The sequence below is a fragment of the Mesoplodon densirostris genome, chromosome 9, assembly GCF_025265405.1.
Source record: "Mesoplodon densirostris isolate mMesDen1 chromosome 9, mMesDen1 primary haplotype, whole genome shotgun sequence".
NCBI lineage: Eukaryota > Metazoa > Chordata > Mammalia > Artiodactyla > Ziphiidae > Mesoplodon > Mesoplodon densirostris.
Genome location: NC_082669.1, coordinates 68,183,752 through 68,255,012, shown reverse-complemented (window position 1 = coordinate 68,255,012; position 71,261 = coordinate 68,183,752). Strand labels below are relative to the sequence as shown.

General features: G+C 50.9%; 1 protein-coding gene across 4 annotated transcripts; it reads right to left on the bottom strand.

The window, feature by feature from the left end:
- Positions 1-24,536: 24,536 nt before the first annotated feature.
- On the bottom strand, positions 24,537-63,389 carry ADCYAP1R1 (ADCYAP receptor type I). 4 transcript variants are annotated; one of them, XM_060107807.1, is made up of 16 exons: positions 63,294-63,389; positions 61,708-61,813; positions 50,756-50,863; positions 48,587-48,607; positions 47,297-47,338; positions 44,914-45,023; positions 44,172-44,269; positions 43,559-43,691; positions 42,558-42,711; positions 42,065-42,125; positions 41,383-41,452; positions 37,558-37,649; positions 30,731-30,814; positions 27,433-27,562; positions 25,972-26,013; positions 24,537-24,725 (listed from the first exon to the last, which is right to left on the bottom strand). In XM_060107807.1, the coding sequence occupies exons 1-16, from the start codon at positions 63,342-63,344 to the stop codon at positions 24,537-24,539; spliced, it is 1,491 nt and encodes a 496-aa protein (XP_059963790.1). In that variant the 5' UTR covers positions 63,345-63,389. The 4 variants fall into 4 exon arrangements, with proteins under 4 accessions (XP_059963790.1, XP_059963788.1, XP_059963791.1 ...); XM_060107805.1 differs by having other exon boundaries at positions 30,731-30,811; positions 63,294-63,344; XM_060107808.1 differs by lacking the exon at positions 30,731-30,814.
- Between the last annotated feature and the right edge of the window lie 7,872 nt (positions 63,390-71,261).

Here is a 71,261-nt window from a genome sequence, read left to right as displayed (position 1 = left end):
TGAGTTTACAATGAGGTGAGCTTGGCATTAATTTCATACTGCTTTTCTGATCAAGGAATTTGATGATTCACAAGTGGTGGCTAACAAACAGAGAGGGTGAGCAAGGACCTCCTACACTTTTATAAGACTTGGGGAAAATAAGTGGAGGGGGGGCCCTAGTAAACAACCTAGGATTTTGGTTGAGAGCCCTAAAGAACCTATATTGTAGGAATAGAGATGAACCAGAAATACACCATCCCTAACAAAGACTGAAGCCCAGCTTCAAATTAACTCATTATCTGATTGTGTTAAAATTATTGTATCCTACCCTAACTGCCTATCAGGGGCAAAATAAACCCTCTCTAGGCATAGATAACACCATCCAGAGAATCTCTAAAACGTTTTTATATTCAATGTAGGGATTTAGGCAAAATTTGTTGCTACATCAGGAAATAAAACCAAATGGTTTAAATCATGAGGAAAAAACCAGATAGCAGACACAGAGCCACAATATTTATTCAATATTGATGATTCAATATTGGTTTTATAAGACACTGTCTTTAAAATAAGTGATTGCTGCTGTTCAAGAAATTAGGCAACAAGTTGGTAGGTTTGATTAGAGAACTGTAAACAGTACAATAGAAAAAAATAGGATCTTAATTTCAAAACCAAAATTAAAAACTCAAAAGATGTGTTAACAGTAACATATATATATATAATATACACATATATAATGTATATACATATCAACATAGAGAGAGATCTGTATATCTATCAATCAATCTACTGAGAGAGAGAGAAAATTAGTTAGCTGGGAATAGATCAGAAGAAAATATCAAAAGTAAAGGACAAAAAAGGAGGAGGATAGAGTAAGAGACATAAAAGACACAACAAAAATGTCTAATATGTATATAGAGAGAGAATATAGAGAATCAGTGGGACTGAAGCAATATTTGAAGTGATACTAGAGAGAAATTCTCTAAAACTGATGAAAGACATCAAGCCACAAGTTTGAGAAACACTATGAACCCCAAATAGGAAAATATAAAGAAAAAACACACCTACATTTATCACAGTAAAAGTGCTAATACACACACACACACACACACACACACACACAAATGTATTGAAAGTAACTAGAGGGAAAAGGAGGCATTTCCTTGAAAGAATCAAAATAAGAATTACAGCTTACTTCTCAATGAAAATAATGGAATCTAGAAGACAATGGAATAGCATCTTCTAAGTACTTAAAGAAAACAACTGCTAAACTTGAATTCTTTCCCAGAAAAAAATATCCATCAAAAAATTTAAAAAGACATTTCAGAAAATGAAAAACTGGGAGAATTTGTTAACAGCAGATCTACAATAAATGAAATATCAAAGGCATAAGGGAAATGATCCTAATCATGGAGATGCAGAAAAGAATAAAGAGCAAAAGAAAGTTCAATATGAGGGTGAATCTAAAAATAAATATTGATTGTATAAAAATAATAATTGTTTAAAGGGATTAATAGGTATGTAAAACTAAAATACATGATAACAATTCTAGGGTCTTTGCATTAACAGAGAGTGGTTAAAATACTAATTTATGTTCCATTTTAATAAGTCAGCATTTGCAGATGACATGATTGCATGTAGAATATTTAAAATTTACAGATAATTTATAATGCTTGATAAGTAAGGTAACAAGTTTGTTTATATAAAAATTAACTGTATTTCTTTAGGTAACAAAAATTATAAAATAAATTTTTAAAATATTATGCCATTTTCAAAAGTATCAAAAAGTTAAACACCAGAAATAAATGTGAGATGTCATCTCTTCACAGAAAACTATAACATTTTACTGAAAAATATTTTTTTAAAGAAATGGCTTAATATTACCATGTTTATGCTTTGGAAGACTTAATATTGTTGAAGGTGTCAGTTACTCCCAAATGGACCTACAGATGCAAAGGAATTTCAGTCAAAATCCTAGCCTATGTTTTTAAGGAAACTGACAAAACTGATTCTAGAATTTATAAAGAAATGTAAAAGGGGAAAATAAGCCAAGACAATCCTGGGGTTGGTGGGGCAGGGAGAACATTATTGGAAGACTTACACTACTAGATATCAAGATATATAATTAAAATCACAACAATGAAATAATGGCACACAGAGAGACAAATAGATCAATGGAATGAAATTGAAAGCCCAGACAGACACATACATGAACATCTGATTTATGATAGTTGGTGATTGTCGTAGGCTGATTAAAATGGCTCCAGAAAGATACCAAGTCATAATCCTTAGAACCTGTGAATGTTACCTTATATGATAAAGCTTCTTGCAGAGGTGATTAAAAACAGAGATGCCTATCCTGGATTATCCTGGCAGGCCCTAAATGCCATCACGAGTGTCCTTATAAGAAAGAGGCAAAGGGAGATTACACACACCCAAGAAAAGGTGATTTCAAGATGGAGGCAGAGATTGGAGTGATGTGGCTATAAACAGGAATGCTGGCAGCCACCAGAGCTGGAAGAGGCAAAGAATAGATTCTCTCTTAGAGCTTCTGGAGGGAGTACAGCCCTGCCAACACCTTGATTTCAGCCCAGTGATACTATTTTGTATTTCTGGCTTCCAGAACTGTGACAGAATAAATTTCTCTCGTTGTCTTAAGTCACCAAGTTTGTGGAAATGTATTATAGTAGCCACAGGAAACTAATACACTGACACTGTGGAACATTGGGGAAAGGAAGTCTGGCCTTGTCAGTAAATGGTGCTGGGTCAACTGAATAGCCATATGGAAAAACAGTGCAGTGAACATTGGCTTTGACTTCACATTATACACAAGCATAAACTTGAGATGAATCAGAAACTTAAATGTAAATGATTTTTAAAGGAACATAAAAAAGATAACATAGGGAACACATTCATGAAAATGAGATAGACTAAGATTTCTTAAATAGAACCCCAAGAGTAACTAAGAGAATGTACACAGAGAAGATTGGTAAGTTGGCCTACATTGACATTAAGGTTTATTCATCAAAAGATTACATTAAGGGGGGCTTCCCTGGTGGCGCAGTGGTTGAGAATCCGCCTGCCGATGCAGGGGACGCGGGTTCGTGCCCCGGTCCGGGAGGATCCCACATGCCGCGGAGTGGCTGGGCCCGTGAGCCATGGCCGCTGAGCCTGCACGTCCAGAGCCTGTGCTCCGCAACGGGAGAGGCCGCAACAGTGAGAGGCCCGCGTACCACACACACACACAAAAAGATTACATTAAGAGAGTAAAATTGGAAGTCATATAGTGGGAGAAGATATGATCAACTACATGTAACTCTCAAGATATTTGTATCCAGAAAATATTTTGAAAACACCTCCAAATAAAAACAGAAAGACTGTCAACTCAGTAGAAAAATAGACAGGAGATTTGAGCAGGCACTTGAAAAAATATAATATCCAATTGTACAACTAAACACATAAAAATATGCTTAATGTCATTATTTAACAGAGGAATGAATATTAAAACTATAATGAAATATACTGTTACCTACCCATGAGAATAACTAAAATTTAAAAGATCGACATACTAAGTGCTGGTGAGCAATTTTAAATTTCATATACTGTTGGTGGGACTGTTATGTTGTACAGCCAGCCACTTTGGAAAAGTATTTGTCAGTATCTCCTAAAATTTAACATATACATACCTTACTATGTCCCTGCTGTCTGATATTTGGGGGATGACTCTTTCAATTTCTGTGTCCTCATCTGAAAAAAACAAAAAGATTCTTATTACATAGGGGTTGTTGGGTAGATGAAAGGTAAAAATCTTTATGAAAAGCTTAGAACAGTCCTTTGGTATGTAAGTTTAGTTTATCTGTTTTTTTGGGGGGGGGGTTTGTTTGGTTTTTTTTGTGGTACACGGGCCTCTCCCTGTTGTGGCCTCTCCCATTGCGGAGCGCAGGCTCAGCGGCCATGGCTCACGGGCCCAGCCGCTCCGCGGCACGTGGGATCTTCCCGGAGGGGGGCACGAACCCATGTCCCCTGCATCGGCAGACAGACTCTCAACCACTGCACCACCAGGGAAGCCCTATCTGTTTATTTACTTAACGAAATGAATGAATATGATTACTTCTAGTTTATTTCGGAAGGATCATAGCATACCAATATTTTTTCTACATGAGACCTGGACAAGAAGGCCTGGTTCAAACCAGTGACTGAAATTGTGCCTATTCATTCACTAAATATTTCCAAGCCTCCAGAGCTCCCATCAGCGGCTTTCAGTGACCCTGAGAATAAAGTCTGCAGTGGCACCAATGGCTTCAGGAACTCTCCATTGGCCTTGGGGAGAGTCTAAACTCCTGAGTGCAACTTTGCAAACTCGGGTCTCTGGCTACATCTCCCCACCACTCCTTCTTACCATAATAAAACCCTTCAAGTGCCTCAGAAAAGCCATGTTCTCTCACCCCTCTGCTGCTTCCTCTGTCACAGGGTTTCTCAACCTCAGCACTATTGACATTTTGTGGGGGGGCGGTCCGGTGGATGATCCTTTGTTATGGGGACTGTCCTCTTCATTGTAGGATGTTTAGCAGCACCCCTAGCCTCTACCCACTAGATGCCAGTACCACTTCCTCCTCCTTCCAGGATGTAACAACCAAAAATGTCTACAGACATTACCAAAAGTTTCCTATGGGGCAAAATCACCCCTAGCTTCCAGCTGGGAACCACTGTTCTATTGTGAATGCTTTTACCCCCACTTGCCTGGGTAACTTCAACTCATCTTTAAGATTTCAGGTTAGATGTTACCGTGGAATCCCCAGTGTCAACACCACTGCTATATTCAAACACATAGGTGATCAGACAAACAGCAGCATCACTCAGTGCAAATGCAGAGGAATGGGAGGACCGAGGAAGTAGACGTGAAGTGAAGCATCACTGACTGGTAGCAGGTTGCACAGGAGGGTGAGAGCTCTGTAAGGGAACAGGATGGCTCTGAAGTTCCTGAAATGATAGGGTTATGAGAGCGCAATATATCAGGAGGGAACTAGAAAGAGAGGATTGGGTGGGAGAGGATAAAAAGAAGGAAATAATGAGTTTGGTTTTTGAAACAATAGAGGTGCCTGTGGAAAAGCTCGGTGGGGATGCTCAAGAGAGGTGAGGGCTCAAGTATGAGAGTAGTGAGCAGTTGCAGTACCTTCTTTCTTGCCCAGAGTTAAATCTGTGCCCTTAGAGGGGCCATCCAAAAGTGTGTAGAACTCACAAATTCCCTCTCCCTCCCTACCATCCCATGCCATCTCACACACACACACACACACACACACACACACACACACACACACAAACTTGTCTCCTCTGCCTTCAAAATCACACAAAAACTGCTTCTGGAAAAAGACCTAATTTTTAAATGGGGTTGGGATGGGGTGAGAAGATGGAGAGAAAAGTGGGAGAATGAGAATGACAGTGGCAGAGAGGGGAAGCTATCTTCAGACCCTGTCTTCGCTCTGGGAGGAAGGACCTACAGAGCTGGCTCAATAATGCACTTTAGTCTGAACAGCTGGTGCTATCTAGTGGCTGATTCTTATAACTACTGTAGTGGAAGTGGAACTGATACCTGCTTTGAGGACCGTCAAAGGCAGCCAGAGGGGAGGAATGGGGGAGTTAGGGAATCAGGAGAGGAAAGCGGTAGTGATTGGAAAGGCAGACATGAGATGTTCTTCTGGGACCCAGGATTCATACACCCAGCTTGGAACAGGGTTCCTGAACTACATTCAGGCTGCCCATTGGCGGTCTTCCATCTGCAGTCTTCCATCAACTCCTGGGAGGCTGGCTTGTCAGAGCCACATCATTGCCTTATAATCCGCCCCGGACCCCTGGTCCCTTTTCTTTGCCTGATCAGAAGATTTCTCATGTCTGGCTGATGTTGTCCCTTTCTGTTTTCTTCCTGATTATTAGCAGTCTTTATTACTAGTGCTTGGATATGGTATTTCTTGTTTGGATATCCAACAAGCTTTTAATTAGAGAAGCAACAGGAAGAGATATTAAGCTGTATTAATGCAACTGAAAACCCAGCACAGCTAAAAGAAAGATAATCTCATAGATAACAGTATTGTTGAAAATTACGGGAACAGCTTCCAGCAAATAACTAAATGGAAAATCCCAGAGAGGGTCAATTGTTGTCAGTTAATATTTGTAGCAAAGTACAGCACTTAATAATGTGGCTGTTTCTTATCCTTGTGGCAGGCAAATAACAAGAGTTGGGATTTCCACTTTAGATCGTAACTCTGGTTCTTTTTTTTTTTTTTTTTTTGCGGTACGCAGGCCTCTCACTGTTGTGGCCTCTCCCGTTGCGGAGCACAGGCTCCGGACGCGCAGGCTCAGCAGCCATGGCTCACAGGCCTAGCTGCTCCGCGGCATGTGGGATCTTCCCGGACCGGGGCACGAACCTGTGTCCCCTGCATCAGCAGGTGGACTCTCAACCACTGCGCCACCAGGGAAGCCCTCTGGTTCATTTTTAAGGGCCCCAGGTCCTGCAATAATGAGCATAATAAAAGTTTATCTTAGAAATAATCCTTTCACCATCAACTCCCAGAAAAAGGATCTCTAAGATGCTTTGCATCCCAAGGAATGTCACAAAAATGACCTTATATTAGGTCATCAGATAGACACTGAAATAGATTGTTTGCAAAAATTGTCACAATTATTCCCCTCCCTATATTTATTCCTTGAGTCTGGGCTGGCTTTGATTTGTTTTATCCCCCCCAAAACATCGTGGAAGACACTTGCCAATTCTGAGTCTGGGCCTCACGAGGCTCTGTGTGCTTCAGCTCAATCTCTTGGAACCCTACCAGCTGCCAAGCAAACAACTCCAGGCAGCCTGGTGGAGCTTGCAAGAACACACAGAGTAGAGACAACCATCCCAGCAAGACATGGTGACACATGGGAGGGCCCAGCCAAGATGAGCAAAGCCATTCACAGATACCTGGGAGGGCCCAGTAAAAAACAGAAAGCCACCCAGCTGATCCCGGTCCAAATCACCCGTCTTCAGAATCATGGGCTAAATAAATGGTGATTGTTTTAAAACTCCTTTGGGGTGATTTGTGATATAGTAATAGTTAACTCTTATAAGCATTATGGCTAAATTGCATCTTAGAAAATTTGTATTTCCTGACTGAACAAGAAGTCATGATGCCAAAAAGAAGACATTTGAGGAATAGGTCAGATGGTATGAAGGAAGTTGGGCCTTCTCATGTTGCCCATCTGAGGACTCCTGATTTCCCTCTGGAGTAATCCAACCCTTGCTGTAAGTAACCCTATGTAATCATTAGTACATTCTAGTTAAGCAGAGAGAGGTAAAATTTTAATAAACTATAATTCCTGTTGTTCCCCACACTTACCTAAATTGTTATTTATTTTATACCTAATTTAATATAATAGTTGATCTTCCTTACTGTAGATTTATTTCTACTTCAATTTATATCATTGTCTACAATCAGACCAATTTCTGTTTTCATGTCTCTTTCAAGTTATTGCTCCCCCGCTCAAAATTCTTCAAAAACTGCCTACTTCCTACTACATAAAAATGCCCCTGAAAACAAAATTAGTGAAATAAATTTAAAAATTGATAAACTGGACTTTATAAAAATTTAAAGTGATTGTTCTTTTAAAGATACTATTAAGACCCAAAGCAATCTACAGATTCAGTGCAATCCCTACCAAATTACCAGTGGCATTTTTTTTACAGAACTAGAATAAAAAATCTTAAAATTTGTATGGAGACACAAAAGAACCTGAAGAGCCAAAGCAATCTTGAGAAAAAAGAACAGAGCTGGAGGAATCAGACTCCCTGACTTCAGACTATACTACACAGCTACAGTAATCAAGACAGTTTGGTACTGGCACAAAAACAGAAATATAGATCAATGGAACTGGATAGAAAGCCCAGAAATAAACCCACACACCTATGGTTGACTCATCTATGACAAAGGAGGCAAGGATATACAATGGAGAAAAGACAGTCTCTTCAATAAGTGGTGCTGGGAAAACTGGACAGCTACATGTAAAAGAATGAAATTAGAACACTCTCTTACACCATACACAAAAATAAACTCAAAATGGATTCAAGACCTAAATGTAAGACTGGACACTACAAAACTCTTAGAGGAAAACATAGGAAAAACACTCTTTGACATAAATCACAGCAAGATCTTTTTTGACCCACCTTCTAGAGTAATGGAAATGAAAACAAAAATAAACAAATGGGACCTAATGAAGCTTAAAAGCTTTTGCACAGCAAAGGAAACTATAAACAAGACAAAAAGACAACCCTCAGAATGGGAGAAAATATTTGCAAACGAATCAGTGGACAAAGGATTAATCTCCAAAATATGTAAACCGCTCATGCAGCTCAATATTAAAAAAACAAATAACCCAATCAAAAAATGAGTAAAAAACCTAAATAGACATTTCTCCAAAGAAGACATACAGATGGCCAAGAGGCACATGAAAAGCTGCTCAACATCACTAATTATTAGAGAAATGCAAATCAAAACTACAATGAGGTATCACCTCACACCAGTTAGAATGGGCATCATCAGAAAATCCACAAACAATAAATGCTGGAGAGGGTGTGGAGAAAAGGGAACCCTCTTGCACTATTGGTGGAAATGTAAATTGATACAGCCACTATGGAGAATGGCATGGAGGTTCCTTAAAAAACTAAAAATAGAATTACCAGATGACCCAGCAATCCCACTACTGGGCATATACCCAGAGAAAACCATAATTCAAAAAGACACATGCACCCCAAGGTTCATTGCAGCAGTATTTACAATGGAAACAACCTAAATGTCTATCAACAGAGAAATGGATAAAGAAGATGTGGTACATGTATACAACGGAATATTACTCCGCCATAAAAAGGAACGAAATTGGATCATTTATAGAGACGTGGATGGACCCAGAGACTGTCATACAGAGTGAAGTAAGTCAGAAAGAGAAAAACAAATATCATATATTAATGCAGATATGTGGTATCTAGAAAAATGGTACAGATGAACCGGTTTGCAAGGCAGAAGTAGAGACACAGATGTAGAGAACAAACGTATGGACACCAAAGGGGGAAAGCGGGGGGGTGGGGGTGGGGGTGGGATGTATTGGGAGATTGGGATTGACACATACACACTAATATGTATAAAACAGATAACTAATAAGAACCTGCTGTATAGCACAGGTAACTCCACTTCATTGTACAGTAGAAACTAACACAATATTGTAAAACAACTATACCCCAACAGAAAAATTTTTAATTTTAAAAAATGATACTATTAAGAAAAATATTTGTAAATCACTTATCTGATGAAGGACTTGTATAAAGAATATATATATTTTAAAACTCTCACAAATCAATAGTAAGAAAACAAACAACCCAATTTCTAGAAAAAAGGATATAAACAGACATTTAACCAAAGGAAAGATATGAGTGGCAAATAAATACAGGAAAAGCTGTTCATCAGAATAGTTCATTAGGGAAATGCAGATTAAAACAAAGTGGATATCACTACACACACTAGAATGACAAAAATAAAACTAATACATGAAAAGATACATGCAGCCCAATGTCCATAGTAGCATTATTTACAATTGCCAAGATATGGAAGCAACCTAAGAGTCCATCAACAGATGAATGGATAAAGAAGATGTGATACACACACACACACACACACAATGGAATACTACTCAGCCATAAAAAAATAAAATTTTGTCATTTGCAATAATGCGGATGGACAAACTTGGAGGGTATTATGCTTGGTGAAATAAATCAGACAGAGAAAGACAAATACTGTATGATATCACTTATATGTGGCATCTAAAAAATACAACAGACTAGTGAATATAACCAAAAAAGAAACAGACACAGATATAGAAAACAAATTAGTGGTTACCAGGGGGAAAGGGGAAGGGTAGGGGATTAAGAGGTACAAACTATCATGTATAAAGTTACAAGGATCTATTGTACAACACAGAGAATATAGTCAATATCTTATAATAACTCTAAATGGAGCAAAACTTTTAAAATTTGTGAATCACTGTATTGTATACCCATAACATATAATATTGTACATCAACTATACTTCAGTTATACTTCGGTGGAGGGTAGAACTCGTACTAGAACAAGTCTAACCTTCAGAAGCAGAGGTCAAGAAAGTCACCACCTAGCTGACGCCTAGGATAGAGCAAGAGCCTGTTGCTGAGAGACAGGAACTGTAAGGTTAGGATGCTGATGTAAAGGCCACAATACAGCATGATTTGTGAAGCTGGAGAGCAGAACACAGATTTTCCAAGAATCGGGTTTTCAGTCAACATTTTAGAGAATCCCCAAACTAGCAAATGGGGGTCAGGGAATATATATCCCCAAGAGCATCCCCTGTTTCTCAAAACAATGCCAACAGGAAATGAGCTGCTGAAGCATAGCAGTACCTGGTAGAGGGAAATCCTCCTGAATCTTGCTTTCAAGTGTAGCCGTGGAAAACAAGGTATAAAGGAAATCCCTTCAGTGTGAAGCTTGAGCTCGGCCAGGTATGGTGAATGAAGAGGGGTTACCTTGGGAAGGCACATTGGATCAAAGGACAGTGTGGTTCCGGGATACCGGCATGGAGAACGGGACTTATAGCTGTGCAGGACAAGTCAAGCCTGAACTCCCAGGAAAGCCAACTTCTCCTTGTCCCCAGAACCATCTGTCAGGCAGCCACAAGTACTCATTGCCAGCAATGGCAGGGACTTGCATTCTACCAGTTTACAGCATTCCCAGTCCTCTAGAGGGACTCTGCTCTGAATCCAGACTAAATGAAACTCTTCAATGCTTGAACTGTGGAAAGCCCAAAGAATGTTCCAAGATCCCAAATTCAGGCTTTGGAAGTGTTTGAAACATGTTTGGGGTCAATGCTCTGTTTTAAAATAACCATCCACAACAGGCACTCAGTGGGAATTGACACTGACTGAAATCTGAACCATTGGACGTAAAGAATTATAACCATTGGGAGAAAGGTTGGACTGAACTACCTGTTCCCATGGGTGGGTGTTTGTAGAATGGTAGGAAAGAGAACTGGTGACATTAACCAGTTACCATGCTTTATTTTCACAATAGAACTTATCTGAATTCATCTAATCGTCCATTATTTGTTTTCTTATTTCTTTCCTTCTCCACCAGAATGTAAGTGCCCGTGAAAACAAGACTGTCATATTTACCGCTGTGTCCCTGAGGCCTGGAAGAGTGCCAGGATCATAGAAGGCACTTGTCAATAGGTGTCTGTAGAATGAATGAATATTTTCTAATGTGCTCAAATCTAAACTAACCTTCAAGGCATATTTTCCCTGATCCTGAAACTAGACATCATCTTTCCTGGGCCTCTTGGACAGCACATGTTTTTGTCTGGAGCCCCAAGAAGTAGAGCCTGAAATGGAGATTCTTGAGCAAGGAACTTATGGAGGGGCTGCCTTTGGAAGAAACTGTAGAGGCGGGAGGAAAGCAGGGAGGGGCAGGGGAAGGAGTAGGCAAAAATGTCGTTTCAGCAGAATCAGCCTCCTCCCGACCCTGCAGGGGGCTCTGGAGTGTACAGGGCACCACAGAGGTGGTCCCACCCGGAGGGCAGGGGGCGGGGCCCACATCAGTCAGTCTCCGGCCACAGGCAACCCCGGGTGGGAAGTGTGGAGAAGGGGTAGTGTTACCCCTCAGGCATCCCTCAGCAAGCGTCTGGAGAAGGGGCGGGTGTCTGCTGTTAGCAGCCCACACCTGCAACAACTGGACTGGCGAGGGAGCCCTGGGCGGCCACCAACAGCATCTGGGCACATCTCTCTGTTTGCCTTCTTTCAGCGTATTTATCAACTTCCCTACAAAAAACAGGCTCCTTGAGACCAGCATCCTTATCTCTTTCACCTTCGTGTCCCCCAAAGCATGGGAGAGACGACATGGCAAACATCTCATTGAAAAACTGAGGAAGGAATGAACGGATAAATACGAACACTCATGTTTACAATTAAGTGTCAATATTCTTAGACACATATTCACTTCCTAAATGACACCAAACATATGTTTCTTATATTTATGTGACCTTCAGAAATAAAGTTTCTGTATGATCAGGAAAACAGTGTAAGCGCATGCTTCATCAACAGGAAACGCGGAGGATTAAACCCACGGCGAAATCTTCTCTAGGCCACATTCTTTCCACAGGGGATTTAAGATATAAGTTTTTCCACTCGATGTTAATTATATTAAATATTTTAACTTGCTCTTATCCCTCATTATCTCATTTATGAGTCACTGTATGGAAACAAGCCCGGTTAGCAGAACACTCCATTCTAGGGAGAGCTCCTGCGATTTCCAGGTTAGTGCCGGGCTGTCGGTGTTGATAACCAAGTGACCGACAGAGGGCAGTGCAGACCCAGGCACCGATTTTTTGGCCGAGACACATCGAGATGGGAGACCTCGCCCACAGACACGTTGGTTGGAGGGAAGAATTGGCTCTTGGTTCCCAGGCTTTTTACATCTGCTGCTGCCTCACCTGCTTCAGGTTAAGTGACTGGTTGTGTCAGGACCTGTTTCCAGTTTTTCTCCGCTGGTGATGCAAATGAGTAACGAGGCAGGACCACTCAGCAGGCCACGTGCAGAGCCCACGACGCCTGTCTTCTGCCCTCTGTGCACTTCCTTGGTGTCTGCCCTGCAGGCCAGGGCCCAGCCTCAGGCCTTGGGTCACTGGGACGCTTGGTGCAGCCTGGACATCACGCAGGTCCACAGACCAGTTAGACCTCTCCTCAAACCTCAGTGTGTGGTTCCATTCAGGGATGCGGCTTTGGCCAGTCCTGGGGTTCCAGTCAAAGCAATGGATGCAGACATTCTGGGGCCAGGGCTGGGGCTGACATTTTGATTGCTTGAGTGGGCCAAATTAGGCAGCATTCCCTTAAACGTGCCTAAAGATAAAACCCATTCCATCTTCAACTCATCTCTTCCCCTGCATCCCTTTCACTCCAGCGAAAGGACTGCTTTCCGGCAAAGTTCCTTCCTGGGGGCAAATAAGGACTGAAAAGGGATGGGTTCCTTTTCCAGTAGGGCCTTTCCACCACCATCCCCACTGTTTCCAGGGCCTGGTTCTCACACCTGGCAGGGCCCTCTCCTTCCTTCAAGAGGCAGGGATGCAGACTGGACTCTCATGAGAGAACTCTCCACAGTTTCTACCAACACTGGGCCTGACCCAACCCATCCTGGAAGGAGAAAAGACTCCCAGCTGAATCCCTGAGCCAGCTGCCAGTTCTTCCCGCCCAGCCCTTTTTGCGGCCTGGACTCAGCTCTGGAACCCTGGGGCAGGCTGGAACAAGGCCTGGATTTTGGTGAGAGAGGATCGTGGCTCCTAAAGGTGCTAGGACCTGCCCCTAACAACCAGGGTTAGTAAGGACTGCAAAGTGACAAACCCCCTTTTGCGCCAGCTGTCCATCCTGCCACCACCAGGTGACTTTTAGGTCTCAAACCCCTGGGAGGTCTGGATGAGCCCTGGGCTCTCCTGTGGGGAGGCCACTGTGGTCCCTTCAAGCACTGCTGCCTGCCCTGTGGAGCCTGGGGTGAGGGGTGCCCCTTAACAGACACCACTCCTCCCAGCTGGCCGCTGGTTTCTGTCCTAAACTGCATAAGTCAGGAACAGTTTCGGGACATATGTGTTTGCCTATGTATTTTCTGCTTTCTTGATTAGAATGTATTCCCTGTAAGAAAAAAAAAATATTCTTATCCTTAACTCATAGTTTTACTGCCAGGTACCTAAAGAACGTAAAACCTAACAGAGGTGCCATTAATATTTCTTGTATAAATGCTTAAAACTCAGTGTGCCTTCAGTACAGAATTTTATGAGAAAACATCTAAGAGGCATTTAATCAGATCTGGGCTCTTGGAAAGCTTTTCAGAAGAAAGTGAAAAAGTCTTCACTATAATTTCTCTGCTTCTAATGTTTTTTTTCTTTTCGCTCTTCTTGTTGTTTTTTCCCCCTCATTCATACTCAAGCTTAAGAGCAAATTCTCATGGAAAAGTTTACTTGCCAAACCTCTCCCCCAGCTAGAGCAAACAGTTGTAACAGTCAAGACACAATATGCTACAAGAGACTGAAAACTGAACACCATCTCACATGCGTGGTACTGTTGAACAGACCATGAGCATTTTGGAGATCCAGCTAAGAGGAAGTTATGTTGGAGATACATTTAGTATGGGTTATGATTAAGTAGTGTACTATTGCTTCAGTATATAGTTAGATTATCACTACCCTATATTCTACTCAGCATGACATACAAAGGCAGAGGGCCACAGATCGTATCATAACATGAAATGTCCTACAGTGTCCAGCACTGTGAGCAATGGTGGAGAAACAAAGTTTGGCATGTATGGAACCAGGCAGTAAGCTGTGAAAAAAAATCTTCCAGTCATCAAATATGTAAAATATTAAGTGGAGAATTCTCACTGGTGCTGAGTCCAAACTATCAATAATAAAACACATATTTTGATCATGTGACTGAGTTCCATTTCCATTATCTGTCTAGAAAATGATATAAAAATTGTTGCCCAATAAATATAGAATCAAAAAATATACTGCCAGGCTTCCCTGGTGGCGCAGTGGTTGAGAGTCCGCCTGCCGATGCAGGGGACACGGATTCGTGCCCCAGTCCGGGAAGATCCCACATGCCACGGAGAGGCTGGGCCCATGAGCCATGGCCACTGAGCCTGCACGTCCGGAGCCTGTGCTCCGCAATGGGAGAGGCCACAGCAGTGAGAGACCCGCGTACCGCAAAAAAAAAAAAAAAATACCGCCAAAAAGTAGGTTAAAACTATCGTAATACAAATGTTATGTTATTTTTCTGGATTTTGTAATATTTAATAGTTATCAAGTTTTTTCATTCTCAAAAAATTCATTTTTACACCTAATTTTGAATTTAAAAATTTTCATTTTTTTATTAAAGAGGACCTCCCCCAAAATTTTGTTTCAGGCCCCATAAAACCTAGATCTGCCTTTGTTCACATCAGATAAATTGGCCACAATCTGCTCTCAAATAGCTACAGGGTCTTGGAACTGTCTGTGGTGCTGGAGCCAAGTTCACTCAGCTCTCTTCATGGTACCTACTGCACCGGCCCCTGCCTGGGCCAGTAGATTGTCCCTGGAGATGAAGAGTCAGGATTACCAACTGAGATCATGTTTAATGCATAGGAATAGATGCTTCTGCTCATGGAGGAGTGTCTAAAGAAAAGGGGGTTGAGGAGAAAACCACAGACAATTCCCAAGTATCAGGGAAATTCAAAAGATGTGAGCTCCAAAAGAATATCAACTCAAGGAAAACACTGACTGCCAAGCCATGCCCAAGTCTAGATCAAGGGCAGAGAGGAGGGACCTGGGGTGAGGGAGGAAAGGCAGTGAAAATATAATTGACTGGGGTAGGGGCTATCTGGAAGGCAAAGAGAGAGGAAAGTGACTGAGCGGGGTGGCCTGGGAGAAAGCCCTGAGCGCCAGAACAAAGATGCTTCCCGTTGAGCTGGCTGGGGATAAGCCAACTAAAGCTGAGGCTTCACTCCCAGACCCCATGAGAGTCTATGTGAGTTGGAATAGATGTAAATGATGGTTTTATGTAAGTCTTCTGGCATTCACGGGTGTAGATGGCTACCAGAAGATGGTTTGGGTTTGCTTTTGTTTCTGCTTTGAAATGGGCACTCAGTTTCTTTGAAAGTTGGGGTTGTTTGCAGAGTGAGAGGAGGTCAGTGTTCAGCCTGCTTGAATGAATTTCATCCAGCTTCACTGGCTAAGACTGAGCCCTCTAAGGATTTGGATTCTGCTGTGCAGCTTATGATCTAGCAGGCAATGGAATATTAGGAGCCAGTTAATTTCTGTGAGAAATGCTCAAAAAAGGACCAAACCAGGGCCAGGGTGAGGTGTGTTTGCTTTTTTACCAAAACACATTGGTGGTGCCAGGAGGTGACCGTGGGTGAGAGCAGGCTGTCACCCTCTCTTGCCCCACGTATCCATCATTGACCCCCATCTCTTCCAAATTATCTAAGTCAAAGCAGTGTGCCAGCTCAGCCAGTGAAGCTTCAGACTTACTTTCCCTTTATTGTGCATTGAATTGTGCCCCCACCCCCAAAAAGACACACTGAAGTCCTAACTCTAGGTACCTATCAATGTGACCTTATTTGGAAACAGGGGTTTTGAAGATGTAATAAGCTCACATGAGGTCATATTGGATTCGGGTGGGTCCTAACTGCTTTGTTTTCTTCGTAACATTTTCCTCTATCTGAAACCAGCTCATTTCTTTTCTTCTGCACTTGGAATGTAAGCTCCTGAGAGCAGGGCCCTTATCAGCGGGGCTCACCAGTGACAGAACAGTTTCTGGCACATAGTAGGCACTCAAGAACTAATTATGAAATGAAGAGTCAGATGCTCAACAAGTATTTGTTGAATAAATAAATGAAACGTACAAACCCTATTGCCACCATCCTCCTTCTAAAAGGATTTACACCCCAAGCCAGTCCTTTATAGAAATCGAGGAAATGACCATTTCAAGAGGCCAAGAAAAACTATCTCCATATGAACATATACGATACTACATCTTAAAGGTTAGAAGAGTTCCTGGTGGCTGAGTTTCACATGTGGAATCCTTAATCTTGCATCCAGGACAGGGAAAAAAACCATCTCTAAGATCAGATCAGAAGAACGGCTGTGACAGGCATTCACCAGGGGGCAGCCTAAGATAGTTGGGAGGCTCAGAAGCATCTAAGTTGGGTTCACTTGAGGACAACTGACAAAAATTGAAAGACCAAAAAAAAAAAAAAGTGAACTACATCACCACTCTGATGATCCCCCAAATTAAAAAGAGATTAAATAATGTAGCAGCTGCGAGGGAGCAGAATCCACTCAGGAAATGCAGTCATGAGAGAGCAAGAAAGATGTAGGAAACCGGAAGTGAGGCAAACATGCCCTCAACACCTCATACCTCACACCAGAGTAGGTTCCTGTGGGTGGACATAAGCAGCTCCCTCAATTCTGACTGGGGACCATCTCGAGTTATTCTTTGGTCCAGGCTGGAGACTGCATCCCCCAGTTTGTTTCCAGTTGTAGAGTGGGACATCAGTAGGATCAGTTAGCCTCTGGGTTTTCACAAGTGTGGATGAGCTCAGTGACCATCAGCTAAACCCTGAAAGATTTGGGGTTTTGAGACTATGACCCCAACTACAGTTTGCCAGCCAGTATCCATTCTCTCTTCTATTTTTACTAGGGGTGCATAACATCACCTGCCTTGAAGTGTAGCCTTGTGATTAACTGTTGGCCAGTGAGATGTAAGCAGATCTGAGGCTTCTTCTAAAAAGAAAATTAAAAAACTAGGAGGGAGCTTTTGCCTTCTCTCACTTTCCCGAGTCTGGTGACATCCAGACCTCTGGGAGCCATTCTTGGACCATGAGGTGACCCTGAGAGAGGAAGTCACATGGTAAGGATGGAGGAGCAGAAACGGAGAAGCTTGAGTCCTTAGAGAGACCATACAGCCACCATCCCAATTCTGGAGTGCCTACCTCTGGACTTCTTCAATGTGAGAAAAATTAACTTCTGTCTTCTTTAAGTCACTTTTCATTGGGGTTTTCCTTTTATAACCCACTGAACTTGATCCTAGTTGATTCAGAGATGGTCTTATACTTACTTTGATTGAAAATAAATGACATCCATGGGCTGATTTTCTCTTGGAACTTTCTGCTTCCTGTCCCTAAACAGTGGCCTGGGAAGAAAAGTCAATTAAAGTTCATGTTGCTGATGTCGGTGCTTGTCCTCCCTATGCTGGGAAGTTAATCACTGTCAAGCCTCAAGGTTCCCAAAAAGGGACTGTGATGCCCAGCCAGTGTCCTTGGGTAGAACGTCTAGAACGATGGTTCCTAAAGTATTGTCTGCAGGTCAGGAGCAGCAGCACCTAGAAACTCCTTAGAATTGCAAATTATCATGCCCTACCTCAGACTTGCATCAGAAGTTCTGGGGGTGGGCCCAGCAATCTGTATTTTATCCAGCCCTTGGATGATTCTGATGCATGCTAAAGCCTGAGAACCACTGGGTACCCAAGAGGAATTGCTCACACCACCCAGAGAAAAGAGCATCATCAGAAATAACCAGGGTTGAAGGCGTTCTTTTATGGGGTTTGGGACAAAAGAGACCTGGAAGAGTTGATTAATTGGGAGGAATGGATAGAGGAAACAGGATTTAGTAAGTGCTCATCTGGACTAAGTCTTTGGTTGATCTTCACAGTTGCCAAGAAATTCAAGACTGAGATGGAATTCAAGGCTTTCCACTTACTTTTGGTTCTTTATGTTTGCTTGTTGAGTGTGACCTCTCTCTGTGAATGAAACATATAGAGCCTCAATATATCATGGTCACACCAGTAAAAATATTTTTCTAAGCACTAGGGAAGTCATCTTTGTGAGCAGTCAGCATAGTCTGACACACAAGGAGACTCATGTTCACCCTTCAAGGGTAGGTTCCATTTTGGAAGCAGCTCAAGATATCTGCCAGATAAGTCATAGGACATAGCCTGATAATTTCCCTTAGGAGTGGAAGAGGTGGACCTGGAGAGGGAAGAGCAGGGGTGATCTCAGGCAGCCTCCCAGCTGGGGAACACCCGCGCTGGATACCTAGGAGCTTTCGGCGAGCGGTCTAGCTGCTTGTAGGGGTCACATGCAGTTGGGCTGGGATTCATCTTTCCATTGACTTGACTTCCTCAGAGTGGCCCACCTGAACACCCAAGGGAGCTGGCTCTGCAACTGCTGTAGACCTCAGGCCTGCGGTGGCAGGCATTTATTTCAAGACTTTTTAACACTCATGTTAAATCTAGAAATTCTCCAGATGTATGAGCCTGACCTCCCCAAGGTTAAATTTCCAGAAAAGTTAAATTTCCAGCCTCATTGCAGCTAGAACACAGCCAATCTGATGGACTCATGTGAGACTTTGATTCAGAAGTGAGCAAGTGGAAGAAAGGGGCTGCATGTGGAATTGGGCTTGCTGGTGACAAAGACAGCAAAGCTATTGGCTTTCAAAAGTGGTAATTGTGAGGTTGGGTCCCTGGCACAGAGGAGACATCCCTGGACTGGCAGGAGCAGCAGTCAACAGCTTTGCATCGGTTCCATGACGTGATAAGGCTTGAGACACCTTTTCTGGTTTCTCCAGCCTCAAAAGAATTCTATGAGCTGCCCAATATTCTCTTTTCTAAACTTATTTTCTGATTCATCAGCCAAAATGTTCTTCTGTAGCTAGCAACTAAAAATTCTAATATAAATATGGGCATTGGAAGTTGTGAAAAATCGATAGAACCTCAAGGAAATGGGGGTTACCTGGAATTGGTTATCTGGTCTGGCGGGGGCTGATGACTCAGAATGTCCAGAAGAATTAGGGGATGGGACTCTGGCAGCCTGTGGTTACCTGTGGAATGAAATGCTCACTGCAGGCAAGCTTTGGGCATAGCCGGTGGCCACTCTCATAAAACAATATAAAGGCCATGAAGCAACAAAGACTATGAGGTGAGCTGCTTCCATTTCTAGGAACCCAAAACATCCAAGTGACCTCGATTCCACTCAGGTTGCATGATCCTTGCAGGTCCTTTTGAGGGCAGGACTTTACTCTTCCAAGTCCATTCTAAGGTCACTCAGGCCCATTCTCATACCTTTCCCTTGGACTCGAAAAGGCTACAGGACCTTATAGACTGGATTACTCTGGGGGATCAGATTTCCTCCCCTTCCACCTCCTCTCCTCCCTGCCCTCCACTTCTGCCAAGTTACAGCCACCAGGAAAAAATGATAAGACATTTATTGAATCATCTATAGCAGTTTGACATTCTTAAAATCCCAGACAAGGTTGTGAGCACAGCGGTAGCAGTGAGGTCTGTGGGGCTTAATCTTTATTGTGGGAGATGAGACCCAGGTGGGCCTGGCTCCCACAGCGAGCCTGGACCACGTCTGGGGTGCCAGGGGCGTCCCCACTCCAGCCCTCACAGGGGCAAAGCTACAGAAGACAGACGTAAGACAAGACACACATGGCCAAGCACAGACACATCCCAGGACATTGAGTTCAGGAAAAGGAGAAAGATGGGCACACAGCCCACTTGAGGGATGTCCCAGATTCTTGAAGGATTCCCATGGGGGTGGCATGGAAACACTAACATCACCCACACGCAAGACTCCTCATTCTATCCCAAGAACGAACGCCCAACTAATGGGAATAAACCTGGAATTGTGTGTCCATCAGAGCCCACTGGCCTCCCCCTCCCCCCCCACCCCCCCCCAGTGCTGGTGGTTTTACAAATGGGGCAAAGGTTAACCCAGGAGGGCTCAAAGCAGTTGACAAACAGCATGGGGTCCCCCTTTCAGAGGTCTTCACCCCAGTAAACAGCTCACACCTGTGTAGTTTCCAAAGCCCTTCCACATGCAAGGGTATCTCACCTCAACCTTGCCCCTGACCTGTGGGGCAGACTGAAAATCACGTCCACCCATTTCTCAGATTAGGAAGCAGAGGCCCAGAGAGGTTCTGTGCCTTGGAGCACAGAGCAGGTGGTCAAGTCAGGCTAGAACGCAGGTCTCCCCTCACCACACCGACTCTACTGTTCCTCCTGCAGTCTGGAGTCCTGACAACCTCCGTAACCAGAGCCCTTCTCCTGCGCAAGGCTGAATGTTTTCTGGTCGGAAGCTTTATTGGGTGTCTTGTTCTGGCTCACGTGCAGGGGGGCACATATTGGCAGGCCCATTTCCCCATTCAGGTTTGTAAAGCATACTGGGTCCCCAGATGGTGCAGGCACTGTGCTAAGTCCACCTGTGTTTTCTCATCAGCCCTATGGGGAGGTTTGACCTGCAGATCTCCAAGTTTCCTCCCAGCTCTAGTACTTTGTGAGTTTCCCCAAAGATACATGAAGGAGTCCAGGCCAAACAACAGATCAGTGGCAAAGCTGGAAGATGCCCAGGTCCCCTGCTGCCTGCTCAGGGCTCTTCCAGAGGCATCCATGGTCACTGGGCCCAAGTAGGAACTTATGATGACAAAGCACTCCCTGCTTTCACTCTGAAGTGGCCTTGAGTGGATCAAGGGTACTCACAGAATTACAAAGAAGCCTCTTGTAGCTTTCCTTCCGGGAAGGGAGAGGGTCAGATGAAGGAGGTGGGTGAGAATGGACTTGAGGGTACTTCAAGGCTTGGGCCCCAGCTCCAGCTCTCTGGCCCTATGCCCTAGAGAAGCTGGTTCAGGGAGGGGTGTGGGTTAGAGAAGGAATCACCGCAGGCCCCTGGATATATCAAGGAGGGTCACGGAGCTGCCCACTGAGACAGAGAATGTGGCCTGGCCTCAGGCATGGTGGGAAGTCATGAAGTCTGTTGTACTGGGGACTGCCAGAGAGCCCCTGAACCCCAATTCCCACACTCTGACCCCTCACAGTTCCCCTGACAGGCTCAGCATCTTTGACTTGGGAGTCCCATTTCCCCCAGGGCTAGAGTCTCTCTCTTGATACTGCTTGACAGGACAGTCATGACAGAGGATGAGAGATTTCTTCATCCCAAGCAACACTCGGCCTCCCCTGGGTGAGTTCTGTCCCTTAGGGTTGCACGGAACAAAAACAACCCCTTTCTAGAGACATGGAGTCGGATAAGTCTACTCCTCTCCAGCCCAACCGTTCCCAAGGCCCTTTGGCCCCTCCTTACTCAGCATGATTTCCTCCCTGGTCCTGGTCTGGGTGAATACTGCAATCCTTGCCTGGAGCCCATTCCCAGTAGATGGCTGATGTTTAGACGAGAATCTCAGAGATACAGTGGGCTATAAAAGCTAGCCAGTCTTATTGCCCATTTTACAAATTTGAAAAAACAGGTCAGAGAGGGAAGGGTGGTACCCAGACCTTATACTGTCCCCCCACTGCCTGTGACCCTGAAGGACAGCTGCCTAACCTCCTGGAGCATTCAAAATACATCGGGTGCACCTGCTCACAAGGCTGGCAATAATTTGTTCAGAGACAAAAAGCAACCAACAGGAACCTGGAACCTCTACGAGGATGCAGGCCCACAGCTCAGGGGGCAGCGTGGCATGGGGATTCAGGGTCGATTTTGCTTTTGCTATTTTGTGATGATATATGTATAAGGTCAAACCCTCTTCTTCCACAGTGAAGCAGACCTGCTGGTGGGGGCGAGGATGAAGAAACAGGGTCCAAACGCAGGGTACCGCTCCTAGGATCTGGGGGTAGCCATTGCCCACCCAGACGTGGCACCCTGCCCCAGCCGGGACACAGCTGGGTCTGCACATCATGCCCTGTCCAACTGTCCCTGGCCTGAGCCTTCCCTCTCACTGTGGTGTCCAAATGGAAGAGACAGATGTCCCATTTCTAAGAAAGGGAGAATACACAGGATCCAACCTCCCTCCACTCATACACAAACACAGACATTTCAGAACCGTAGATGATACACGTAACAGTGATGCATGCCCTTTTAGCCGCCTTGGCTTTGAACTGGAGAATTACTGAAGCAGAGCCTGGAGAAGCACTAGAAGTTGCCTCATGTCACAAATGGGGAAACTGAGGCCCAGAACAGGGAGTACTGTGTCCACTATCTCAGCACTGTGAGCCCCACTGGGGCAGACTGTGTGCCTCTGAATCCAAGCCTGTGAGCCCTTCCAAGCAACTCAGGTCTCCCAACAGGACCTCAAGTGCAAGGACCTCAAATGCAAGCCACGTGTGTTACCTGAGGGGGTGGACACCCCCTCAGGTGACACGTGGCTCCCAGACAGAGGGAAGGAGATCATGAGGCAGGTAGGTGTAGGGTGGGAAGGCCGCCACACACTCCATGGCCAGCCTGAGTTGCCGTGTGTGCCTGGAGCAGGGAAAGCAGGCCCTGTCCTCCTCCGGCTTAGCCAAGACCCAGGGTCCACAGTGCTTCACTGGACATGGGGCTTATCTCTAAACCAAGCACTAGGCCCTCCTCCAGCCACTTCGAAGGCCTCTCCGGGAACATGTCCCTAAGTCCCCTGGGCCTCTTCCTCTTTATAAAACCAAGCAAAGCAACATTCCCCATCCTCCCAAACTCTCCAAGTGTTCCAGAACGTGCCCGTGGAACAAGCCCACAAACACACGTGGACAGAAACACAAGCTGACACAAATGAGGTGGGCCCCGCACATGGGCCACAGCATTCTAGCACTTTCCTCCACATGCCCTGAACCTGGTTCTGCCCCAGTTTAAATTCTTAGGGTGTGGTCTGGTAACTTGTGGCTGGGCAGCCAGGACAGGAGTTTGGGTGCAGCCGCTCCTCCCATCAGCAGCCCCTGCTAACAAGCATGGCAGGTGTGGAGGCTTCCCCTCCCAAACCCTAGGACACCCTGGCATCCGTGCTGACTCAATGTCTAAAGCACAGTGGGAAGTCTTTGCAGAGGTCTCCGATTTCAGTAGCTGAGCCCAAGCCAGAGAAATTTGGTGACTGGGGCCCCTTGTGGTCCGGGGGTGGGGGGATGAAGGGGAGCCCTGGGCCCTGGGCACATGGAGGTGTAAGGTGCTTCGCGATTCACTGATATCACAGGAAGGTGGCTGGTTCATCCCAGTCATGGCTTTGACTTCAAGGGGAACTGGGAAGGGTGAAGGCTTAGGGGCTCTATAGGGTGAGTGTAGTTGGGAAAGAGTTTCTCTGAGGCATCCATCTCTGAATGTTCTGCAACTGATGCCTGGGGACAGCAGGGACAGAAGGGAGGCTACCAGATGAACCCCGCCTACCTTGAGTCAGGGGTAAAATAATGGAGGTGGTGAAGGTCTTCCATGGGTCCCTCCAAACTCCTTCCATCTCCATTCCAATCACATCCACTTTTCTGGCTCCTGGCAATTTTTCTTGGGCCAAATGAAAAGCACCAGAACTTTCTCTGGCCTTAGCCCCACATCCAAACAGAAGTCTCTGACTGGAAGAGCCCTGGAGCTTTCCCACTGTCTGATACCCAGGAACTGGGCACCTGGATACCAAGATGTTGGGTGAGCATGGGTCTCGCCTGCACCAAAAAGCACTCCAAGCTGGACCTCTGGCAGCCTTGGGGACTGGGCCAGGCCTGAAAAGGGCCGCGGGGTGGCAAGTAGCCTCAAAGAGTCCATACCGAGAGTCAGACACTGCAGGGGGGGCTGTCAGGCAGGGCCCACCCCGAATCCGCCAAAGTAAGGTCCCCAGCCTCAGCTCACAAGGCCTCCCACACAGGGTCAGGCGATCACTGAGGCTGGTGGGACGGGGTCGGGTGGAGCTGGGGACCTGCCTGAGGTGAGCAGGGACACAAGGTAGAGGGGGAGGGATGGGCCGACTTTCCCAAAATTGAGTATTTACATGTCTGGGGTCAACGCCCAGGGGCCCACGGTGGGCAGGGCCAGCGCCAAAACGCGGAGGGGAAATACCCGTCTGCGCCCTGCATCCTCCTCCCACCTCGGGGAGCTGGGCTCCCAGCCCAGGGCCGGCCCGAAGGGAGAGAAGAGGCACAGCACGCGTGGGCCGGCGCCCACCCACCCGAGCCCCAGCCGCTGTTCCGAGGAGAGGAGGGGCGGGGTGGGCTCAGGTGGCCAGGTTGTCAGCTGGGAGGCCAGACATGCGGATCTGGGAGCTGCTCTTGCTCAGGATGGAGAGCTGGGTGCCCCCGTTCACCCCGCTGCTGGCCAGGGACGGGTGCCGGTGCTTGAAGTCCATGGTGAAGTAGCGGTTCACCTTCCAGCTCCTCCACTTCCGCTTGATCTCCGCCTGCACCTGCGGGGGGCAACTCGGGCGGTCACTTCTGGCCGGACACCTTCTCACACCTCACCTGCCCACCCGCCGGCCCTGGGGCCCCTCCCAGGCGGGCACTCCCATTAACAGTGGCTGCAGATGAGGATTGCCTGGAGAGCTTTAACAACCCAGATGCCGAGACCATACCCCAGAACAATGACATCCAAATCTCTGGGGTAGGGCACCCATATGTTTTCAAGCTTCCCAGGGGATTCCAATATGCCACTAGGGTTGAGGATCATTAAATAAAGCACCCTTCTGGGTGGAGACGCCCCCCCACCGTGTTGCTCTTAGCATGGTGCACACAGGGCATGCCCAGTTTCAGCGTCCACATACCCACCCCCTTCGCCAGCACTTTTGTGCGGTGCAGGTACCCTCCACCTCCAGTTCCAGCTCCCACTTCCACCGTTGGTCCTGACAAGCTACTTGTACTCCAACTTCCTGTGTCTCCCAGCCACTCCCTGCAGGGCCCTGTCTGCCTCCCCATATCTACCCTTATCTGACCCTTCTGTAGGTGGTCTGAGCTAATCTTCTTATTTCTCAGATGCAAAAAGAGGAGGAAGCCTGCCATGGTCGCCCAGCCAAGGCCCAAGCACTTGATGCAATGACTTCTGCCCGCTCTCCAAAGCCATCCACCCGTTCAGTGCCCATCCCCATCTCAGCATCTCTGTTCTGCACTCTGCTCAAAAGCCTCACCCTAACAGGCCTGGAAATGGAGCATTACTAGAAGGTTCCAAGCCGCTCACCAGGGTCCCTCAAGTCCCACTCTTACAGGGGATGGGTTTGGGCAGGCAGGCTGGCCTGCTGGGGGCAGGGCTGAACTTTGGATAGTTCCCCACTCAGCACCCCTGCCCATCAACAGCCTCAGAAACTGGATGTACCATTTCCTGCGCCTTGTCCTTCCTCACTTTCAGTTCACCCTGACTAACGTGTGTCTTGTGGTGAGAGCCCTCCCGGGTGGGTCTGCACTCAACAGTTGGTGCCTTTATGGAGGGAGCTCAGCTCCGGAGGCTGGGCCTCAGATGCACAGCAGGCAAAGCGGGAGAGAATCTGGCACAGGGTGGAGGCCGTCGGGAGACGCCAGCACGGCTGCCGTCCCCCTCCTGTAGGTGCTGGGAGTCTGGCAGAGTCCAGGTCGGGAGGATCAGCCCTGTGCGCCCAGCAGGCCACAGCCCTGTCTGCTCCCCAGCAAGCTGTACCTCCACTGCTAAGAAGGCCAGGATCTTACCTCCCCATTCAGAAAACAGTAGAGAACAGCCACCACAAAGCCCTAGGGAGAGAAGACAAACAAAACCTGAGAATCAGCAAGGAGCCCTCCACCCGGGGTGCGTGGGAGGCCGCAGGAGCAGGGAGGGACACCAGGAAGCAGAAAAATAAGATGATCTCAATGCAGGCACCTGCCTGGGAATCTGCGGTAAGATGGGAAAAGTTCTATTCCACCAAGATGACCACACCCATGAAGCCAGGTGGCTGGTGGGGGCATTCCCTCCCACCGACAACCCTGGCTTTGGATCTCACGTTCCCTTGGTCAAATCCTTCCCATTCCCAAGGGCCAGCTCTGACCCACGTTCTAGAGGAGGCCTTCCCTGCACGCCCCAGAGTGTCCTCTGGGCTCCCCAGCCAGCCCGCAGGCCCCCTGAGGGCAGCAGTCCTACAGGACAGAGCAGACCTGTCTGTATCCACCACCACCTCCCCACTCCACCCTCCTTCGGCCAGACACCCTTGTACGCAGAACACACAGAAGAGCACAGAAGTGCCTGGGGCAGAGTAGGTGCTCGGCTCTTCTACACACATTCTTGACTTATATTCTGTGCGTTTAGAATTCTTGTGCTGAGACAGGGACCCCAGGCTCTGACTCCCAGGCTGGGGCTTTGTCAACGAACCTCCCAGCCTTCCCAGGCTAAGAACCCAAACAGGTAAAATGGCTTTGAATTAAAATGGGGCAAGGGAGAGAGTCCAGTCAGATACACAGAATAACTTTGCGACCGTCGAGGTCCAATACTCCTCTGAACAGCTGGGCTAGGGAGAGGCGCTCTATCCTGGGGACTTTCAAGGGAGCCACGCACCGCCTTCACTGCCCCACTCATGCTCCCACCTGTTCATTTACTCACTATGCATCCTCGCACTGACTCACTCACCCCTTCACTCACTCATTTACAGCCCCGTTTACTGATTCCTTCATGCACAGACTTCCTAGTCTCTGGCTCTCTCATTCCCTGGATCACTTATTTACATATCTGTTTGCTCATCTTCCTGTTCAGCTCATTCAGCTCCCTGTGACCAGATCCTGTGCTGGGGATCTGTCTTACTTGGGTAAGACAAAGCTCCAGCACTCACAGGGTGCATGTTCTACAGGCTGAAGCCAGAAGTGGACAGAGAGGTCTCTTGAGGCCGCTCTGCCCACCCCCAGGGCCGATGGTGAGGGCCGGGGAGCTGGCGCCTTTGATTGCCCAAGGGAGGCCTGGTTCAGGACACCCAGATGCAGCAGCAACATGAAAATATCAGCATGTCTTCTCGTGGGAGCCTAGAGGGTGGACAGTAGAAAGGGCTCCCCCAGCTCCCTTCTAATCTAGAACTATTATTCCAGAGGTGGAACCTAGAATAGGTTAAAGATGTAGAACCACCACCAAGGTAGAGGCCAGGGCCCTGGCTCCCCATGAGTTCTGCCCTCCACACACACCGCGCCTACCTGGAAGGAGCCCAGCCCCAGCTCAAACACAAGTCTCTCCCTCTTGCTGACGTCCTCTGGGGAGAAAGCAAAGACCGTGTAGTGGATTCCAAACAGTGGGATGAGCAGCAGGGTGGACCGGGCGAGCCGTCTGTGGGGAAAGAGCAAAACACCTGCTCCGGGGGCTGCCAGGGCTTGGGGCCAGAGCCACGGAGGGCAGAGAAGCCCAGGCCCAGCCCCTACTCTTCCCCGGAGCTGGGGCCCCTATCCATGGGCTCCCTCAGGATTCTCTCCCGGTGCGTGGGGCCTGGGGGAGATGGCAGCCAACAGAGCCCAGGCTTCCAGAACTCCCTGGGAAGTGCTGGGGAGACATCCCCCTGTCTGCAGGGCACCCATCCCTCTAGGCCATGCCGGTATCCTGTAGAACCACTAAACGTGCACACGTGAGTATGTGATTTACACAGACCCTTTTTGGGAGGTGCGAAACCTTTGGGAAAAGTGAAGTCAGGGCAAAACCCTGGGGTGGGATTTGGAAGGACAACATGAGGTGTCCTCAAGCAAAACAAGCATTCTCCTGCTCTGCAAAGAAGCTCCCTGTGCCTGGAAAGAGCAGCCCCTAGGGGACCACAGAGACAGTCGGCTTTCCTGAGTCTGGGGCGAGCCAGGCATGCTCATGGAGAGTGATGGAGACGCGCTGATGACAGGGAGGCGGGTGCGGAACGCTGGGTAGACCACAGAAGGAGAGACTTGGGAGGGGTCCTAGGAAGGATTTACTGACTCCGAGCATAAACAATCACCATCTAGCAGGAGGAACGTGCCACCTGGGAAACTGAGTCAGGGGAGCGAAGGCTGTCTGCTCAGGTGGGAGTAGAACGGGCAAGGGAGAAACGGCCCAAGGGACCTCAGTACTCCCTGAGGCCAGCTCTTCTGAGGTTCCTCACTGCAACTGGCTCCTAGGCCCAGTGGGGTGGGGCTCTTGTCTGAGAGGGTGGGGTACAGAAGCCACGGGAAAACATCAAGAGTAGGCATGGCAACGGGTGCTCTTGTGGGTCCTGCTCCGGGGGCAGGGCGGCTCCCAGAGGGTCTCCAAGAGGGGGCACCCCGTCTCTGCCCACCCCAGCAGACTGGCTCCCTTTGGATCTCCTGGAAGAGCCAGCCCCGCCCTACAGGTGCAGTCCGCCCCCTGGGCCCTCCTAGCAGAGCTCGGCCCAGGTACGGGGGTGGCCGTTTGACTTGGGGCAGTCACACCATGTGCCCCTCCCTCCCTCTTTCCCATCCCAGCCTTTCTGGGAGAGAATGTTCTACTGAATGCGGGGCCTCCGGATTTCAGAAGTAGAATCCATGGAGTCGGAGTGATGCCCTTGGCTTACCAGCATCTACTGAGAAGGAAAGGATGGGGAAGGGGAAGAAAGAAAAGCAGGGGAGGGGACACAGCAGAAGGGGAAGGAACAGCCTGGGGAGACCTTCAGGTGGACCAAGGCTCAGTCTCGGAAGGAAAAAGCCCCTCGAGTGCCCAGTGCCCACCAATCCTCCCCGTGCTCACAGACTGCCCATTCTACAGGACCTGGGGGTGCCTGGACCAAAGCGGGCACCAACAGGATCTGATGGGCTCCCACTCAGAGCCCAGCTGAGTTTGGGAGTGGTCTAGCCTCTCATCTGTCTGTCCGCTCTCGGATGTGGCTCTTTGAAGGCAGGCATGGTACCTCACTTAACTGTCATCTGCCCTGGCCAGCACATGCCATGCACAGGGCTCACACTCGGAAAGCGTGCGTCCATGAAGGGATAACCACACGGGTCCAGGATGAACACCTTGGAGCCCTTGACACTGAGCATGACCTGGGAGCCCAGGTCCTGCTCATGCTCATCTCCAGGCACCCAGAGGGCAGCAGAAGTGTGGGCTGGAGAATGAAAGTCCAAAAAGAAGAGGAAAGTGGCCTGCAAACGCAGACATGTGGACATCTTGCAGGTGCCTCTGTGACCCTGCCTAAAGGGGTTACTTTAAAAAAGCAGCTTAACTGAAGAAGCTGAGGAGGGAAGGCAGCCCTGGGATGTGCCGCGGTCCCTGCCTTCTTGCCTCCCCTCCCCAGAATGGATCTGTTTCCAGGGATCTGCCCCTGAAGTTTGAAAAGTGCCCTGGAAACCCAAAGGCCAAACTTCTCCAGCTTTCATGGTGGTGGTGGATGGGACGGGTTTGGTACGTGAGAAACACCTTTCAGGCCCTTCCCAGCCCCAGGCAGATGTGGCGAGTGCAGCAGGGCATCCCACAGTATAGTCCAAGGGCAACGGCTTCCCTCCCCTGTGGCCCCAGTGCAGCCCAGGAATAATCAGGGACTTCCGCCAGGGACCCAGGGCATCCCCATGACTCCTTTTGGTAGATGGGACAGTGGAGGGAGGTGAGGAAGTCACTAGGTCTCAGAGTCCGAGGACCTCTGTCCTTCGGAGGCCTTGGAATGGGAACATATGGTGTGAACCTTGGAACCCCGCGTTGGGGAGTCACAGACTCAACGCTATGATCTGATTAACCCAGAGAGACCGCGGCACAGGGCCTTAGCCTCTGTCTTCCTGCCCCAAGGAGGCATCACTGGGCAGAAGAGGCCTAAAGAATACAAAGAAGAGCTCCAACAGTCAGAGCCCCCCAAATTCCACTGGGCTCCCCCACTTAAAGGGATGTCCAAGTTGGAGCTGAGGCTCCAGCAGGAGATGCCCCAGGGACTAGTGCTTAGGACTCCCTGGGTTCAAATCCTCACCCTGCCAACTGTGTGGCCTTGAGCGAGTCATTTCACCTCTCTGTGCTTCAGTTTCCTCACCTGTAAAATGAGGATAATACAAGTACCGACCTAACAGGTTTGTGTGGGGAGTCAGCCACTCAGCACGCTCAGTGGAAGTGAGGTGCAATGGGGTGAGGGTCCCGCCCCCTGCAGGAGGACGGTCTACATGAACTCAAGCTCAAGGCCCTTAGAAATAATTTGGCAGTTGCAAAGATCGAAACCCAGAGACGTGGGGATTTGCGGAAGACCACACATCACGACAGCCGCAGCGGCAGAGGCTTCAAAGATGCTTCCTGCTCGGCACCAGCCGCGTCCCAGCTGCTCCAGTGGCCACAGCCCCATGCCCGCAAACTCCCCTCCTGCCCCAGGCCATGAGGTTGCAGAGAACTCAGACACACAGATGTCAGCATGCAACAGCTGGGAAAGGGCTTGGGGCTGGAGGCGCAGGCTCGCTCCCTGCTCTCCTCCAGCCTGGGCGGATGCAAGCAACAGCAGCATGCATCCCCCTCCCGTCCAGAACGCCCAGCCACAGCCACGCCACGCACACTTACAGAGTAATGGTGGACAGTTCTGACATCTTGCAAGAGTGCTGCTGAGCCCGCTGTGGCCTGCAGTAGCATTTCTGCACGCAGCTGCTGGGTGTGACAAGATGGGCATTTCTGTCAGCTGCGGGCACTGGGCAACGAGAAACTGAGGTGGGACTTAGGGTGACACGGCTCCCAGGGTGGGCAGAGAGGCCCAGGGTGTAGAGAGAGACAGGGCCTGGGCGTCACGTGGAGGAGAAGGAGGAAGCCAAGGGCCGAGACGTGGTCAGCTCTGGACACAGAAATACGCGCCTCTACATATATACGTGTGTGCCCGGACACACAGGCACATGCGAGCCCTCACACTGGGAAACCGACAGGTTGGTGGGGTTCGGGAGGGGGGGAACACGTGTGTTTGGAAGGTGGGGCCTGACTGGGGCTCACGCAGGGGACCAGCAACTGTCTCCAGAGTCAGCTCCAGGCACAGAGCATGGCCTTGACGGAGATCCCTCAGCAAGATGGGCAGCTGGAAACTCACGCCATGGACCTCACGATGGCCCAGCCCTGGAATCAGGCCATTTCTGCACTTGCTTGTGAAAACCAGCTGGAGCATCCACTGGTCTTCACCCCCGCTCCCCTCCTGCACCTTCCTCTGACTGAGCCCCCGGATACCTCAGTGTGGGCCTAAGGGGAGCAGGGGTAGGATGGATGGAGCAGACCCATGAAACACTACACATCCACCATGGAAGTTAAAATTAAGTGAAAAATCCACTTCCTGGGTTGCCTGAGCCACACTACAAGGGCTCAACAGCCACAGGTAGCTAGTGGTTCCTGGGCTGGACAGCACAGATCGGGGGCATTTCCAACACTGCCGAGAGTTCTACTGCACAGTGCGGGCTAGACTTCTCGACAAAAGTTCGGAGGGCAGGGGCTGAAGGCTGAGAGGGCACCTTTCGGGCTCTGCCCCGCTGCCTGCAGAAACGGGCCGCCTTAAGGAGCCGCCCACAGGTGGGCCCAGGGTGCCCGTCCAGCTCTACGTGGCACTGGGCGAGGCACAGAGCTCCGCCTCCTCAGAGAGGCCCCAGGCTCAACTTCCACCTCTTCTAGCCCCTCTCGGTCCTGCTTGTGCTTGGGTTGGCACAACTCATTTGTTTCCATCTCTGGCACACATGGAAAAAGTGGAGTAAGAGCTGTGTCAGCTCGTCAGACTGCAGAAGAGGTGCCCATTTCACTCCCCCTCCTCAGGCACCGTGTGGCCGAGCTCCTAGGAGCTGCTGGCGAACGGATCAACCTGATGGGGTCGGGTGCAAATGAGAACAGGTACGCACAAAGAGGCCGGACCTTTGGCCTTCGTGGATTCGTAATTTGTGACTCCCACTCTTTTAAGAGTCAGTCTGAAGGTCCCTGACATGTAGTGACACGTCATTTTGCTGAGGCGAACATGTGAATCACACCCTTCAAAGACGGGGCAAGCCGAGGTCCACCCAGCATCCTTGCCTCAGTTACGTCTGTGGTTCTCTCGTTTAATTAACAACATGTTTCAATTCACACCAGACTGTGAGATGGGCACTAGTGAACCATTATACAGATGAGGGATGCTATGATGCTCTGCTACCCAGACCAGCAGTATCGGTACCACCTGAGAGCTTCTCAGAAATGCAGAATTTCAGTGGCTGGCTCAGACCTGCTGCCTTAGAATCTGCATTTTTAACAAAATCCCTAGGTGCTCTACCTGCAAATCAAAATTCCAGGAACACTGTTGTGAGGAAGTCATGTATTTGAGAAGTTTTTCATGTGCCTCAATGAATGTCAAAGGTCTGTTTTGTAAACGTACAAAGAGACAGAAGGACACATATAAGTATGTTTTCTTCAATAATTAGAAGAGCTTAATTGGGCATTCAGGAATGGAAGCCATCCATTCTAGTCTTCAAGTTTTTTCTCTACCTTGCCCAGATTGAAAGGTTGACTACTCTCTCCTACAGCCAGTGGCCTGACCCCTCACCCTTGGCCTGGGTGAGCCACAGAAATCAGGGTCCAGGAGCCCGAGAGCCCAAACCTCAGATGTCACTTCCTACACCCCCAAACTCTAAAGCTTCAGCTGTTCTCCTCTGAGACTCCCTTTCCCCAAACCTCTAATGACTGTTCAAAAGGATCCAATGAAAAGAAACAAAAAGGAAAATGGATGGCAGAAAAGCCAGAGACAGGCATGAGAAAGAATGACGTCAGAATCTCTGAAAAGTCACTTGTTAGTGAAAAATAGAAAAGAAATTCAATCAAGAGGAAGAGATAAACCTAGGCTGGCTGATCAGCTCAGTTCTCATTTGGATCCAAGGGAGGATAAGAAACTCAGACAAGGGTAGCGGATGGAGGCTGCTTGGAGAACCCCACAGCAGGTGCACGGCTCACACCCACATCTGGAAGTCAGGGAGCCCTGGCTCCCAGACCTGACTCTGCCAAGGCTTTGCTGTGTGTCTGCAGGAAGGTCAAAGCCATTTCCAGGCCTCGACACTGCCATCTATAACCCAGGGATGCAGCACATGGTTTCTTCTGACCCTGCTTTGGTCTCAAGCTAAACTCCACAAATGCTGCAATGTCTTTTGCGTGCAAGGCTGCCTGGGCTATAGCCCCAGGATGCTAGACAGAGACCCCTGCAGGGGAACCCTTTGTGGGCAGCACCCCTGTCTATTTCACCCTGATCCTAGTGGTCGGCACAGCACTGGACACTTGGCAGGCCCACAGAATGTTGTGACCTGAGCTAAACATTCTCCATAGGGTCCCTCCTGGTGTACCCCCAGAGCCCCGGCCCAGTCCCCAGGGAGGCACTCCCCACCACACTGGTACTCCAGCCAGCAGCCCAGTTCAGCAGATCTTGGAGTTTCCCTGCCCACCCTCCTTCTCCCCCACCACTGAGGACCAGCCAGCCCTCAGTGCCCCTTGCCTAACCTGGGGGGTCGGGGCACCTGAGCTCAAAGCTTTGTTTGGCCACTGACTTGCTGATTTTAGGTGTTGCCACTTTCCTTCTCTGGACTTCAGTTTCTCCATCTGCAAAATGGGGGCAAACATTCCCTACTGCCAATCCCTAACAGGAGCTGTCAGGATAGGGTGCTTCCAGACAAGGGAGAGAGTGCTTTGGAAGGAGAAGATAGAGCCGCATGTGAACTGGGAGCCTTAGGCTGTGGGCTGAGTTCCTGGACTGAGAGCCTCCCGGCTGCACTTCTGCCTAGACATGGAACAGTCTGTCTTCAGAGGCGAATGCCATCCCGCCGACGCTGGGTAGGTCACAGCCCTGCTGAGCTATATGCTATTGGGTTGGCCAAAAAGTTCGTTCGGGTAACATCTTATGGAAAAACCTGAACAAGCTTTTTGGCCAACCCAATACATCACGGTGTCTGTTCTCCTTCCTTTACCCCGTGGGGACCTGCTCTGTGGGATGCCTGAGGGAAATACAGATGGGGTTTCCCTCCCCGACCCCAGACCCAAGAGGCAGCTCCCAATGCCCATCTTGCAGCAGGGAGAGCACTGGGCATAAAGCCAGCTCCCTATAGGGCCAGGCCTGAGATGCTCTCAGCACAATCAGTGTCTGCCCTGAAACCTCGCCTTCCTTTTTCTCAACCAGTTGGCTTCTCACAGAGGTAAACTCTGGTCCCCAAGACAAGGCAGGCTAACCCTGACCCCAGAATGGGGCTGAGCCCAAACCCTCTGCCCCAAACCAAGTCGAGCCTAAGCGCAGGCTTAGCCCCGACCCAGGCCCACATTCCATGCCTGGCCACTGCCCAAGTCCTGAGCCCAACCACTCCTTCTACCAGCCAGTGAGAGAACGGAGGTGGCTCAGGGCCACTGTCCCGCTGCAGGAGCCCCAGCCCCCAACAGGTCCCTCTGCGGCTGGGTCGGGAGCGCCGTCTTGGTCTATGGAGGAGGACAAACCCTTATCATCTGAGCAGCTGGAACCAGCCTACAGGAAGGGGAGTGAATTCAGGCAGGGGGTCCTCTCGGGCTTTCTTGGGGATGCCCAGGCTTTAATTTGTTCTGGAAACAGAGGAAAAAACCAGAAAGCTGTTGTGGGCAGATATGAAGGGATATCAGCCCAACACATAACTCTGTTGACCCAAAAGGACTCGGACGCAGCCCCGAAATCTCCCTCTCCTACCATGTCATGCCCCTTTTTTAATCCCCCGCATTGTCTACCCCCCTCCCCACCTGCAGCAGACACCTCCCAGCTCAAAGCACTCCAGGTGGGGCAGTTTTTTACAAGGCTGGAACCCACTGGGGCCTCTTCTTCCAGGAAGCCTTGTTTAACACTACCTTCTTGTCTGTAAAGTCTTTGAGGGTAGAAATGATGGTGCAGTCAAGTTTGAAGTCAAGGGTCTGCCTGCATTGTGGCTATGGCTTCACTCTTTCCTGCTGGATTCATCTAACATCACTGATAAATAGTTCCCTTGGCTGTAAAATGGGGATTATATTTAATCCAGATTTGCTGTGTGGGCATTAAACATGCATGTACTGAATGGCAAGTGTTTTTAAATGCTCTGCAGTTCTTAGCGGCATGGCCACTTTGAATGTCCCTCACTTTCACCAGTAGGGTCTCCTTGACCCTGGAAACACTCAAACGTGTTGCTGCATTTAATGGGATCAAGCTGATCCCTTGTCCTGTGTCAGCCCTCCCACCTGGCTTGTGGACCACATCCACCTGAGGTTTAATCTTTGGAGCTTGAGACGAGCACAAGTTTAGATTTCTCTAAAAAAAAATTTGCCGAGATTTGAGGGGGATTTTTTACATGATAAAAGTAAACCAAAAAAAAAAAAAAAAAGTAAACCAACTACAGCCATACCCCTGAGATACTGTGGGTTCAGTTCCAGACCACAGCAATAAAGCGAATATCGTAATAAAGCGAATATCGCAATAAAGCAACTCACATCAATTTTGTGGTTTCCCAGTGCATATAAGGGTTATGTTTACACTATCCTGTAGTCCGTTAAGTGTGCAATAGCATAATGTCTAAAAAAAAAATGTACACACCTTAATTTGAAAACACTTCATTGCTAAAAAATGCTAATCATCCGAGCCTTCAGTGAGTCATAGTAGTAACAAAGATCACTGATCACAGATCGCCACGACAACTATAATAATGAAAAAGTTTGAAACATTGCGAGAATTACCAAAACGTGATGCAGAGACACGAAGTGAGCAAATGCTATTGGAAAAATGGGGCTGACAGACTTGTTCAACACAGGGTTGTCACAAACCTTTAATCTGTAATAAAAGCAATATCTGTGAAGCACAGTAAAGTGAAGCGTGATAAAACGAGGCATGCCTGCAGCTGGTTCTTTAAACGTTTGTACTTAAATGTATAAACCCTGTACTAATTACAGATGGTTCTTATCTATGCATTAGGAAGGCCTGACAAGACTCTACAGCTCCCAGTCTACAATTTACCTTGAAAACCCTGGCTCCGCACTTGCCTCCCTCCAGACCCTGGGGTTCTTGCTGCCTGGGGAGGGATGTCCAAGCTGGTAAAGTATGTCCGGGGGTCAGTAGAGTGTGCTTACTCAGGCTGCAGCTGAGCCACCGTGTGTGTCCCTGCACAGGCAGAGCGAGGGGAAGCTAGGAGAGGCCCCAGAGGAGAGGTCCCAGGGACCTCAGAAGAAGAAACAGATCCTACCAGGAAGCAAGGTGGGGCGGGAGCTGGGGGAACCATGGTTGCTTAGAGCTCAAAGGAGAGACAAGGCCGACTTTTCTGCCCACCAGCTTCAGAGGTCCGAGATGACTGCTAGCGTGGGAACCAAGCCACCCTCAAGCAGGATAAGCAGGCCAGACGTAAGGACGTGGTTTCTGACCCTGGACCAGAAAAGGTGAGGGGAGCGGTGGGGCCCTGTTTTGTGGCTCCTGGAGACGAAGGCAGGAATGATCTCTCCAGGGCAGTTACTTGCAGAGAGCTGGCCCTACCAGCCCATCAGGGCAGGGCCTCCAAGAGTTTATGACTTATGTGGATGAACAATTTTCAGCTACGTAACATACACATATAAGCAAAGGTTGGTAAACATTTGCCAAAACATGAAAAAATAAAGGGCAATAAATGGAGAGCCAAAAGAAGGAGGGGAGGGGCGGTCAATGTAATCATCCTACACGCGGGAAGAAACAAGCCTGATGGAGCCAGGCCCTAGGCTAATCCCTGCCCCCAGCGGAAGGGCTATCACAGGAGAGGTACCCAGGCTGAACAGAGACCAAGGGCAACCTCCACTGACCTGGGGAAGCCTCAAGGAGCCTGAGGGAAGGACCTGGCACTGGCCCCTGAGCAGTTCCTGCCTCCCCCTCTCTCCGGGAGAATGGCAGGGTGGAGGAGCCCTCTGCTGGAGTCTCTCTGCTGTCCCACTTGTCCACTGGGCAGCCATCAAGGTTCTGAGCCCCAGGTTGCAGCCTCTGATGGAGGCTGGACCAGCCCCCTCTGGTGCCACGAGAGCACTTCAGTTCCTTCTAACTTGCTCTCTTCTTAAACTGAAGACGCAACACATCCGGCTTCCACGCCAGAGACTGTCCCCAGATTCCCTGTGCCTATCTGGCCCCTCCAGCCGATCACAGGGGACCAACCTGCCTCCCCGGGGCCGGAAGTGCCTCCACAGCACACACACCCAGCTGGTCATGCTCCTGACCACAAAGCAAGAAGGGTGAGATGGAAGATGGCTGAAGGAGAGGTGGGCAACTATATTTTAAAGGTACTTTAACCCAAAAGAATTCTTGCCAATGCCCATGCTAGGATACCCCGTCAGCGACACCCAAGCCTTCTCCTCCTGTGTCCTGTGTGCAGGGCCCATAAAGCTGTTGGACTTGACCATGGCATTCACCTAATGGTACTTACAAGTAGATGCTGGACTCATTGCCTCCCATGTCTGGAGACTGAAGTTTCTGCACGAGGATGACAATGATGCCGATGAAGAGCACAAAATTAACCTGAGAAGCAAAGAAAAACCAGATGAAAATGATTCTGAGCAAAGACTTTCCACACCCCTGCCTCTGCACTGTCTGTTATTCCCCCAACAGGGCCCTCCCTCCCATCCAGTCAAGATCCCATCTAGGCTTATAATCTCAAGATGGCAGCATGAGAACACTCATTCACCCCCCAGCCTCCCTCCATATCACTGAAATGACAGAAGAGAGAGATGAAGAAGAATTCCATAAGAGTACTGAAAAATAGCAAAGATTATCATGAGTGAGCCAGAAAAGGGAGCAATTTCCGGAAAAGAAAGAGCAAACAGTGCCAGGGTGATGGAAAAACTACAATGCCAACCAGAGAAGAGGCTATCGCAGAGGTGAGAGCTGTCCTCTGGAGAAACTCCAAGTCCAGAGTCACTGAATATGGAAAACCAGAATGGACAACCATAAGCACTATTAATTAAAGGACTGCCTGGGAATAGCAATAGTGTTTACCTTCAGACAAAAGCTCTCTAAACAAAGTGGGAAGCTGTGTGTATGGTGAGAAAGGAAGAGGGAGGGGAGCAAATAAAAAGAAACACGGCGACTACACAGCAACATCTGGCTGTAGCAAAGCAGCGCTCAAGGAGAAAATGTAGAGCCTAACACTAACTTAATACAAAATAATAAATATTGAAAATAAAATAATTAACCATTCAAATCAAAATCTAGGGAAAGAGTATCACAAGTTTAAGTTATACAAGAAAGAAGTTAAAGATAAAAATTCGTTAAAGAAATACAAAAAAAAAAGTAGACTTGATCGATAAAAATAAAATTTTTTGGTTTTGCTCTCCTTGTTTTCACAGATCAAGTAGAATGGTAAAGCATCCTCCAGAGGGCAGGGTTCTGTCAGTCCTGCTTTCTAATGCATGCTCAATGTCTAATCAGTACCCGGAATTTAGCACAGTAAATACTGTTAACTGCACGTGTTAGTCCAAAAGGAGAAAATGCAATTAAACACATTTGGGGATGAGAAAGAGGACAACAGATGTATAGAATATTTTAAATCATCACGAGGAAAAATAATCAAACAAAATGGGAAAATATAAATTAATAAAATCAAATCAAGATGTAGAAAATCAGAACAGAGCAATGACCTCAGGAGAAATTTTAAAAGTACTCAAAGACATATGCATTAAAAGGCACCAGCCCAGATAATTTTACTGGCCAGTTTCATAATACCTTTAGGGAAGATGTAATTTACATACTACTTCATTATTTAAAAGCAAATAAAAAGAAAACCTCCCAAATTACCTATGAGGCTAACAAAACCCTAGTACAAAACCTAGACAAGGATAGAAAGTGTGTGCGCGTGCACAGATGCACGCGCACACACACACCTAAAACCAGAGAACTTACAAAGAACAACGTAAAAACTATAAATAAAATATTAACAAATAGAATTTAGCAGTGCATTAAAAGAACAAACAGATCACGGCCATAAAGGTTTTATGTCAGGAATGCAAAAAAAGATCTACTAATATTTATATTTGTTACATTAACAGATTAAAACAACGAACTACCTTTATCCCACATAAGACTGGTGAATAGTTCAGTAATGGAAACATCAACAAAAACGTAAGAAATGAGCACTTTCGTACTCTGCCTGTGGAGGGCAATTTGATATCCATGAAAATGTTAAATGTATACATCCTTTGTCCCAGAAATTCCACTCCTGGGATTTACTCTAAAGCATATTCACACATAACTCAAGAGTATGCACAAATATATCCACCACAACGTTGCTCATCATGAAGATAAACTGGAATATTATAAATGTCCATCACTAAGGGAATGATCAATTAATGTCTCCAAAACACATTTGATAAAATTCAACACCTATTCCTGACTTTTAAAAAATAAACACTAGGGCTTCCCTGGTGGTGCAGTGGTTGAGAGTCCGCCTGCCGATGCAGGGGACACGGGTTCGTGCCCCGGTCCGGGAGGATCCCACATGCCGCGGAGCGGCTGGGCCCGTGAGCCACGGCCGTTGAGCCTGCGCGTCCGGAGCCTGTGCTCCGCAATGGAAGAGGCCACAACAGTGAGAGGCCCGCATACCGCAAATAAATAAATAAATAAAATAAAAAATAAACACTAAAACAAGCCAGGAATAGAAACTTTCCTAATTCAGTGAAGGTAACTGCCCAAAACTATAGCAAACACCATCCTCAAAGAAACCAAGGAATAAACAGTATAAATGTTGGAAATGAAAAGTAAAAAGTATTTCCATTTATAGATCAAGTAATTTTCCATGAGAACCAACTGAAAATGGATAAGAACCAATAAAAGAGCTTCAAAAGGTAACCAAGAAAAGAAAAAAATACACAAAAACTAATAGCTTCCCTAAGTCCCAGCACCAATACACCCACTAGAAAATATAACGAAAGAATGATTCCTAGACACAAGATGAGCACAAACGGAAAGACACCATAAAGGGAAACCTAACAAGACAACTAAAAAAAACTATCAAAAATGACTCTATGAGAAAGACTGAATAAATGGAGAACCATGCCATATTCTTGGAAAGGAAGACTCAATATTTTAAGAAAACCACTTCTCCAAATTTGTTTATAAATTCAATGGTGTTCCTATAAAAATCTCAACCAGCCTTTTTTTTGCAACTTGACAAATTTGAAAGTCCATCTGAAAAAGTAAATGTGCGAGAAAATTTGGAAGGGGAAAAAAGTAAGGAAGGTGATATGAGCACACCAGATATCAAAACATGCTGCCAGTTTCCAGTAACTTGCCACAGGAACAGCCAAATAGATTAGTAACATGGAGTAGGAAGTCTGGAACTAAATACAAGTAGAGTACACTGATTGTTAACGAGAAAGTGGCATTTCTACATAATGGAGAAAGAAGGACCTATTCAATAAAAAGAACTGAGAGGGTGGATGTCCACCCACTGGAAAAAAAATAAGGTTAGATATCATTTCAGATCAGACAGAGAAATAACATTTCAGATGGAGTAAAGGCATACTTGTAATGATGCAATCTACAAAATTGTTATAAAACAATTAAGAATACTTTTATATCTTAAGGTTGGGAAAGACTTCCATAAACAAGAAATAAGGCTCAGAATTCATGATGAGAAAGCCTGACGGCTTGACTATATAAAATTATGCAATCTTAGCAGTATACTTACAACATGTATAACAGATGAAGCATTACTATCTATCGAACAGTAAGAAAGATAACAACTGGACTAGAAAAATGAGCACAGAATAGATGATAACCAGAATAAAAACAAATTGTCAGAATAAAAACAAATTGTCAATAAATATTTGAAAAAATGCTCTGCTGCACTAGCAATATGGAGAAATGCACATTAAAACAATAAGTTACCATTATCTTCCACAAGGCTGTACAAAAATTTAAATGACTGAAATTACAAGTGCAGACAATGATATGGGAATACCCTTTGTGACCCAGCAATTCTACTTCTAGGGGTTAATTCTAAAGAAATATTCACACGTTTTCAAAACTACGCACACAACCGTTCCTAGTAGCATCTTTCATAATGAGGGAAAATGGGATAAAGATAGATGTCCAACACTAGCGGAAAAGCTAAATAACTTGTGCGTCCTTTTTGCAGAATATAACACAGCCACGGGAGGTTGGTTTGTGTGGTGACCTCTTTATTTCTCCTCCTCCCCTGCCTTTCAGCCCAGGCCTCTGTTTCTTCCCTGCTTCTTGTCCCAAGGACACTCACCATTATGGAGCCAATCACAGGGGCTTTGATCACCCACCACAGAGCCGTGTTGTCATTCATATCCCAGCAGCTGCAAGACAGACAGAAAGAAGAGAGATGATGCTTGGGGGCATCATCTCTCCTGGCTGGCTGGAAGGGATGGAAGGGCATCATCATCTCCTTCCAGCCAGCCACTCCTGCAGCTCTGAGGAGGGGCTGGCTGGAAGGAGAGCTCTCAGGCGGGCTGTACACCCAAGCCCAGCCCTGGTTCAAGTGCCTTGGTCCTTCCCTCTGCTCCCCAGTCACGGCAGGGACTGGAGCCCAGGAGTGAGGGCACCAATGGGCTCCTGGGCAAGGGCCATGTTCCCCCTTCAGACCTAGGGCTCTGGGGGATACGACCTCACCCTTGATATTCCTCCTCCCCTCCCTAAAAGGAGACCAGCCGCTCAGTGTTGGGCCCAGAAGCAGAGCAGGACTCTTGAAACCTTGTACATTCCCTCACTGAGTCCTGGCTGAGATGTGGCTGGGTGGGTCCACCCGCAGTGGGGTCAGGGCACAGTCACTGCCCAGGGCTGGGGGTGAAGCCATGCCCGGCATTGGATGGTTTGCCTGAGACAGTTAATGGGAAATCAGGACAGCCGCTGACAACCATCTGTAAGAGCCCCCTTGGGGCTCCGGCCCTGGCTCTCGGGCATGTACTCACCCTGTGTCATCGAAGTAGAGCCTCAGCACAGCCCACACGGACACACACACAGTTGGGGTCCCTGGAGTGCAAGAAAAGGAGCCCCGTGATAACTGGAAAACCAATAGGCCCGGTGTCCCCCTCAGACTTGGGGCTTCTGGGGGCCAATGAACCCCTCAGAGGTGGGGTCTCGACCCATGGGGCATGTCTCCGTCTCAGACCTGGAGTCCTGGGGACCCTAACTGTCCCTCACACCCAGGCCTCCTGGGGGTCCATGTCTCTCCCAAACCCTGGGCTACCTCGCCTCTCAGGAGGACTCTTGAGCATATCCCCTCCATCAGACAGTGGGCTTTCTATGAGAAGAGCAAGAAAGGATCCAAGAACCGGGAGTGTGCCGTCAGCTGCGAGGAAGGGCAGTGCCTCTCTCCTCTGACCTGACATTCCTGGATGGCAGGACCAAGGATATCCCTGGCCATGAGGCCTGAACCTGTCTGGGTGACAGACAGTGACCTACCCCAGCCAATGATGATGTACCAGTAGAAGTATCTCCTCTCAGGGAAGAAGGTCTCCACCAGCAGGGTGAAGAGGTACAGGCCCTCAATGAACAGCCAGAAGTAGTTGGATACAACACAGTAGTGGAAGAAAACCATCACAGCCTTGCATTCCACCTGCAGGGACAGTGAGGAGGGGGAGGGTAGCACGAGTCCCCACCGAACCCTGAAAATCCAGCCCAGCAGGACCAGAGAGGATCCTGAGGGCCCTTCAGCTGAAGCATGCTCGGGCTTAAACACCCCGTGGGTCTGAAAGACTCAACATTCCTGGATTCAGAGTTTAAAACTGCAGCATCCTATGAGTCTGAGTTGAAGTTGCCATGCAGGCAGCTCTGCACAGGTCAGGAAACATGGAACTCCCTTTTCTCCCCAGGCTCATTCTCCCTGACTTTCCCGTCCTGTCCCCAGTCCCCATGGGAGAGGCGAATAAGGAGGACCCTGCAGGAGCCTCCTTGGTAAAATAAAGGTTTCAGGCATCACATAGGTTAGGGGAACACCCCTGGTCGCCCGGAAATCTCATAGATCCTCCTCCAAGTGAGCCCTTTCAGGTCAAGGTCTTGTGCTCTGGGCTGTTCTTTCCATCCTGCCCCAACAAAGCCTATCTTCTCTGCTTATCTCCAAATGTATCAGAACCGGGGAGGTGGTCTGCAGGGAACCCCAGGCAATCAGCCCCTTGACTCCATCTTGGGTTAAACAACCCGCGGCCAAGCCAGCCCTCTCTCTGAGCCTAGTCAAGCGGGACTTGACATTTCCACCCGACCCTCCTCAACTGCTCTGCCGAGGACACACAGAGGCCAAGGGACAGGAAGTGAAGTCACGCTGGGGCCTCACTGGCTGCTAGTAACCGCATGGTCATTCCTGGGTTTCCGTGCTCACTGGGGTCGATGCCTTAACCTGCAGGAAAACACCTGGATGGCAGGGCGTCGCAGGGAGGGCCAGTCCTGGCAGGGCTCCACGCACTCACAGTGGAGATGAAGCAGTGGTTGCCGTCCTGCTCAGCGTAGAGGATCCAGTCTTTGATGAAGACGGAGATGGCCCTCAGCATGAACGACACAAAGAGGTTCATATGGATGAAGTTTCGGGTGCAGTGCAGCTTCCTACACCAGCGGCCAGGGAAGCAAAAGGCTTTGAAGTAAGGAATTCCACAGCCTTCCACCCTCCATCTCGGGGTCTGCTTTGGGCCCACTCCACGGCTTTGTCTCAAGGGGGTCCCCCACCTAGACCAGCCCCTTCTTCCCACCTAGACTCTAAACCCTCGCTCACTCCCAGGCCCCTGCCCCCTGGCCCCACTACTCCGTGACCTACTCCCTCCTGTGACCTCTCTTTATCTAGACCAGGAAGATAAAGTGAGGAACGCAGACCTCCTGTCCAGGGTCTTCCTTGCTGTGTGACCCTGGACAAGTCAGTTGCCCTCTCTGGGATCCAGTTTCCCATCTCTTATCCTAGGGGTGGGGGAAATGCCTTCCAAGGGACTTCCAGAGCTGACATCCAGGGAAGGAGTGGGAGGTGGGAGGGGTGGAGCAAGGGCTCTGAGCTGGGGTGGGCTGCGCTCGCTCGAATGCTGCCCAGGGTCTCACCGGAAACGACACAGGATGACCATGGCAGTGGTGAGGGTGACGAGGGACGTGCTGTAGCCAACTGTGTACAGGGCCTTCACCGACAGGTAGTAATAATCCTGGAGCAGAGAACAGGACACGCAGGGCTCCACACGGGGCCTGCCCCCGGCCCCCGGCCCCCGGCCCTGCATCCCATCTCCCAGGCCAGGGCCTGCTGCCCAGCTCCTCCCTCCTCTCTTCTCTTGTCGATGGCCTCTCCTCCACGCCCCCCTCAGTTCCTCCACCCCCCCGGCACCCCCAGCCCCCAGGACCCCCCTCCCAGCCACCTCCTCCCTCTGCAGGGTCCACACTGTGCAAAAGCTGAGTGCTGGCAGAGTGCAGGAGCACAGACCAGCCAGAAGCGGGCCAGCCTCATCCTGGGGGAGGAGCCGGGAGGCCCCCCTGCTGGGCCCCACATTAACCCTTCAATGGCCGGGCCACAGAAAGGCTGTGTATCCTAAAAGAGTAGCTACAGAGGTGGAGGACGCGGGCTGGGGGCCCGGAGGAGCTCAAACAGCAAACCAGTTGTTTCTCAGCCCAGAATGAGCAAATGAAAGTCCTGCCCTCTCATGCAGAAGGCTATACGCAGCAGGTGCTCATGAATGCTGCCTGGGGACCGGAGCTTCTGTACGTCCATCAGAAGCCAAGGCCTCTGGCAGACACACCCTTCCACCCACCTCCTCAGCCTCATCCCTCCACCTCCAGGGGAGGAGCAGACACTCACCTGGTCCCCGGTCTCAGACTCGTACTCATCAAACCCACAAGCATCGAAATAATGAGGGAACGGCTCCGACCATCCATCCTCTGTGCAGTTCCGGCTCACCACCCTCATGTCTGCAGCAGAACAAAAACTCAGCGAGCCACAGAAATGATTTAAAAGGGCTCCAAAATTCTTAATCGAAATTACTTCTTAAGCGGGAATTCCTGGAAATCCACATGCCCATCTGAGAAGCGTGGCAGCTGAAGGTTCGTGAGATCCTCCACTGTCCAAGGGAAAGCAGTAATTGCTTTTACCCTTATACAAAGGATGAGGAGGGTTAGGAGGACAAGGTGCAAGCTGATCTCTAAACAAGGGGTGAGGGGACTGAGCCAGAACGAATCCAGCCTCCTTGCCCCTAGGGAAAGGCCTGAGCCCCTGCCCTAGGCCCTGGGTTGGCACTTGCCAAACTTCAGTGAGCAGAAGAATGACCTGGGATCACAAATGCAGATTCTAGGCCCAAAGATTCTGGCCCAGAAATCACCTCAGGTGGCGGTGCAGCAGGAGTTCTCGTCCAGAAGCTGCAATATCCCATGTCAAGGGGACACGTGGCTTGCTTAATTAACAAGGACCAGACCTCCATTAACCTAGCATCAGATCTTATTAAGATACATATTTAGGTTTAGAAAAGAAGAGACTTTGCCTTTTCAGGTTTAGAGGTCTGTTTCCTGTCACTAATATACTTTAATTTTCTTTTGCTCAACTTTAAAGGCAATTTTGCAGGACACCAGAGCGGGCAGGAGTCATCTGCTGGCTGCAGAGTGGAGTCCAGTCTGGTTTTCACCCCGCCTGGGTGCCTTCTGGCCTTTAATGATTGCTTATTTCACCTTCCCCGCTCCTGATTGTCTAAAGGTGAACCACGGATGTCTGGGGTAGGGGAGAAGGCAACAGCCATCCCCTGCCTCCAGCCCAGCCCGAGTGTGGCCCCAGACTGACCCCCCTTCCAAGACTGGCTTCCTGGGAGTTTACCTGGTGTGTTAGGACAGCTGGGGTTGGCTCTTCCTTTCAGGATTCAGGGGCCAGAAAACGGTATACAAGAGACATCTGCATAGAAGAGGCTCCAACACCCATGTTGTTGGAAGAATCCCCTCTCTGTGGCCAAGGCCACCTCTGGGGCACTCAGGAAGGGGGCAAGGTTAGAGGCTAAGAAAGGGGACCCCTACACTTTTCCAAGCTCGTGTCCTGCTGGTTGAGTTGGAAGATCTAAGGCCAGTTATTTTTAGCCAGGAGTCAGAAACGCACTTCCTGGGACTCTGGGAAGCAGCGGAGGGTGGGCTCTCCTGCCATAGAGAGCTCTGCCCAGAGCGGGGAGACTGGTCTCCATTGCTGCTCAGATTCTGAGTCTTATGACCCAGGACAAAAAGGACATCTGGCAGGCCCAGGGAGAGAAGGGCTCACTTCTGTCCCACAGTTTGATGCCAAATTGTTCCTTCTTCCAGCAAATCTGTTTCAGGCTGCTACTGGCAACCTCTTTCCAAGTCTCTCTGAACGTTTCTTTCAGAAAGTCTACACGTCCTAGGGGACTACGGCCTTGGCCAAGCCCTCCCCTTCCCTGGGTCTCCTCTCTGCTTTGCCCACATCAGGGTGGTGGGAAGAGGAAAGGGAAGTCGCTTTGAAAAACATTTTTTTAAAAAACTATCCTGGAGATACAAGCCATTTCCTTTCTTTTATTTTCCTTCTTTCTCTTTTTATAATACAGTGTGGGCTCAGAAAAGTATAAACCTTTTTGTTCAGAACTATTCCATGAATCTGTCACTCTACTGTTCTGATAGAAATCTCCGGAAGATGTAGTACTTTCCAGATTGTCAACACCCTGCAGTGGCTGCACCTACTTCACTAGGCTGTTTTGCCCCAGCAACTTTGTAGGAGGACAGAATCTTAGGGCAGGGGTTCTCAAAGTGGGTGCCCTCCCCAGACCAGCCCATCAGCATCACCTGGGAGACTGGCTAGAAATGCACATTCTCAGGCCCCACCCAGGCCTGCTAAATCAGACTCTGGGAGTGAGGTCCAGGAATCTGCTTTAACAAGCCCACTAGGTGACTTTTAAAGTATGAGAACCACTGTTCTACATATGGGAGTTCAACGCTATCGGAGACCACTTAAACAAGGAGCTCTTTACTGAGATGTGTGCTTCCCTGAAATTGTATGCACAGTGGTCTGTCTGAGCACTTGCATGCAAATTTCCATGGGGAAAATCCACAGCTTTATCAGAGAAGGAAAGCGAGCTGCCAAAGATCACACAGCCAGAGAGAGGCATAGACTGGCCTGGAAGGAGGGGTTCCCCAAGTTCACGGGTTAGCAGATGCCCTCCCTCCAGCCAGCCCACAGTAAACCCCAGCTCATCCCTTACCTGAGAGATCCAAGGAGTTACTGTCAGCAAAACCAAACTCTCCTGCAAAACAGGCGTGAGCATGAGTCGGGATACCTGGCCATCAGCTTGCCAGAGCTATCCACTGCTTACTCTGCACCGTGGAAGGCCAAGGCTGCCCCTGGCCTGAAGGATGGGGGCTGGGGGAAGGTGGGATCTTGGCCAAGAGGCTGCATCACACAGAGAAGCCACACACACCTGTCTGACACACTGCACCTTCCAATGCCATCTCATTTGCTTTGTATTTCTACGATGCTAATGGTGGTCCATGACTCAGTTCTCCGCACTGGACCACAGGGAGTGGAAATGGGACATTGTCGGGAGGATGGGAGGGCCTCTGGAGTGGGAGAGGACTGGAAGAGGGTAACTGGGCCTTTCCTCTTTTTTGTAGGCGCTTGTTGTTTATCTATTTTATATAAAGTAGTGTGTATATGTTAATGCCAAACTCTTAATTTATCTCCGCCCCCGCCTCCGCTATCCCCTTTGGTAACTGTAAGTTTGTTTTCTATGTCTGTGAGTCTATTTCTGTTTTGTAAATAAGTTAATTAACCAGGTCTTTTTAAGAAAAGGGCAAAGAATAGCAATATGGGTCCTGGGCTTGCATTTTTTTCTTTGGTGCTCAACCCTCGATCTCAGCCCACAAACCACTCCCATCAAAGGGAACCCAGAACTCCAAAGACTTCCTCCTCAGACATTTTTTCTCTTTCTCTCCTGACTCTTTATTCCCACCTCCACCCTTTCTTTAGGCTGAATCTCCTGTTAGCAGTGAACCCCAATTTCCCCTCTACTTCTCAAAATTCTGTTTTCAAGGTTCAGCTGACATGCCACCTCCTCCAGGAAGTCTCCCCTGACATCATTGTCATTCTGCCTGAATGCCACCTGGTTAGGTCTCTTCTACTCTGGAGTTGCCATACATTCCAACTCCACATGTGGGCTCACTCACACAATCAGGCCTGTATGTGTACATATGCACGTGCCTATGCACACGGGTGGCCTTGTTTACTAACCCCTCCACAGATGAATGAGTGTCAACTTTCCAAACAAGCTCATGAGCACCCTGAGACCGGGAGCTCCATCTTCCATCTTCCTGTGTCTCCCCCACCTCCAGATGGCCAAGGAGGGAGGGGGTGGGGGGGAAGTGGGATGAACCCAGCCCCTGATGAGCCTCTCATTCCACCCCCCAACCCACTCCCAGCAGTCAGAGCCAGGCTCCTGCCGGATGGACAGATGGACAGATGATCAGCAGTCTGTCCTCTCCAAGGTTCCTCTTACCGATGGTTTCCGTCTCCCAGACTGAAACAGAGACAGACAGACAGACAGAAAGACAGAGAGAGAGAGAGAGAACACAGAGGTGAGCAAGGGGGCTAAAGTCAGGTCTGCTCTCTCTGGGCCCTGAGGATGATTTCCTCCTCTTTCCCACTCCCAGACTCTGGAGAGAGGCTCTGCTGGGGGCGCCAGAGGCATGAGAACTACAAGCTGGGGCTGGACCAGACACTGGAGACGTCTATGATTCCCTCGAGAACAGGACACAGTTAAAGAGAAATATCAGAGGCGTGTGTAAGGAGGAGAGCGATCAACGTTCCTGTCTCTCCAATAGCCTGCAGAGCAACATTACAATGAGCATGAGATTCAGCCCTGAGAACCAAGAAATAAAATGAAAAAACGCCACCTTCAGCTTTCTAAGTATTTAAGGCAAGCCTCACTAATCCAGCTTTGTGAATGGAGATGCTAAAAAGGCCTGCCTTAATGAACCATTAAGAAGCAGGGGTAAATAACACATTCATTGTGCAATTGCCAGAGAGAGGCATAGAGTCTGAAGGAAAGTTTATCTTAAGAAAATTTTATTTTACTGCTGATTCATTTTACCTTTTTTTGTGGTTGAAAAGAAGTAATCCTGCCATGGTACCTGACCCAGAGTAGCTGTTCTGTCAACTTTAAATAAACGACTGAATGAAAGGAGTAAGTGGAGGAAGTGATTAAGTTGGTTTCTATAGGAATGAATTAGAAACTGGGCTGAATCAGCAGGCTGCCACCTCGCCTGACGTCCCACCATTCATACTGTGCCTCTTGCTTCAGCACTTCCCATCCTGCCCTGGGTCACACCCAGTCCCCACGCTGTCAGGATGGAAGAGTTCAACTGCCACCCTCCTGCTGGGCTGGCTGGAGATTCTGGAGGTGGGAGGTGTGGCTAACAGGCCCCGCCCTGGAGGGGAAGTTGTGGGGAGGCGAGGCAGGGGTGCGGTGCAGCTAGACCCTGCCTCCTCTGGTCCTGGGCGGGGAGGCAGAGATGGGGCCCTGGCACCCCGATACAATGCCACTACCTCCCTCCGCCGCCTCTTGCAAAAGCTCCTTCCCCTCCAGGCACAGCCCAGGTGGCTGGACTTCCAGGTGTGAAAGACTTGGCCGCTGCCTCTCACACACACATTAGGGAGAGCGGCAGGCAGGATTCTGTAGTGAAGTGGAGCTTGGAGACTCTCCGCTTCTGGAAGGACACTGGCTGAAGCCTTAGGCAGGTGAAGGACAAAGCTGAGACCCAGGTCTCAAGGGGCCCGAGCATGGCCGCCCACACGTGTCTCAGACTCTCTAATCTCCTCAGGAGCCCCACCCTCCTCCTCAAACCAAGGCCCCAACCTAGGGCTCAGAGGTCCACGGGTGGTTCTCAGTACATCACCGGCCTGGAGCCCAGCCCCGCCATCTCTCCCTGCCCAGCCCAACTCAGCGCCCCTCAGCCTGCCACCCTGCTTCCCGTGACACCCCCAGGGTTGGGGTAGAGGGCCAGTCTGGCTCCAGGCCCCTCCCAGGGTCCGTGTGGACTCATCAGCCACCAACCTTCTTTAGGAGTCCACGAAGCCTCCACCAAAGACAGGAACAGGCCTGGAGAGACCACCAGACTCACATTCAAAGGACAGACTCCCCAGAACCCCTTCCCCTCAGACCCCTCCCCATGGAGAGGCGGTCACCCGGGCCTCTCTGTGCGAGTGATGATGGCGATAACATCAGCTAACACTTCCCACTGACCATTAAGACATGCCCAGTCTCGCTAAGGGACTTCCATCTGCAGCTTCCACCTGGCTCCCCACAGTCACCATGCCACATTCCCATTTGACAGACTACAGACTAGGAAATGGGGGACAGAGGGGTGAATGCCCTGCTCAAGGTCCCCAGCCGGGTTAAGTGATAGAGTCCAAGTTCAAGAGCCCAGCCACAACGATGCACCTCCACGTGGACCTGCCACGTCTGAGGGGTGCTTCTGTGTCCCTGTGTGCACGAGGGTCTGTGATTTCCTCTCCCCACCAGCACATGAGCTCTGGAATGGGAAATATCTGCCTGCAGGGTGCCCTATGTCTCTGGTGCTTGTCTCTCAGAAAAGCCTGAGGTCCGAATAAGGGGAGCAGGCTGGACCCAGAGTGGCCTGAAGAGGCCCCCGGGGGGGGGACCCACCTTGGTCTGGGTTGAAGATTCGGAAGAGCTCGGGGCAACTGACGAGGACCATCTCACCCACGTGGGCAGGCTTCCAACATGTGATGTTGTCCCACATGCCAGGGCAGCCTGTGAGGAAGGGAACCATGGTGAGAGGGCATCCAGACGCCCACATACACACACACACATCACACGCACACATCCCCCTGCATGAGCTCTTCCACGTCCCCAGGCTCCACATCGCGGTGGGGTCCCACTTCAGATCGACCTCCTCGGTGGGCCCTCCCTCCCCCTCAGGGGAGGGGCAGGAACCGTCTGGCCCGAGGATGGCGCTCCATGCCCTCCGCCCCCAGTCGCCCACCGCCTTTCAGGGCAGGCCTGCAGCAGGAAGATGACACGGAGCTGGGACCTGAAGAGGAGCACAGATTGGCCAGATGGGGGCTGGGGAGGAGGACAGAGGCCTGCAAAGCCAAGGCCCCGAACTAGGAAAGGGCTTGGAGCACAAACAGCCAGGAAGCAGGGAGCACCTTGGAGGCCACTGTGGTGGCGAGGCACGCCCGGATCAGGTGAGCACCGAGGGCTGGAGAAGAGCAGGGACGAACTGAGAGCTATTTAGGAATCGCCGAGACGCGCGACTCACTGGTCATGAGCTTGTGAGGAGGAGGAAGAGGTTGAGCTTGACGACCAGATTTTCAGATTTGGGGGTTCAGTGGACCCTCCGGCCCCTGTGCCGGCTCTCCTTCCAGCCCTTGCCAGCCTCTCTGTGGAGTCCTCTGTATTCCCATCGTCACCTCCTCACCCCCCACCCCGACGCTTCACCCCTCGTCTGACTCCACCCCTCGTCTGACTCCGCCCCTCCTCTCCAGAGAGGCCTCTTGCCCTTACTGACCTCTCCGCCCTTACTGAGTGGGCCCCACCCTGCCCACCCCGACTGCATGCAGGGGCTTGTGTCTGCCCTGCCCTCAGCCCCTTGCCCCACTGCCCTTAAACGAGACCACCAGCCCCAAGGACTTCAGGATAGAATTTACACAGACAACTGCCAACCCTGACTCCTGCACAACATGGGGGCTGCCTTCCATGGCCAGGGGCCTGCTGGATATCCCCACCTTGAAAGGCCCAAGACAATCCACACACAGCGTGTCCAAGACTCAACTCAGCATCTCCTACAGACTCCGATTTCCTGTCTCAGCCCCAGCTAGAGCCCTGGAGTCACTCTTGCTTTGTCTCCTTCTCCTTCGTGCTCCACAGCCGACTGGTCACCAAGTCCTGCTGGTGTGACCTCCGAATGTTTGTGGAATCCATGCCCTACTCTCCATCCTTGCACTCCCACCTAGCTAAGGGCTGACCACCTTCCACTGGGACCATGGTGACAGCCTCCCCAGTGGTCTCCTCACTCAACTGCACAGAGCTGTGACCGTGAGCTCTTCCAAAGGAAGATCTGGCTGGGTCACACAGCCGCCACCCCCAGTGAGCACCGTCCAGCGGTCCTATCACCTCAGCTTTAACGTGGTTCCTAAGGCCTGGCCCCTGCTTCTCACTCTGGCACGTGGGGCGTGGGTGAGGCCCTGGGATGAGAGCTCACCCAGGAAAAGGACGCGATGTGAGAGGAGCATGGAACCCCACGTTTTCCAGGTGGGCAGAGATGTAATCATGACAGGGGCGCAAAGGCAGAGAAGGGAGGCGACAGTGTGGTGTGTCTGACGGCAGAGTACAGACTTTCAGAAAAGGGACCACATCCTGCTGAGCGGTCTATAATAAGGGCTTTGGAGGGCTTCTCTGCCATGTATGGGACAGCCAGCGCTTGTCCCACCCCACAGGACTGCTAGGAGGACTAAGGAGTTCATACATGTAAAGCTCGCAGAAGAACGGCGGGCTCACTCAATGCACCATCGCCATTGTTATTACCATTAATTTCATTATTTCAATTAGGTGTTCCTGGGGATCATTCCCCTAAGAAAGAGAGATGAAACACAGCCCTACCAGGTGAGAAGAAAGGCCAGTGGAGGGCCACTGACAGACACAGAGGAAGCCCGGGCAGGTGCTGGTTAGGCACTGGGTGGGGATGGGGGCTCGGGACGGGCCTCGTGAGCTCACAGCCTCTCTGCTGGGGTCCACGACTGACTTTCAGTTCCTGTTTGGACCAGAAGTCGCCCCATCTCTCAGAACTCAGACCTGGCTACTTTAGAATTCACACCCAATCACATTAGCCTATAGTATCCTGCTCCCAGAATGACTGAGTTTGGGAGACAGAAGCATCATAGAAAGCTCTGAGGACAACAAACCAAGATGATGAGGATGCTGGGGCCACATGAAGGGAGATGGGTCCCAGGTCTGTTACTGATGATTCCTGTCCACCCATCACAGCAGGACTCCAACCTGCACATGGCTGGTTATGACAACATATCCTTGAAAGAGACCTAACAGTACATCTTTGGCCCCCATGGCCCGTGTTGACCGTGGAATGGCCATGGAGCGTGGCCGTGTCTGGCCCATGCCCTGGGAGCCCCAGTCAACAGATGTTCCCTAAATGTGGAACATTAGGCCCTGGCACGGCCAGCTGCTTCTGCCAGCCGACGTTCCTAAGGCCTAGGACTCGTTATAGAGCGAGCGAACACAGTCACAAGGGCCGAGGGGCAGGGAGGGACACAGGGCTCAGGTGGGGATGGCACAATGGGGAGGGGCTCCCAGGTTGGAGGTCAGAGGTGTGGAGTCAAGGCAGGGATCCATCCTCTTAACAACTATTCACTGAGCACCTACAATGTGCCAGGGCCCATCAGGCCCAGGGCTACAGAGGACAAAAAAAACAAATTTGAGAAGTTTGCATTTGAGGGCAGGGGGAGGGAAACGGCAGGGTGTCTCCTCCACACCTGCAGGGCAGCCACAGACTTGAGTTGTTTTCTTTTTTTTTAAGTTTATTTATTTATTTATTTTTGGCCGTGCCACGTGGCACGCATGGGGATCAAACCCGTGCCCTCTGCATTGGAAGCGCAGAGTCCCAACTACTGGACCACCAGGGAAGTCCCAGATCTTCTGCCAAGGGCTCACTGCATGATTCTAGTAAGTCTCCATCCCCTCTGTTCTGATTCAGTTTCCCTCTGTGCACACCAAGGGCTGGGTGTCTCTGAGGGGACCCCCAACTCTGAGTGATTAGAACTCAAAGCGGGAAGAGACTGACTCAGGATATGCTAGGGCCCAGGAGGATGGCTGGGAGGCTGGGGCTGCCTTCCCCGGCCCCACTGCCAGGACAGACATCCTCAAAGGGGCATCTGCCAAGGTCCCCTCACCCTGCCCTGTGGCCTGCCACACTCTGGAAGCCCTCCTGGTTCCTAGCCTGAGTCCCCTCCATAGACTAAGGATCCTAGGGGCAATTCCTGTAGCACCAGGGCAGGTATGAAGCCTGGAGGGTGCCTTGGGTTTTTCTAACTAAGGACAGCAACTCATTTTCCTTCCACGCCCACAAAACACAACCAGTTTCTCTTTCCCCATCTGTTCCAGACTCCAGTCCCAACAAAGCTTAGTTCTGTGAAGGCTAGAAGATTTCAAGATGCCATTTCTCCCCCAACCCCCTTCTCCTTTTACCTTTTTTGTGTCTTCTCTTTCCCCTCCCTTCCCTCTTTTTCACTCATTTATTCAAGAAATATTAAGTGCCTATTACAAGTCAGACACTGGAGAGCAAAACTGGGGGGAATAAACCCCCCTGGTCTGTGCCCGCACGGGGCTTATAGCCTGTGGTCATGGGAGTGAGTTTGGATTTAATACCAAATGCTGAGAAAACCTTGGATGGTGTATTACTTTCCTGTTGCTGCTATAACAAAGCAAACTTGGTGGCTTAAAATGACACAATTTCTTATCTTACAGTTCTGGAGGTCAGAAGTCTCACTGGGCCAAAGTCAAGTTGTCAGCATTCCTTCTGGAGGCTCTAGAGGAGAATGTTTCCTTGTCTTTTCCAGATTCAGGAGGCCACCCACATCCCTTGACGGGCGGCCACTCTCTCCATCTTCCAAGCCAGTAGCATAGCATCCTCAAAGCTCTCTCCTCTGACCCTCCTGCTGTCTCCTGTCACCTATAAGGACCCTTGTGACTACACTGGATCCACCTGAATAATCCAGGCTACGTGCTCCATCTTAACTTAATTATACCTTTTGTCATATAAGGCAACACATTCACAGGCTTTGGGGATTAGGACGTGGGCATCTTTTTTTTTTTTTTTGCGGTACATGGGCCTCTCACTGCTGTGGCCTCTCCCGTTGCGGAGCACAGGCTCCGGACGCGCAGGCCCAGCGGCCATGGCTCACGTGCCCAGCCGCTCCGCGGCATGTGGGATCTTCCCGGACCGGGGCACGAACCCGTGTCCCCTGCATTGGCAGGCAGACTCTCAACCACTGCGCCACCAGGGAAGCCCATGGACGTGGGCATCTTTGGTGGGGGCATTATTCTGCCTCCCACAGATGGGTTTGAAGACACAGAGTTACATGATCTGATTCAGCTGTGTGGGAAGGTAATATATTTCAAGAGCAGGAAAGCAAACATGGAGACATGTCTGTCAGGATAAGGCAGCAGTCCAGAGGAGGGTGGTGGGGCTCGCTTAGGAGCCATGGCAGCCAAGATAGAAAGGAGTTCTGCGTAGGAGAGTCTGTAGGCAGGACTGACAGGACTTGGTGACACGCTGGCTGGACCCAGCCGGTGAGTGTGCCAGGGAGCACTGGTGCTCATCCATCTCACGTGACTGAGTGCTCACCCATGGGAAGAGGGGGGACGTGATGAACAGGTCTCAAAAACATCCCTAAAAGACTCCATACCCTTTCTCTCTCTCTCCCCTCTCTGCAGCACCCCTGGAGGCCGCATATCGAGGGTGGCAGTGTTGCGAGATGAAAGGAGCCTGGATCTCTGAAGGACCAGGCAGAGTCGAACTCCACCTCCCACCTCTGCTGACCACGCTGGCTGGTGACGTGTGCAAGCAGGAAATGTTATGGTGCTAAGTCTCTGAGATGTTAAGGTTCATTTGTTACCGCAGCATGGTCTAGGCTACCGTGACTGATGCACTAAACGGGAGAGAGGGGCCAAGGATGGCACCTGGGTTTGAGTGTCCAGATGGCTGGCTAGCTGAGCCACTCGCCACAGCAGGGAGGGCTGGAAGAGAAGCAAGTGGTGGAGGGAATCGGCAAGCTGGAACTCAAAGAGCGTCATCTGGGGTATGTTTCGTTTGAGATGATGCGAAGAGCCAAGTGAAGCCAGATTTCAAATAGGCAGTTAGACAAATCTCTGGCGTTCAGTGGGGAAGTTGGAACTGGAGGAAGAGAACGGGAAGCGGTCGGCACAGGGATGCTCTGTAGGGCCGTGGACCCGGATGATATGTCCAGTGAGAAGGCGTAGATTTGAGAATTAAAAAAGAGAAGAGACTAGGGCCTGGCCCCAACAGAAGAGATGCCACCACTCAGAAGAGGAGCCGGCAAAGACGACTCAGGAGGGGTGGCCAGAAATACAAGGAAAACCAGAAGACGTTGGTGACACAGCAGCAGGAAAGCCTGCTTCAAGGAGGAGGTGGTCAAGTGCATCAGACACGGCTGCGGGGTCGAGAAAGTTCCTGTCCTCTTCTTCCCCGTGCAGAGGAAATCAGAACCAGTCCTCTTCCCGGGGAGAACTCTCCACTCTGACACCCCAAGCCTTCCGATCTACCCGCCTTGTGCCCCAATTCTACACGCAGCCTGCCTGTGCCCTCCTGGCTCAGTCTGTCCCGCCGAAAGCCTCTATGGGACTCGATGGGAGGAATTCAGGCACCAGGGGATTCCCGCTCGGAGGGAGAATGCTGGGCACACTTTCCGGGGCTGCTCCCACTAAGATGCTGACACACGAAGCAGCCAAGGAGAGGCAGTGCCTTGTGACAGCAGGAGGGGAAAAGACCACTTGGGCAGGTTGAATGGAGAGAGAACGCAAGAGCCATTAGCCCCGACTGGAACAAAATAAGGAGCTAATCTCGGGTTGTCATGGTGATGATTCTGCCCAGTTCCACAAAACTCGTGAGACCAGGGGCGCCAAGGGGACTCAAACAAAGGCGCAGTCCTCTCTTTGAGAAGCTGCCTGAGGATGCCTGCGTATTGTTAGAACAAGCCCCTCATTTCGGCATGCGATTCGCGGGTAAAAAATGATTCAATTTACTGAAGTTTACTTCACAGCCAATGTTACTGATCCATAAACTGAGGACCAGCTGTGAATTCCGTGCTGGGGGAGTGGAGGAAGGACTAAAGATGCAGCCCTCCCCTCTGGAAGTCAGTGGTTCTCAAAGTGCAGACCCCAGAGCAGGAGCGCCACTGGGAGCTTGCCAGAGATACAGACACTCAGGCTCCATCAAATCCACTGAGTCAGAAGCTGGGGCTGGGCCCAGTAATCTGGGTTTTAACAAGCCTTCCAGGAGGTTCTGATACAGGCTTAAGTCTGAGAACTACGGACCAAAGAAAAACAGGTTTGGCGTAAAATAGCTAGCTAGTGGGAAGCAGCCGCATAGCACAGGGAGATCAGCTCCGTGCTTTGTGACCACCTAGAGGGGTGGGATAGGGAGGGTGGGAGGGAGGGAGATGCAAGAGGGAAGAGATATGGGAACATATGTATATGTATAACTGATTCACTTTGTTATAAAGCAGAAACTAACACACCATTGTAAAGCTATTATACTCCAATAAAGATGTAAAAAAAAAAAAAAAAAAACAGGTTTGGACAGAAACAGAACCCTTTGTCAGATTTGGGGAGCGAGTTCCACAGAGGAAGGGTCCCTACAGACCCCTCCCCCTCCCCACGCTGGGGGCCTGTTCGTTCTCAGAGCAGCTGGGAGGCACAGACAAGAAGCTGATCTTGCTCCGAGGATGGGGAGCCTGGGCCCAGCCTTGCAGTGGTTCCCCCGCCCTCCTTCAGGCCTCTCTTCTGGTGAGGGTGGAGCTGGGGGCTAGGGTACACACTCTGCACCCTGGACAGGCCTCAGACGCTGGGTCAGAATAGCAATGAGCAGGCTTTCTTGTCTCTCCTCCAAGCCACTTCCGTCCTGCCCCTGCCAAGGCCGCTTCAGGCCTCCCTCTTCCATCCTCTCCAGAGTATGGGGCGTGGGACCCCCAAGGAGGACCACACCTGACCAGCCCACTTAGACGCAGGGAAGGCCTCCAGACTGATGCAAGCCCGCAGTCCCACAAAGAGGACGTGCTGGCAGGACTCACCCTGGACAGGCAGGCTGGCCGGGCTGAGCCAGGAGAACAAAAGCGGCCAGCCCAGCAGGCAGTGCCTGTGCCCTGTGTGGGTCTGGGGACGCTCCAGAGAGGAGGCGCTGGTTCCCACGCACAGGAGTCCTTTCTGCTTCTCTCTAGGCACAAGAGCACTGCAGCACAGAGGGCCCTCCCTGGCTGGGAGAGCAGGCCTGGGTCCTGTCCCAGAGCTGGCCCTGGCCCTCGGTGTGACTTGGCCAGCGATGCCCAACTCTGGCCTCAGCCTCTCTGTGCATCCCATGATACAGCCGGACTTGGTGTTGTCTCAAGTTCTGTTTAGCATTCAGGAGTTTGGAACGAGGGACAAAACCACTAAAGATATCACCTCAACAACGGTCCCAATAAACATCTTTAAAACCCGCCAGGGACGCTGTGGACAAAACCACCCAGTCAGAAAGCTTGCTTTCACTCTCCGCTATCTTACCTATATTTTCTACCCCCTTCAGCTGCCTGCTGAGCCCCGGTGGCCCTCCCTAGCATATCTCTGTCCCTCGGCATCCATTCTGAAGGCCCCTATATGCATTACGGTCCCACGTTCTCTTTGCGGTGGAGGTCCCAGGATCAGTGAGGGATATGGATTTGAGGGGATGCAGGTGCCGTCCTGGGAACCCCTCACCATCCCCTCAACCACACGTACATGCCACAGACACACCTCCCCTCTAACAGATCAGTGTCTTCATTCCAATGCACTCACTTTACGGGATTTAAAAGATCATGGGGACATACAAGTAATATATATATATATATATATATATATATATATATATATAAATACACAAAAATATATATACAAGCATTGCTGTGAATACACACTCACAGTCACTGGGACAAGCTGACAGATTTTCTTTTTCAAGTGTGTTTCCGGGACATCGGCTGACCCCTGGCCAGCGTTCTGTGCATGGTGCATGTGCTCGGAACAGAAGGGGCAGGGGAGGTGCAGAGAAGGGGTACAGCAGGAGGGCTGGCCTCTCTCATTTCACCCCAAGCACAGGTATTAATACCATAATGCTGATTCTTGCTTATAGTCAGATTGGACTCTTGGCTCCCAGCCAGGTTTGCCTGGACGCTGGGGGCTGCTCTCTGGCCCAAGTTGACATAAGCACCCTGGTAGAGGCTATTCTCTGGCCAACCCAGTGGCTCTCAAACTTGGATACACTTTAGAATCGTCGGGGGGCTTTTAACACGTACTCTCAACAAGTCCCCCTGTCCAAATGCCAATCACGCTGGTGTGGGGAGGGCGTGGCCATCAGCATCTTTACATTCTCCCAGAAGCTCGGCAGGCCCCACCCCTGGCTTTGCCCTCACTCCGCCCGGGCTGGACACCTAAGATCCCAGCTCGTCACGTGAGCTGAATGAGTGCACGAGAGCGTGAGGGGATAAGTGAGCGAATGAATGAGCAGGTGGATGAGTCAGTGAAATTCTTCCACAGGCTTGGGGTCCTTTGACCAGGTTCAGGTTTGGGGGTGACCTGACTCACAGGGGCCCCGAGGAAGGGCTAGAAGAGGGAGGTCCGGGGGGGGGGGGTCCTGGGGAAAGCGGGAGGCATGGCAGCTCAGGGGAAGCCAACACTGCCGTCCCCTCCGACCTCCGACTCCAGTGGCGGCAGACGTGCAACACACAGACACCTGCTCCCGGGCCCTCAGCCACACGTCCCTCTAGCCCAGCCTCACCGACTCCAATTCAGGGTTCCAGACCGAGGGGCGGACTCACTCCCCTCCCCCACCCGCCTCTTGCTGCCGTGGTTCCCTCAGCCCAGAACGTTCTCCCCAGTCATCCATCCCTCAGCTCTCACCTGCCATCAAGTGCCTACTCCTCCCTAGGGCCTAACTCAGGGGTTCTTAGCCTAGTTTCTCGTCAGAATCGCCTGGGGAGCCTCTAAAAAATCACAGTGACTCCAATGGAGTGAGGTTCTGGTCTAACTGCTTTGGATTGTGTCCTGGGTACATTTTCCTCAAAGCTCCCTGGTGACTCCGACGTACAGCCAGGTCTAAGGGTCGAGGACCTGATGTAAACACCACCTTCTCCATGAATGCTTCCCCACAGAGAATTCCTTTCATCGTCCTCTCCTGAGCATGCCTGGGGGTCAGAGCCCCTCCCGGCAGCACTGGTCTGCCCCTCCTGGGCTGGTATCCATCCTTCCATCTGCCTCACTCATGCTCACACCTCTGCCTAGATGCCCCTGGGGGGAAGGCGGGGCGGGGGGGGGGGTCTTGTCCTCTCCCTGCCCGGGACTCCGCGGGTGCTATTCACCTGCATGCCTGCTGACCCAGTCCCAGCCCCACATCCCACCTCGACCCATCTGTACAGACGCTTCCTACTACTACTTGATCCCAAGTATATCTGAGACCTGCGAAGCAGGAACAATGGGCCTGGGTTGGGAGGGAGGGCACCTGGGTTCCAGGCCCACCCGAGCCTGACACTCCCCCTTCCCAGGGTTCTAAAGAGTCACTGCCCTCCAGGCTCCACATTCCCATCCCCTAGACAAGAGGCCTGGACAAGATATTCTTTCAGTCTCCTGCAACTGTGCGCCCATCTAGGTCCCCTGCCTCAGTTTCCCTGGCTGGTGAGGCCTCAAATCCACTTTTGGCCTCAGTTAGAGCTGAGCAAGAGCTCACCTGGAGGGAAAGGCCAGCATGGCTGGGAGTGACTCCATGAACAGTTAATGCCTGCTGAGCTGACTGGCTAGGGAGCCCAGCCCAGCGGGGCCATTACATTTAACTGGGCTGCAGACTAATCAAGCATTTAAACAGATGGTGCTCAGAAGAGTTCCCTGTAAATGGGGAGGATCGGGGGGGAAAGTGGATCCCTCTAGGGTGGGCGGAGAACCCCACTCTCCAGTGACTGAGCCATGAGAGAGTCTGGCGAGTCCTCCAGTGATGCCCCCTACCCCCAAATCCCCAACTTCCCACACAGACCCTCTCCCTGGCCCTGCTGGAGTCAGGAAGCTGAGGGTGCCCTTGTTCTATGGGCCTCGGCATCCCACCTGCACAGCAGGGGAGTTAGGAGGAAAGGGGTTACACAGGACCACTGGTTCTCAGCCGGGGCCATGCCACTCCCTTGGGACATCTAGAAAAGTGAGGCTTTTGGGACTGTCATTGCGATCAGGGGCTGTTAGGGGTATCTAATGGGAGAGCCAAGGCCACTACATGTCCTGCAGTGCGTGGTACCACCCAGCACAAGGAAGCGGCATCCGGCCCCCCATGCTGGGAGCAGCCCCAGGAGAATAGCAGCACCAGACACGCCCAGGACTGGGGTTCCTGCTGGCTTGTTCTCTGCCTTCTGATGGAGTGAGCCGAGGAGATGGGAATGATCCCACACCTCACGCTCTGGGGAGACCAGGTGCTCTCTAGCTCGGCCACCAGCAACAGCTGTGTCCCTTCCACCACCAGGCCCAGGTGGCCTGCTAACGAGCTCTCTGGCAGCCACTGCTCAGCCCAGACACCAGCTCTAACCCAGCTCCCATGGGAGTGAAGGTGGCCACGTCCAGTCACCCAGAATAGCCCCTTCCAGAGGGAGGCATCCGGGGCAGGCCATCCCCAAGGAGGGCAACCCCAGTGTCACTGCCTAGAGCAGATCCAGGGCTCCATCACCCCAAAGGGTTTTCTGAAGGACCCAGGGACCTGTACCCTCCACTGCTTTCTATAAGTTGGCCAGAGGCTGGGACATCACTTCTAAGGCCGGCCTGGATGTGCCAGGGATGGTGGCCCTCCCCGCCACCCTCCTCACCTGGGGACGAGTCATTCAGGCCCATCAGCTCGTTGGCCCTCTGGATCTTCTCCAGGCACATGGCTTGCTCCTTCTTGAAGATGCAGTCAGAGTGCATGGCGCTGGCCTGCAGGAGGCACAGGGGATAGATGGTGAGAAGGGACAGCGAGGTTCACCGACAAGCCCTGCTACCTAAGCCTCCGGGGGAGGGGAGCGACAGAAGCAGGAAGACGACAGTGACAGAGAGATTTCAGAGCCAGCGGGGGCCCTGCCTCCACTTCGTCACAGATGCCATGAGAACTCTTCCCCTCCACCAACTCAGTGTGGGACCTGGGCAGATCCCACCCGCTTCCTGGGTCTCAGTGTCCATGTCTTATAATATCATTAGCAAGCACACACAGGGCACTGTACTAACTGAGTGCGTTACTCTGTCATATGCACGCGTATATATATCAAGAGTACTACAAAGCAGGCACTATTTTTACCATTTCCCATGCTACAGACGTGAAACTTAAGCACAGAGACGTTACGAAACTTGCTCAGGGTCACACAGTGTAGTAGACTGTACAGCCAGGATTCAAACCCATGCAGTCCAGCTCCAGAGTCCACGAGGCTACAAGTGCACTTTAGGGGAGCAAGCAGGGGGTGAGAGAGCTCATCCTCTCTCTCCTCTGGGGGCCTGGGAGCTGCAGGCGAAGGACAGTGGTAGCATTCCGTGGGGCTTAGTAGCCACTCTCATCTACTGCCCCATGTGACAAAGGAGGGAACTGAGGCTCAGAGAAGTTTAGAAACTCCTGCCCAAGGTCACACGGCTGGTTAGTGGCAGATACTGGATTTAAGTGTAGGACCAAGTAACTTCAAAGCCCACGGATGCTATCACGACGGCCGCATCCTAAAGTTGTCACTTCAACTCAGAACTCCAGGGCAGGGATGGTTCCATAAGGGGATGCTGGCAAGTGTGGAGGCAGGCACAAGGCATCCCAAGCTGCCAAGAGCAGTGCTCAGGGATCCAGTCTAGCTCAGACTGTTCACAGATGTGCACGGAAAGGGATGAGCTTGTCTGTGGTCACACAGTAAGGCAGGGCAGAGGCAGGACTGGCATCCAGGGCTCTGAAGACAGCTGCATCCACGCTGGTCAGAATTCCCAGGTTGAGGGGCAAGGGCCAATGCCTGGGAACCCTGCGCCCCATCCCTCTTGCTCAGAGACATGAGCGGAGAGCAGCCTTCTGAGCTCTAACCTGCCAGAGACTAGTGAGCTGGGGACCAGGATCACAAGTGCCTTCTGCAGCCTTGACGAGGGCCCCTGCATACAGTTGAGCAGGTTGTGTACTGCACAACTCTAAAGGCTGCTGCATATGTTACTATCATAATAGATTTGTAAATTATGTAACAATTTCTGGTCAAATCGGTACAGGGTCTTGAGGAAGAGACACCCTTTTTAGTTCACACAAAAGTGCCAGATGGTCCAGGGGGGTGCTGGCAGAGATACCAGCCATGTGTATTGAGCTTGGCTGATAGCACACAAAAGACACAGGTTATCTGGGGTGGGAGCTCAGGTGAGCCTGGGACTCCAGCTGGTGATGGAGGGGAGGGTCCTGGGCCCTTACCATAGGCAGCAGAAGGAGGGCAGCCAGGGAGGCCTGTAGGACGCTGGCCATGATGCTTCTCAGCCCAGAAGGAGGCTCAGGCCAGTGCTGCTCGCCTCTCACTCACAGCAGCTGCTGTTCAGCCCCAGGTATCTACAGGCTAGAAAGAAAGGAAAGGCATGAATCCTGCAGGTCCAGCGGCATAAGAGGGGCGGCGACAGCCCCCCACCCCTACCTACAGCAAAGCCTCCACGGGTAACCCCCCTCCATGCCTTTGTGCTGTTCTTTATTCTTCTATCCCACAAGCATCTGCCGAGTGCCTACTCACTACCAGGCACTGGTGATACAGCAGGGAACACGTTGGCTCGGGCGCCGTCGGACTACAAGAATGGTCTGAACGGCTTTCTCCTCTGCATCAGGTGACCGTGTCCCCAAATCTCCCTCCACAGGAATAGAGTTTTAGCTGGCACATGCGTGCCCACCTGGAGAGGACATTTCCAGGTCCCTCTTGCTCTCAGGTGCGGGCATGTGATGAATTTCCCACCTATGGAAGGTGGGTGACAGTGACACGTGCCACCCATGCACCACCTGTCCCTAAGGCATCACGTGCTCACCCCTGCCGCTTTTTCCCCCTCCCCGATGCCAGACCCCTGCTGGACAGAGCGGCCAGGACAACACCGAGAGGCGGGGAGCGACACACCGAGAGGAGCCAGGATGACTGAGTGTACCCGCGGCGCTGAGCCACCCTGCCAGCCTGACGGCCTACCTAGCTTCAGGCTGCTACGTGCCCTCCTCTCTAGCTCACTCACTCATACAGGGCCGCTTTGTTCCAGCAGCCAAGCCCGGTGCCCAACAAACATAGCCTCCTTTCACCCTGCCTCAGCCCACTTGGCCTCCAGGATAAAGCCTTTACCAATGCAACAGACAAAAAGGGTGACTACTGAGGAGGAGGTGCCCGGACCTCGAGGACCTTCCCCCCAGAGCTCCTGTGGCTCTGAGGCCCGAGTCGTTACTAAGGACCAGAAAGGGCACAAGCAGTCGAGTGGGGAGCCTGAGGGCGCCCCAGCACACGCCCAGAGGAAGAGTCCGGTCGGCTTCTAAAACTGATCATTAACACATATTCCCTGCAAGCCAGCAATTCTGCATCTGGGTATCTATCCTAGAGAGATATTTGTGCTTATACAGAAAGAAGCATAGGCAAGGATATTCACTGCAACATCATTTAAAATAGCATCAACAGCAAAAAACGCGGCAGCCAACCATCCATCAGGCAGGCACTGTTAATAGGCCCCTGCATAGCCATACAATGAAATACTATACAGTAATTAAAATATTTTGTTACAATTACTATTAAAAAGATTGAGTAGGCCCATGTCAGGGCCACCACTAACCCACAGGTGCCTGGTTTAAGAGGCCCATGGGGGCTGCATCCCAACCATGAGTCCTTACACACCCCCCATCAACGGGCAGAGCAGCCAGTACCCTGGGGCCCTTTGTGCCCCCAGTGGCTGCCTCCCACACCTCCCTCCCTCTCTCCTTGCCTCAGCAAGCTCCCCTTGGCCTCTCCAAGCTCAATCTGGTGACAGACAAGCACCCGAAAAGGCGAAAGAAAACCAGCCGCAGGAAGGTTCAAGGAAAAGGGGGTCTGTTTTATCTACCCACTGTTCTGCCTTTTGGGCGCCCACTTGGAAACACTGAGGGAGGCTTTGGTATCCCCAAGGGATGCTCTGAGAAGCCCAGGGGGGCCACGGGGATGCTGGCCCAGCCTCTCCCCCAGGGGTCAGGAAGGACTGGGCAGGCTGGGGAGGCACTGGCCTCAGCAGCCCTGGGCACCCCAAGCACAGGCTTCAGCCTCTGTACCCACTCCCAGGACCCTCCATACACCTGGTGGCCACAGGCTGCCTCTGGCACCATGTGACACCAGTGGTCCGCCGGGGGTTCAGTCATCTCCACTATCCCTGGGGAGGCCAAGGCCCTGCCTGCAGAGAGCTGGTGCTCCCTACCCACCCGGCTGGAAGAGAGGAAGGCCGGGCCCACAGCTTCTCAGCAGATGCTGAAGACTGAGGGCCTAGAGAAGCTACTAAGGCAGAAGGCCTCCGAGACCTGGATTGACTCTCCTGCACATAGGACAATGTCAAGCCAAGGCCTGGTGGGGTCTGGGGTCAGGGAGGCTTCCACCCAGGACAATCCTGGGTGCCCCCAGCACCTCCCTCGACCCTCCTGGCAGGGGCGAAAGCAGCCACAGCCTGTGGCCTGGGCCTGGGTTCTGGCCTCAGCACTTGGCCACAGTCAAGACCTTTGCTTCTGCGGGTCTCAGCCTTTTTAGCCGAGAGGAAGGTGACTCACCACCTCAGCTTCCTCCTTGGCCTGCCTCACAGCCAGCCGGGCCCAGACAAAGCCAGAGGAGGGAAATGGGTGCATGGCCTGTGTCTCTAAGTGGACACACGGTGCTCCTTCCTGGAGGCCGTCGCCCTTGTACTCCCAGCAACGTGCCACCAGAAACACATCTCTTGGGAGAGACCTCTGCCCTGGGACACAAAGCAAGCTTCCTGGAGGAAGAGGCCTGGGAAGAGGGAAGAGTGCTCAGGGCCCCCTGAGATGGCAACAGCACTACCCCCTTCCTTCAGGACTGGGTGCCCACAGATGGAGACTCACGGCCTCCTCCCCTGAGCCCTGACCCGGGACGCAAGACGAGCTCTGACCTCTTAACACAGTCCTCAACATGGGCTGCTCAGCACAACCACTGAGGAGTGTGTTAAAAATAATACCCCTGCCCATGGGGCTTCCCTGGTGGCGCAGTGGTTGAGAGTCCGCCTGCCAATTCAGGGGACACGGGTTCGTGCCCCGGTCCGGGAAGATCCCACATGCCGCGGAGCAGCTGGGCCCGTGAGCCATGGCCGCTGGGCCTGCGTGTCCGGAGCCTGTGCTCTGCAACGGGAGAGGCCACAACAGTGAGAGGCCCGCGTACCACAAAAAAAAAAAAAAAATACCCCTTCCCAACTAAGTCGGAATGCCTTGGGCTGGGGCCTGGGTATCAGTGTTGTTTAAGCTCTTCAGGTGATTCTCATGGATAGATAGGATTATAAAGCCTCCATTTTAACCTTAACTTATTAGAACCAAGAGAGCTGGCCTGGGAGAGCTAGTGGCTTGCCCAGCTGGGGGTGCTCTGGAGGGCAAGCGGGTGGCAGCGGGCAAGCAGAGAAGGAGTTTGTGTTTTGAGGACTGGCGGTCTCTCTCTCTTTCTCTCTCTCTCTCTCTGACACACACACACACACACACAGAAACAGGTCTACAGAGAAGAGCATAAAGACACGTCAACTCCACAGAGAGAGACGTTTATCCCCAGGACACGCACCTGAAGGCATCAATACAAACACCCATGTGTGGAATACACAAAGGTGGAGATTCCTTCAGGGACGGAGAGACAACTCCACACACCTTCACAGAAATGCAGAGGCACACTCAGAGCACAGCACAAAGGTATGTGCAGATGCATCACACAGCGATTTAGATCTTCACATATGTTTATCGGATTATTGATGCATATAATCATACACACACTCGTTCTGCAAAGGCATTCAGATATTCAGCGGCAGTTAGATTTATTTGGATTCAGATGTGGCTGCACACACACACACACACACACACACACACACACACACACACACACACACACACACCCGACTTGCGGGATGCTTATCCCTGCAGTGGATTAAAAACAAGCTGGAGCAAGCAGAGGCCCCCGCCTAACCATCCCCCCGCTCTCTGCTTTGTCACCAGGCTGCTCAGACAACGCGGTGAACCAGAAGAGCGGCGTGCCCCCAGACCAGTGCTGCAGGGTGGGGGGGCTGGGGTACTCTCAACACGAGGCCTCCTCTGGCACTAGACCCGGGTTCCTGATTCCCACTTTTGCCCCCTCTTGTTCACCTCCCCCAACTACAGTCCACCCTCTGCCCAACAGGACACAGACACTCACTAGCCAAGAGGTGGAAAGAGGGAAGCTGGGAGCTCCCAGGCCTCGACCTTCCCACTCCCGACCTCAGCTGGAAGCCTCAGGGACGACCTCCTGCAGCCTCTCCAGGATGGTGATCTCAGCCCCCACCTCTTCTCCCCTGACCCCCACCCCGAGGCCACTGGGCACAGCCCCTGCGGGACACTGCTCAGAGTTTACGGTCTGAGGCCACCTGTCCCAAACCTCATCCTCCTCTGGACCACATGCCTGGCTCCTCTGTCCCAGGAAGGCACTTTGAGATGTGTCCCCTGGGTCAGCCACTCCCAGCCCTGTCCCCTGCGCCCTGTCCCAGCTGCCTCTCTCCTCTGGACTCCCCCAAGCTGCCAGTGACCCTCCTAAGGGCCAGGCCTGGCCACTGCAGCCTGGGGTTGGACTCTCCCCTCCCTGAGGATGGATGCTGGGCTCTTTCAGCCCAGCCACGCATGTGACTCTGGATGACCTGGTCACTGATATTCCCAGGTGCTCTCTCTTGGGTCCAGGCTCTGCTGGGATAAACTGGCTTTTGCAACTAATCGGAGGACAATTAAACTACCTCCTGGCATTTAGTGTGGTGGAGACTCGTGAACCATTTTGCTAGGGTTTTAAGCTTAAAGACCTCAGGGAAGCCACTTAACTTTTCTGTGCCTCAATTCAATTATATGTGAAAATGGACTAACAGTAATACCTACTTCATAGATGTTGCTGGGAGGCATCAACCAATTGATATAAGTAAACTATGGAGAGCGGCGTAGAGCCTGGCTCCCAATAAGGGCTAGACGTGTGTTAACTATTGTTATGATCTTACCACTTTGCGTTCAGGTTTCTTCACCTCCCTGCTGCCAACTCCACCACAAGCCCTCTGTCATATTCAAAACAGGAACATCAGGCCTGCTGCACTTTTAGTTGCTAATGGCTAACGTTTATTAACCACTCGGTACATGCCAGGCACTCTTCCAAACAATCAATATGCATTAACTCATGTCACCTGCCCCAAACCCATGCAGTCGTTCCTAGCCTTATCCTCATTCTATAGCTGAGGCGACTGAGGCACAGAAAGGCTGAGCAACTTCCCCAAGGACACACAGCAAGCATGCGGTAGAGCTGGGAAGTGAACCAAAGCAGCCTGGCTCCAAAGCTTGTGCACTCCATCCCTATGCTCCTGCCACTCTCTGTTACTGGTAAAAGGAAGACCAGCTCAGAGTCCATTGCTACCCTATTAGTACCCTCTCACATCCTTGGGGACTGGCCAGGCCCTCTGCTACCCCTCTGCCCACACTTCTGTATCTGAAGCACCCTCCCTAAGAACACTGAATTACAGACACAGCATTTCAGACCTGAAATGGATTTTAAAGGTCACCTCCCCCACAGTACTGAGTTTCCTGTGGGGAAACTGAGGCCAGAGGCGGGGGAGACACTTCCCAAGGTCACACAGGAGAGAGTCCTGGAGCCCTGCCTGGGGGGAACACACGTGTACCCCTTACAGACTTGGGAGGACCTGCCCTCCTCAGGCCCCATAAGCCCAGCGACAGGCCTGGGGCGGGAACAGAAAGAACAGCTGTGTCCTCCGGCGAGCCACTGCGCCAGGCACGCAGGAGGACGGCGTCATCAGTCAGCACACCGCAGCCAGCGGTGACTCACTGGGCTCTGACTTTCCGCGTGCAGTGGGAGGGGACTTGGAGACCCTGCAGCCACCCCCCCACACTGCCCCACACCCTGCAGGACCCTTTCTGCAGCTCACCCAGCTGAGAGTGGTCCAGCTCCTGGGCTGGGGTGCTCACCCCTCTCCAGCAGCTAGTCCAGGGCCCTCGGGGAAGCTTTGAGGTCTCTCCACTGCACCCTTCCAGGCCAGCCGTGAGCAGCACAGGCTCCTTTACCTCCTGGGAGCCCCCCACAGTGGGAGGGCAGTATCTCACTCCTCCTCTCCATGGGGCCACACAGCCCTGGGTCCCTCTTCTGCCCTCATGGAGCTGAGGCATCTCCTATTGGATTCCTCTGGCTGCTCAGCATCCCTCTCCATCGTGGGGCGGTGCCAGGCCTGGACACCACACCAAAGATGACCCAGGGAAGGTGGATCATTCACCTCCCTTGCCCTACACATGCTCCCTTTATTAACGAAACCTGAGCAGCACTCACCTCCCACTTCCTCCTCACCCTCCTAGTGCAGAGGACCAGAGAGGGAAGCCTGAAAGACGAAGCACTGCCTCTCCAACTCACCCCTCAAAGGGAGGGAACTTAACTTCTTTCTGGGAGACAAGAACCTCTTTCCTCCTCAATAAGGTCAGAGCTGATAAACGTCAGTGTCCAATGCCGGAGTGAGGGGTGTTCTGGCAATCAATGGATTAATCATTAACGCTGACATTCCTCTTTGATGTTCAAACGTTCCCCTTTCAAAGCCTGGTCCCCGGAGTCCTGTGCACAGCAGGTGACAGAAGCCAGGTCCCTGGAAGCCCTACGATGATTCCACCCAGGCCCTGCATTTTACACATAGGGAACCTGGGCTCAGGGTAGGGAAGGGCCGGGCACACATGCACACGGGTAGTAATATCCCATTTCACAGGTGAGGGTTTGAGGCCCAAAGAGACCCAGAGCCTTTCCCAAGGTCACGTTGCAAAGCCCTTCCACACTGGTTAGTTCAGGCACATCTCCTGTCCTGGAGGGGTTCTGGGAGTCCTCTGCCTGGGACAGCCCCCCAGGGCCTGAAAGAGGACGAGGGGAGAATAATGGGAAGGAGGAAACAGAAGATACCAGAAAGGGGAAAGGCGGGACGGGAAGTGATGGAAGGCAGTCGGAGGTGTGTGGGGAGAGGGCGGGAGGGAGGGCACGGGAAGCAGGCTCTGGTTTGTGGATAGTTTACTTAGCAGCTCCCAGGCGGGGGGTGAGGCTGGGGCAAGGTGGGATGGAGAGCACTGCCACCTGCGCTGACCCCTGCTAGCCAGCGGTCCCTCCAGAGTAGCTGTGAGTCCCTGGAAGGGCGGGCCAGCTCTGACTGGCAGGTGCCCTGGCACCTGGCACAGGTAGAGCATGCGGTGGGGACCCTCAAACCCTGAGGAGTGCCGGGTGGACGGGTTTAGGAAGGTGAATGCGGGGTGTCGAGGGACCCAGCAAGATACCAGGAGTTGGGGGTGGACGAGAGGGTGGAAGGCTGGTGCTAGTCTGCGGATGCCAGGGACACTGCAGCCTAGTTCCACGGGAGAGGGCTGGGGGCACTGAAGAGTGTTAAGCAGGGCAGCGAAGTGCTAAGCTGCCCATTTAGGGAGTATTCCTCAGAAGGCCGGTGAGCTGAGTGGAAGGAGAAAAGCGCAGGCAGAAAACCTATCCTGGATTCAGGGTAGAGGTGATGGGGGACTGGGCAGGGAAGGGCACCTGGAATGGAAAGTGGGGGACGGAATCCAGAGGCTTGGGCAAGTGGACAAAGAAAATCTCCCAGGCCCACCCCTCTGGGGAAACGGCAGGAAAGAAATGTCAGAAGGGGACAGACAGGAGGGATAGGAAGAAACCAAAGGCAGGACCCGATTCACCACACGACCTTAAATCAGAAACTGGGACATCGGAAGTGCCCGCAAAGGAACCGTATGTTTATTTTTTAGTCTCAGCCACCCTTCTCTGATGCCCATTTTTCACGGGGGAAAGGTGACAGCTAAGGCAATGCCTGGAGCTGGGATGAGAAGGTCCAGATATTCCACAAGGCCAATCCAACCTCCTACCACCACCTCCAGGAAGCCCACCCCGGCTGCACCCACCTCCACCGGCCTCACCCTCCTCTGAGAACTACCAGCCCTAGACGAGGAGCCCCTTACTCCTGCCTCGGCTGTTTCAGGTCTCGTCCTTCTCTTCGTGAGTTTGAAGCCTGTCTGGGAACAAGGGGCGTGTCCAGGTTTCCCTGAGGTTTTCCTCCTGGTGGAGATGGGCATGCCCCTGGCCAAAGAGGGTGAATGGGAGTGGGGGCTCAGGACCTGTTTGGTGAGCTCAGCAACGTGATGTCCTTTCATTTTCAGGCA

Coding starts and splice junctions, on each gene's coding strand:
- ADCYAP1R1 (XM_060107807.1), bottom strand. CDS start 63,344: ATGGCCAGCGTCCTACAGGCCTCCCTGGCTGCCCTCCTTCTGCTGCCT. Junction 48,608..50,755: donor AATCTTCAACCCAGACCAAG/GTGGGTCCCCCC, acceptor TCTCTGTTTCAG/TCTGGGAGACGGAAACCATC. Junction 30,815..37,557: donor AATGAGTCCAGCATCTACTT/GTAAGTACCATT, acceptor TGTCACACCCAG/CAGCTGCGTGCAGAAATGCT.